The sequence below is a fragment of the Panthera leo genome, chromosome C1, assembly GCF_018350215.1.
Source record: "Panthera leo isolate Ple1 chromosome C1, P.leo_Ple1_pat1.1, whole genome shotgun sequence".
In the NCBI taxonomy this organism is placed as follows: Eukaryota; Metazoa; Chordata; class Mammalia; order Carnivora; family Felidae; genus Panthera; species Panthera leo.
In genome coordinates this window covers 45,836,538-45,895,221 of record NC_056686.1, presented here as the reverse complement: position 1 = coordinate 45,895,221, position 58,684 = coordinate 45,836,538, and the positions used below count along the sequence as shown (strand labels likewise).

Sequence of the window (58,684 nt, the reverse complement as noted above, 5' to 3'; positions counted from 1 at the left end):
TAGAAAGCACCCAGGTCACAGAAGCAGCTGCTGGAAGAGCCGAGATTGACACCACGGTCTGACTCCAGAACCTGGGTTCTTACTTACACCAGGTTGACTCCGCATTGAGCATCAGTACAGTGCCCACTGGACCTTCCAGGGGTGATTTGGTGATGTTGGATGACGGAGAGAGAGAAGAGGGTTTGGAATGAACACAACGGGCTCAAACACGTAAGTAGTGTTTCCCTCTATGCTTCAAACGACCCTGGTGAAGCAGTCGCTAGAGATCTCTTGATCCCCTTCTCAAAGGAAGCCAGTCTTTGGACCCATTTTGAATGAGTCGCTATCATCCTCCAAACAGGTTCACAGAGGCCTTAGGAAAGACCCGGCACCCTGCCCCGCATGCATTCTTGGAAAAGGTGGGAACAGCGTGGGGAGGCCTGGGCCGCGGTGCATCTTGCACAGCCAGTGCGTGCTGGCTCAGCGGGCACGACGTTCCTCTGGGGAACACCAAAGACGTTTTAGAGATGGCAGCAGCTGGGGAGTTGAAAGAGGGCCCACGGGTTCCTGTTCCCAAGCAGCCGCAATCTGCCTTTCTTCTCATGGCTATGGCAATACCATCACCACCCGCCTCCCCTTGCCTCAAAAAGCCATGATCAAGGGAAACCATCTAAGTCAGTCTATGAAACCCATAATTCATGATTCACAATTTCTAACGACACTTTCTTTATTTAGCATATACTTCTTATGTTAGCAAATATAAAAATTAAAAACACGGGGGGGGGATAAAATATAAAAGGTAAAATATATAAATATAAAGCTTTCCTAAGCTTGCTTCTAACTCTGATATCTCTGCTACCCCGTTTTGCCATTCGTTTTTGGATCATCTTGCTATGCTACGGCAATTATAAATACATTTGCTATATTTATATTTGCTATTTATAAGCACAGCTTGTATAGCTAAGCTATAGCATAGCACTTATAAATAGCAATACCATAGCAATTATAAATACAGTGTTAATATGACAACTTTAATATTACAGAGAAAACTAACTCTTGACCATGCCCTTCCGTCCTTGTTCCTTTCCTAGAGAAAACCAATGAGGCATTCAGGCTACTCTCCTAGAGTCTTCTAGGTATTGACACTCACAAAGGTTTACTACCAGAATACATAGTTTTATCTCTTGGTGTTTGCTTTTTTTTTTTTTTTTTTTTTTTTTTTTTTTTTTTTAATTTTTTTTTTTTTCAACATTTTTTATTTATTTTTGGGACAGAGAGAGACAGAGCATGAACGGGGGAGGGGCAGAGAGAGAGGGAGACACAGAATCGGAAACAGGCTCCAGGCTCCGAGCCATCAGCCCAGATCCTGACGCGGGGCTCGAACTCACGGACCGCGAGATCGTGACCTGGCTGAAGTCGGACGCTTAACCGACTGCGCCACCCAGGCGCCCCAGGTGTTTGCTTTTTTAATACATAAATAGTATGCTGGGCATGTAAGTTGTTTGTCTTCACTGAACCATGGATTTGGAATATCACCCTTCATGTACACGTAGATCGATATAGATAAATGTGTACGTACGTGCGTGTCTCTAAAGCAGAGGCACAGTGTCCCTACAGTAAAGTGCACAAGTCTTCAGTGTGCAATTCAAATCCCAGCTGCTCAGTTCTGTCACCTCCTGGCTCTGTGACATTGGGTGAGTTAACTTTTCTGAGCTACCATAGGCTCATCTGTAAAACACAGATGAGAATATCTTTGTAATGAGGAATAAGTGAGCCAGCATTCATAAAGTGCCTAGCATCTGTAAACTCTGCATTCGTGTCTCTTAAGTATTAATGACGTGTTGGAGGTCCACGGCCAGTGAGGAGCCGAGGCAGATTTTCTCTGGCAGGCCTACGTGGCTGCTGGTGCTCTTTATGCTCCATTAAAATCCTCTTTTGGAAGCAGGAGTGGTCACCCAGCCCACCCTTCCAATGGGAAGCAGAGACCTGACAGACAAGTGGCTTAAAATTCAGCTCTGGAATGAGCTGGTGGGACTTCTCCTTCCCTCCCTTCCAAGGCTCTGCCTGAGCCACCCCACATGGCTAGAGTGTCTCACCCTTTCTTCCAACCCCAGTGGGCTTCTCCATTGCAGGGAAGAGTAAGGTGGGTGTAGTATCCCGGCCTTTCTGCCGTCGAGTACCTGACTCGAGGGGCAAGGGAAGAAGTGCCACATGATGCATCGTCCAACCCCCCTTCCCCAGCCTTTACAAGACAATTTTGACAATTCCACCTTGAGCACGTATGTCCCTTCTTCTCCATTCCACTGCTACTGCAGGTTAAGCCTTCTAAGTGGTCACCTTGACTTTCCTTTTAAACAATGTCTGATAAATACCCAGCACAACTCTGCACTTACTCCATTCCTCTAAGAGCTTCCATGGTTCCATGTTACCTGTAGAATTAAGTCTGGATGACTCGAATATTTCCCCCCCGGGGCTTTCAAACAGACAAGGAAGGCTTAAACTTACAATGAGTGGCAAGGTTTCTAGAATTTCATCGTGAAGCTACACCCTGAGTGGTTGCTGAGTCTCCTCCAGAGGTCCCGGAAGCCTCCTCAAAGTCAGCACCACCCTGTTCGGCCCTGAGCCAGGTCTGACCACAGAGGCAGTTCATTAGCAGTCACGTGCCCACCCGCAAGCGGGGTTCCAAGCTGGCTTTGCTGTCCCAGTCAGAATGGATCTCCTCAGCCCCTTTCTGGTTAGATCCTGGCAGGGAGCACCCAATCCCAGTATTCGGGTTTTAGTTCCAGTATTTGGTGGCTATCCCAGTGCTGCAAGGAGACTGGGGTCCTGCCAGAGTGCCAGCAGGCCTGCTTGGGGTTCTGACATGCTTACCTGAGCCAGGCCTCTGATTCCCCCCTGAGATTCTGGATTCCATCCTATCAGGATGGAGGCCTACTTCAAGTCTCTCCTCAGTCTCCCAGAAATCTCCCTCTGACTCTTACTGAGCTAGGGCACACCCAGTTGCCCACTCCCCCTAGACATGGTTATTTGACCTTGGCCACCAGGCCCTTCGAGCTCCTCCCTTTTCCCCAGGCCCCCCTTCTCCACTTCTCCTATGACCAGGTCCTTTTCACAGATGCTGGTGTTTGCGGTGGGGGTTAGCCTATCCGCATGTTTGCTTTGTTGTCACACAGCCCTATGAGATAAGTATTCTCACTAGCATTTTATGAAGAAGAAACTGCAATTCAGGGGCAGGAAACACGCTCTGCAGATAAATAGGGCAGCCAGAATTTGAACACTGACCCACAGACTCCAAATCTTGCTCCTTCTCTACTCTCTGCTTCCTGGAGAAAGTGAAAGTGGGGTGACTGTCCTCCCCTTTCCATTTGGGACCCACCTGACTTTCAGGAGGCTCCTAGGCCACAGTTGGCTATGATACCTTTCTCTAGTTCTTTCCCTGTTTACTTGAGCAGAGGATGGAAAGATAATTATCTGTTACATTAATGTGTGAGACTCACCACTAACAATGCCATGTTATCTCAATGGAAACATCTGGCTTATGGATCATGAGGAACAGGTTTTTATCAAGCTCCGCATAAGCTTACCCCCAAAATAATATTCTACAAAGCCATCCATGCTCTATACTGATGACATTTTCGGTAGAGCAAGGATTGCATTTTGCAAACGGTGCAATAATTTGCAAACCAAGTGCTGCACTGGAAACCATCATCTCAAGAAAAATGTGCTTTAGCAGATTTGTTCTCCACTAAAAGAAAGCTAGCATTGCCAGAGGCCCCAAGAAAGGGGCCAATAGAAATATCTCTGTAATTGGGCCAGATTCAAGTTAATTTCATTATGGATGCTAGCACTAACCCAACGAATAGTGAGGAGTGTGGCAGCGGGGATTTGTGGGCCTGGAAACTAGAGTAGGGAGTCTCTATCAAGAAAGCAAGAGACAGATTGAGAAGAGCCTCAAGATCACACAAGAAAGCCTGAGGACAGGGGCGCCTTGGCGGTTCGGGCAGTTAAGCATCCAACTCTGGGTTTCAGCTCACATCGTGATCTCCCAGTTCGTGAGTTTGAACTTGCGTCAGTGCAGAGCCTTCCTGGGATTCTGTGTCTCCATCTTTCTCTCTCTCTCTCTCTCTCTCTCTCTCTCTCTCTCTCAAATAAATAAATAAACATTAAAAAAGAAAAAAAAAAAAAAAAACAGAAAGCCTGGGCACAAAATGCCAGGAGGAAGAGTCAGACAGACTCCAAAACAGGGGTGAGCAGAGGGCAGAATGTGGACAGAAACAGCTGTCAAAGCCAGAGTACAAGGCGTAGGTTTCAGAATCAGGGGCATAAGGCAGCTCAACGCAAGTGAGAACAGAGCAGTGTTCCTGAAGGAACATTAGTTGGCATCTGTGACCCGTTCTCAGGAGATGGTTGGTACCCTAGTGAATCAGTGGGGCTTATGTTCTCATGGGTGGTTTAGATGATGTGGATAAATGTCTTTGCTTTCCTACTCGGACCGTAAACCCCTGTAGAGCGGGAACCATGGCATGCTAATCCCATTTCCCTGCATGAAGCACAGTGCCCAGCACATAGTCGGTGAGGAGCAAGGCCTTACTGAACAACTAGGACTGAGAGAAAAGCACAGGACCAAGGTAGGAGTCCTGGAGTTGAGTGGGTCTGCATTGCTGGGTAGCCTTGGGTAAATTACTTTACCTCTCTGAGCTCCAGTTTCTAACTTAAGTGAAGAGGCTGGATGATAAATGTAATGTCTTTCCTATACTGTAAAACAATACGAGTCTATGAATAAGTAAATCAGTGACTAATAAAGGCTGTTTTAACAGGATTACTACCATTCTTACCAACAAGGCGGTATCCAAATAGGACTTCTCTACAGGTGTTCAGGATATCAAATGAATAACACAGCCCTCCCCTTGAAAGGGTGCACACTGGGGCGCCTGGGTGGCTCAGTTGGTTAGGCGTCCAACTTCGGCTCAGGTCATGATCTCGCGCTCTGTGAATTCCAGCCCCGCGTCGGGCTCTGTGCTGACAGCTCAGAGCCTGGAGCCTGCTTCAGATTCTGTGTCTCCCTCTCTCTCTGGCCCTCCCCCATTCATGCTCTGTCTCTCTCTGTCTCAAAAATAAGCATTAAAAAAAAAAAAAAAAAAAAAAGGAAGTGTGCACAGGTGGAGGAAGATGAGGGAACAGGTAGCCAAGGAATTATAATTTGGTGTCACAAATTCTGTCATAGAGATAGTGCTGTGGGTCCACAACAGGAAGTGGTTTCTTTTCTTGGGATAGTCAGGGAAGGCTTTGCAAAGGAGGTGACATTTGAGGTGGATCATGCAGAAATGAACATAAGTTCCCCAGACAGAGAATGAAGAACTGAGCAGAAAGTCCAGGAATGACATGTACCAAGTACTACAAGTCAGGAAACGTAGGATTTATCACTGGAGACCCAGGATTTGACCCAGAAGATAATGCCTTTCTCACAGAAAGAAAGGAAAGGAAAGGAAGGGAGAGGAGAGGAGAGAAGGGGAGATGGGAGGAGGGCAGGGGAAAGGGAATGCACTTTGAGGCTGGGGATACATCTGTTTCTGACCCCCGTTGTTGAGTAAGCTTCAGAGCGAATACAAAAAGCTGTGAGACAGCATGGCAGTGGGTTTCAGCTCTGGAGTGCTACAGCTATAGAATGTGAGTTCCAGAAGAAACTTCAGAATCATCCAAACTAAGATTTCCTAACATGAGCATTTCTTCTATGCGTCCTCCTGCTGTTTCCTTCTTGCCCACTCTCGTTTCTGAGATTGGAAATGGGGTATGGAATTTAAATTGGTTTTTTTGTCTTTGTTTTTGTTTTTGTTTTTGTTTTTTAGTTTCTAGCTAAATTTGGGCTGGGGAACACAAATTATAGGTGAACATTCTCATTTTATGTCTTTTAAATTTTAAGTTTGTTTATGTACGTATGTATGTATTTAGAGAGAGTGCAAGGAGGGGATGGGCAAAGAGAGAGGGAGAGACAGAGAATCCCAAGCAGGCTCTGCACTGTTAGCACAGAGCCTGATGTGGGGCTCGAACTCACAAACTGTGAGACCATGACCTGAGCCAAAATCGAGTCCAGTGCTTAACCATCTGAGCCACCTAAACTTCCCTGAATGCTCTCATTTTAAAAATGAGAAAGCTGAGGCCCGGGTAAAGGAGATTACTCTCTCAAGGCCTCAGAGCTAGTGAGTGGCATGGCTGGAAATAAAGTCTCAGTCCCTCCGCTTTCTGGTCTCAAGGCAATTACCCGGGTAACTTTTCCAAGCTACAGTGAGAACATCTGCATGCCCACCCATCGGCCTTTCATCAGCAGGACACAGGTATGGGCAGGATGCCTCCAGGGTCTGGAACTGTACCACCGTGTGCCAGTTTCCACACCACTGGCTGGAATCCTGCTCTAGAAAGACTCAAGAGTGCTGCTATCATGAGGCTCTCACTCTTTACTCTCAGCCTTAAAAGAGACTTCCCAGTGTTCACCTGAACAGCCTTGGTTTATGTGTCATTCCCTGGGATTTTAAACTTTAGAGAAAGAAACAAGAGAGAGGGAAAGAAAAGGCAGACCCTAATTTTCCCACCAGCAGAGGAGAACTAGGGTTTGGCATAAAGCCCTTGGCGTAAATCCTCCCTTTATCATATAACTAAGATTATTATTAATTATAATAGCTAACATTTGTTAAACCATTCCTTGGTGCCAGGCACAGTTCAGGGGGTTTACCCACTTCATCTTTAATCCTTACAAAATCTCAGGAAGGTTGCATCATCTGTTTTGTTTGTAAAGAAAAGGACCGTGGGGTGCATACACCCCTCAGCCAAGGTTACACAGCGGCAACTTGACCACTTCAGGATTTAAGTACAGCTCACCCCGACTCCACACCTTATTTTTAAGAGTTGTGTGACCTTGAGCGATACAGGTTCCTCATCTGTGACACAGTGGGTAATAATAAAAATTCATGTTGTGGAAAGACTCACAGAATAAATAAATCAAAGTAAATAAAATAACTCCTGCCTATCAGGGTTGCTGTTGGAATTAAATGAGTTGATATGGGAAAGTGCTTTGTAAACTGCAATACACCATACAAATTTTATCATTATTATTATTTCCAAAAAATATGGCTTCTCCTATACAATAAAACAGTCCCTGGCATGTATTTATGACAACATGCCTAAGAAACAATTTCCATTCTGATGGGTTGCCTCCCTATCATGTTATTAAAAGGTTAAGGAAAATGAACAACGGAGGATTAAGATTAGATCTTTCACACATGAAACCACAAAATCAATAGAGCCCCCGTAATCCATCCAGTGATAGGAAGAAATATACCTGAGGCGCCTGGACCGATTACTCAGAGAAATGTCAACAGGTATTGACAAGAAACCTGGCAAGGCAGCCTTGGCCGGGACTCAGCCGCTGCCTCCCTCACTCTAGCGCCCTCCTGGCAACCGGAGACTGGAATTCGAGAAGGTGAAGCAGTGAGGGGACTTGGGGGAGCAGAGAGGGGGTTCGGGAGAGGGGTGCTTTTCCTTCTGCCAAAGTTCTGCAGCACCAATGTTTCTGCAACTGGGTCAGAGCTGCTTGAAAAACAATGATAGCCTCAGAAGCACTGTGGGGACCCCGTGCGATTATACCTTTTTGTAGTCAACACGAAGCCTAGTTTTTGAAACCCGCTGTGATTATCCTTACGCTTTGTTGGTCATGATCACTGTCATTCTTCTTCAGCATTTATAGGATGCCGACTCTCTTCCCGGACACCTGTGCGATTGGGAGCCATGGCTGGAAACTCAAAGCAGTGAGTGGGTTCTCCTCAGAGGGTTTCTTCTTCCTGCCCAGCTGGAAAGGGATGCCTCGAGATGTCAGGAGAAGACACGGTTCTGGTGAGTGTTCTGGTCAGGCTTCCTGACAAAAGTTTGAGATTTGACTCAGGGCAGATTGAAGCCTGGCCCTGGGGTACCCTAAGATCGAATGACCTATTGATTAACTTACATGGTTTGATGATTCCACATCTGTGTGAGTGCCCTCCCACGGCCCGGCCATGGACAAGCTACAGGCATTGTGGAAGGTGAGACAGTAATAGTTCCAGGGTACCGAATGTCTGCCGCGTGTAGAGCACTGTGCAGAAGTTGACGCGTATTGCCTCTAATCCTGGCAACCACTGTACTTGTCCTCGCTGCTTTATAATGGAGAGGGTCAGAGACGCAAAGAAGCCTGCCCACAGTCAGTAAGGGATAGAAGTGAGGTTCAAGCTCAGACCGCTGTTCCTCCGATGCCCACCCTCTGCCCACTCTTTGGCATTGCCTCTCAAAAGGACAGATCCTCAAAACAGAAGCGAGGGGGCCGCCTGGGTGGCTCAGTCGGTTAAGCGTCCGACTTCGGCTCAGGTCGTGATCTCGCGGTCCGTGAGTTTGAGCCCCGCGTCGGGCTCTGTGCTGACCGCTCAGAACCTGGAGCCTGTTTCAGATTCTGTGTCTCCCTCTCTCTGACCCTCCCCCATTCATGCTCTGTCTGTCTCTGTCTCAAAAATAAATAAATGTTTTAAAAAAATTTAAAAAAAAACAAAACAGAAGCAAGGGCTGTGATGGGGCTTCAAACATCGGACAGAACTACCCTCCTACCAAAGGGACAGCATGGAAGTAACAGGAGCAGATGCCAAAAAGAGCAGAGGATCAGAGGACGCTGGAGAGACCTGGGAAGGTTCTCGTGGGCTTGGAAAGAAACTCTACCGGCAAGGTCTGCGTGGGAAGGACAGGGAAGACTCAGGGGGCGGGTTAGTGTCCCTCAGAGCCCATCAAAGGCTGCCCTCCCAGCCTCTGAGAACATAGGCTGTGGTATAAGATACTCCAGCCACTCACTCTGCAAGCATCTGAACCCAAGACAACTGGGGCCAGCCTCTTTAAGAGTTTGTGCCCTGTTTCTAGTAGCTGGGCTCCAGGCATCACCTACCTTCAGGTTTCTAAGGGAATCCAGGGGACTCTGACTTGAATGCCGGGTACCTCGGCTTGCCCCACCTCAGCGAGTCTGCCTGGATCTGAAAAGCCCAGGTGCCCTGTGCATAGGACATGTGTACGTATTCTGCAGGTGAGGACCTGAGACTCAGAAAGGACACACAAAAGTGGCATGCACGTAGCAGGAATGAGTCCTGAGCCCCATCCTCTAGTGGGAATCCCAGGACTTTGCCTCCTACTCCATTCTGCCTCATAGAAGAGTCTCAAAACTGCAGCCAGCCTCTAGGGATCAAGTGGAACTCTACATCCTGAAAAAGGCCACCACTCTGTCCCTTTCACACTTCTCCAGGGAAGTCCTTGGAGTCAGAGTCAGGGTCCAGAAAGGGGGAGGTGTGAGGCCTGGAATAAACCCCCATACTTGGTAAAGAAACTGATTGATAATAGTGACTAATGTCTATAAAAGCTACTCCCCATGTGCCATGAATTGTTCCAAATATTTTCTGCAATCTTAACTCATTAACCCTCATAAAAGCCCTATGAGGTAAATGCGATTAGCCCCATATTCCAGACAGGAAAACTGAAGGTGAGAGGCATAGCTTGTAAGCTCAGGAGCCCACTGCCACAGGCAGAATGTTTGTGCCCCCCACCCCCAAAAAGTCGTATGCCGAAAGCTAATCCTCAGTGCGATGGTATTTGCAGCTGGAGCCTCTGGGGGGCGGAGGGGGGTTAGGTCACGAGGGTGGAGCCTTCAGGAATGAGATTAGTGCTCTTGTAAAAGAGACCCCAGAGGGTTTCCTTGTCTTTCCACCATGCGGGGACCGTGAAGCTGGAATATGGCAGTCTGGGATCCAGGAAGGGGGCCCTCATCAGCCCCTGAATCTGCTACCACTTGACCTCAGGCTGTAGTATTAGCGTAGAGCAGCCCGAATAGACTAGGCCCGCCCCTTCCTTTTGCACCAGGCAGAGACCTGTCCCTTCCTTTTGCGCCAGGCAGAGGTACTGCAGAGTCTCCCATCCCCCTGCCCCACTGATGTCCCTCGCGGGAGACAGGAAATGCCCCCAGACCCGGCTCACATGCAGAGATTGTGACATCATCGACCGGGATAAAGAGATCCTGGAGCAATTGCACACCTCAGCAGATAAACTTATTCAAACATGGCTCCAGAACTCAGAGACTAATGCACTCAGGAAACCTAGAAACTTGCAAAGTAATACCTTGAATAAAAATCAAAACTGTCTATCTGCGTTCACGTGGGACTCCTAAAATATCCAGTTTGGACATCAAACAACATAAAAAATGTTTCTTCGTGGGTTGATCAGTCAGTATGACTTAGATACCCAGGTGATTCAGCCTTGACATCGACGCTGCTGTTTATCAACCCTGTGCAGCAAGCCAAGCTCAGGAGGCCAGGGTTTTCCTCTCCAGCAAAGGCCACACGGTTGTATACTGGATGCACATTGACAGATATTAACGGTCCCTCCTGGAAAGAGGGCTATTATTCTCTTTTTGCCCCTCTGGCTGCCAAAATGCTCACATCAGTAGGCAGATACGGTAGCCCGTACCCAAGCCAAATATCGAGCTGGAAAGATGTATAAATGGGAAATTATGAAATTAACAATATGAGCAAGAGCATTAACGTTATTAATAGTTAACATTTTCAAAATCCTGGTGCATATGCAGTGCTGTGCTAAGTACCTTGGCAATCCTGAACAGAAAAGTTAAGTAACTTGACCCAAAGTAAGGCCACTTTTCTAGCACGTAGAAGAGGCAGACATCATAATCAGACATTCTGACTGTAGAGCCTGCTCTCTTAACATGTATAGAAGCTGAGCCTAGTGTCATATTTTTTTGTCTACCACACAGTTAAGCAGAAATATGTAGAGCAAACTATGGGAATGCTAGGCTGGGGTTCTGATGTCAGAGTTGACATCTTCCTCGGCCAAGGGGATAGTCTCTGTCCAGGTAGGACCAGGTCTCCTGCCTTGTTTTGTTTGCAATCTGTGGATCCACTTCTGAATGTCCCTGTTCTTCTCTCTCATGCCCTGTCTCAAAATTGCATCATTTCCACGTATCAGGGTCTTTAAACCCTTTGAAGGAATATCTTGGCCTTTGCACCTGCCGCTTCTCAAAGTCCATTGTAAGTCTTGAGGCTTGATCCCAAATGAGGCTGGAGACGGTGCTTCCCCGTGGGTAGTACTACAGTGATATTCTGGGCTGGCCCTGTGGCTCACTTCAACCGGTAGAATGTGGTAGAAGCAGCACACTCCCTCCAGCTCCAGGCTAGAGCCTGAAGAAGTTCTGGAAGCTTCTGCTTTTGTGCTCTTGGGAGCCCTGAGCTGCCATGTAAGAAGTGCAGCCACCCTGTGGAGAGGCCTTGTGGAGTGACCACCTGGAAAGGAAGAGGCCCTGCGGAGCACCAAGGTGGCAGTCACAGGGTCCCAGCCACCCCCCGAGTTGTCCAGCTCTTCAGCTGAGTCAACGAACATCTGAGTGGTCATCTCGGCCATTCTTATTGCGTCCCTTCAAATTCTTGACCTGCAGAATTGTGAGTAATGGTAACATAATTGATGTTTTAAGCCACTAGTGTTGGGGTGGTTCTTTGTGGCAACACCAGATAGCAGAAATGCTGTGTGATACTGCATGGCATCGGTATCGCATTAGCAACTCAAACGTCTGACAGTTCAGTCGCTTCACCCTTTGATTTGGGACGTTCTTTTCTTTTCTTTTCTTTTCTTTTTTTTTACTTCTTTTTAAGTTTTATTTATTTATCCTTGAGAGAGAGAGAGAGCGAGCATGCGCACACAAGCAGGAAAGGAGCAGAAAGAGAGGGAGAGAAAGAATCCCAAGCAGGCTCCACCCTGTCCACCACCCCCAGAGCCCGTTGTGGGGCTCGAACTCACAAACCGTGAACCCATGACCTGAGCCGAAATCAAGAGTCAGATGCTTAACTGACTGAGCCACCCAGGCACCCCTGGTTTGGGGCTTTCAAGCGCAGGGGAATTTCCCCGCCCCCAGCCAACCCCCAATGACCTCAGAATAGTATATGCTTTTACTACTTAAAGGTACTCAAATCATCATGGTAGACAGAAGTGTAATTGATTCCTTGTGTTTATTTCCTCTGGGAAACCGGAAGCTCCACATGGACAGGGAGCCAAGAGTTGTATTTACTGCTTGCTGTGTCTCCCACGTTAGCACACTAGGCATTGAAAAAAAAGAAAAAAAAAATATATATATATATATATATATTTGAATAAATGAATTGCTGTGAAGTTCAGAGTAGCTGAAGCAGACAGATTTAGAAATCACTTATGTAGCAGGGTGAGGAGTCTACATGTGATCCACTGCGAGTGAATGAACAGATGAGCAGGGTGGCTTAGATTTCCTGTTTGCCACAGTTAATCCACAATATCAATGCAACTACATAATCCATCAAGTTGTTAAAAGTCCCCCAGGTAATTCATTTCCTGGCACATTGCCAGGTGGAATCCCATTTCCCCTCCTCACACATTTCTAGTGTTCCTGGAAAGATCTGACATAGAAAAGGAATACTCAACATTTTTATTTCTGAGGAATTGCCTGTACTTTAATGTAAAAACATTTATAAAAACGAGCCGCTCTGAGTTGAACTCCAGATGTTTCCTTGCCTGTGCCAGTGATGATAATGAGCATCGTGAGGTCAGTAAAATATCCTAAGACTGTGGGAACTCAAAAGAGTCTAAGAGAAAATACAATGGGGGCACCTGGGTGGCTCAGTTGGTTAAACATCCGACTCCTGATTTCAACTCGGGTCACGATGCCAGGGTCATGGGATCGAGCTCCACCTCGGGCTCTGCGCTGAGCACGGCATTAACATTCTCTCTCTCTCTCTCTCTCTCTCTCTCTCTCTCTCTCTCTCTCTCTCCCTCCCTCCCTCCCTCCCCTTGCCCCCCTCAAAAAAAAAGTAAAAAGAAAGAAAGAAAAAATATGATGTACTATGCTCCATTATTAAACAGGTAATTATGCACAGACCCTGGGAATCACTGACTGGCCTAGAAGTCATCTTCCTTGTCCACATGTGAGTCCTCAACACGCTGTTGCTTCATGGTCCCTGTCTGAAAGTGTTCCCAAACTGGGGACTCCCCTAAAGGCATAATTTTCCTCACTGCCATGGCCCACCCATCTTCTAGCGTTTCTTCTTTGCCTCTCTTCTCCTCACACACACTGCCGGGTCCTCTCTGATCAGCACTCTGGTCAATGACCAGGAGCCGAGCAACATGCCCGCTCTCGGCCCCTAAATCGCTAGAACCAAATCAAGTTGTTCCTAAAGGGCTCTCCCCCCGGTCTCCTGGTTGTATTTGGCGATTGCGTCCCAAATAATGGAGGCAAAACCCACAAAGTCACTTCTCCTCTCGGCACACTGGCCGACCATCACCTTGGAGCACGCCGCGGGCCACATCTGCCTACCTGCTCTTTGTAGCGCTGGCCTTCATCATTAGTGTTGCCCAGATGTTCTTGGTAGACTTCCTATGTACGGTAACAGGAAGACACTGGAATCTCAGCAGCTGGAACCCAAGAGAAGTTTCCTTCTCACTGAGGCTTAGTGTAATCAGCAGGGAGTGTGGAAGATTCTGCTCCATGTGGTCACATGGGAGCCCAGGCTGCCCGCTGTGCAGCCCTCTTCAACAGTGGCTTCCAAGGTCATATTCAGCAGGCAGATGCGGGGCAGGAGAGCGGGGCAGATTGCACGTGGGACGGTGTAAGGGCACGCCTGTATTCCATGTGCCTTTAGTCACAGAGCCAAGCAGGGTCACAAAGGTGCTGGGAAGTGCAGCGTAGCTGGGTGCTCCGTGGAGGGCACAGGGATCCGTGAACAGCTGGTCTCTTTGCCACAAAAGGATGAGACTCTTCATTTTGCTAGCTAGCTTTTTTTCCCTTTCCTTATTCTTCTAATTGGAAATAGAGCCATCTCCTTTTCTCCTTCGGGTGGTTTGTCCCCAGGCAGTCCTCCAGAGACCTCACTGCCCACTCAGCCCAGCTGCACTTCTTTCTGGTCCACCTTTGAACCTTGGTGGGGCTCCTACCCTGCCGTGGGGAAGGAGCTCCAGGGAGCGTAACCTCCTCCAGGGATGCACTTCCCACAGATGTCTGCCAAGGGTCTTTTAAATCAGGCCTCCAGGGCCTCAGGGAAAACCCTGGACATCAGACACTGATTAGGACTCTGGGACAGTAGGAGAAGATAAAGTCTTCCTTCGTCCATCCCCAGGGTCCAGGGAAGGTAAGCCTGGAAGACAAGGAGCTCACCTGATGGTAGCCAAGCGTGCGCCCTTGAATCCACAGGACCGTGAGTGATAAAGAAGGAAATGGATGCCGAGCGGAGCCAGGGCGGTCTGGGCAGCTGACAAGCTCAGCCCAGGGGACTTAACATACCTTCCTTAACACAGAACCATAATCTCCGTCATAATGACCCCACCTTGTGCCCAGCAGCATGGTTTACAAAGTCCTTTACAAATAGTGTGTTATTGGGCGCCAGGGTGGCTCATTTGGTTAAGTGTCCGACTCTTGATTTCAGCTCAGGTCATGATCTCACAGTCCGTGAGTTCGAGCCCTGCACTGGGCTCTGCGATGACAGCACGGAGCCTGCTTGGGATTCTTTCTCTGTCCCTCTCTCTCTGTTCCTACCCCCACCTGTGCTTTCTCTCTCTCTCAAAATAAATCAACTTAAAACTTAAAAGTAAATAGTGTGCTATTTACTTCTCTCCACAACAGAATGCACACATTGTGTCCATGCCTCCTCTCTGTTACCACCACCCTGCTTCGGGCGTCTGTATCTCTCAGTGGACTGTTGGAACACACCCCCGGCCAGACTCTCTGCTCCAATTTCCCTCCCGCCGGTCCATCCTCTACACTGCAGCAAGAGTAGTCTCTCCCACAGAGAAAGCTGTCCTCTCCCTTCCCCTCCAAAGCCTTCAGTAGGTCCCCTTGCACTTAGGACACAAGTCCCGATCATTAGCACTGCCCACCAGGCCCTTCATGATATGACTCCTGCCTGCCTCCAGTGCCATTTCTTCCCACTACTCATGCTGAACTCTGTGCCCCTGAAATACCAAATGGCTTTCGATTCCCCAACTTCTGTGCGGGGTCCCACCCTTGTATCTTGAATTTGCTGCCCTCTCCCAGTGATAGCATGTGCTCTCCCTTTGGTCCTTTGGTTTCTTGACTCCTCCTCACCCCTGAGGGGCCAGCTCAAGCATCACTTCTGAGAAACCTTTCCCAATTATCACACACACACATGCACACACACACCTGTGTGCACACTCACACGCATGTGCACAGACACATGTGTGTGCACAAACTCACACTTTGCACACTTGTGCACATACACACGCACATGCAGTACTCATGCACGCACACTCACACATACACACTTGTGCACACTCACGCATGTGCAACACAGAATGCTCACACGCACACTCTCTTGTGCTTGTGTGCACATGCTTGTGCGTATGCACTCACACATGCACACTTGTGCACACACTATGCACACACACACGCATGTGTGCACATTCGCAGCTGCACACAACTGTGCACATACACGCACACACAATACTCATGTGCATGCACACTCACACATACACTTGTGCACACACTATGCACACACACACGCATGTGTGCACACTTGCAGCTGCACACAACTGTGCACCTACACGCACACACACAATAGTCATGCGTGCACACTCACGCATACACTTGTGCACATGCTATGCACACACACGCATGTGTGCACACTCGCAGCTGCACACAACTGTGCACCTACACGCACACACACAATACTCATGTGCGTGCACACGTACGCATACACTTGTGCACACACTATGCACACACGCATGTGTGCACACTCGCAGCTGCACACAACTGTGCACCTACACACACACACACAATACTCATGTGCGTGCACACTCACGCATACACTTGTGCACACACGTTGTGTGCAACACAACAGTGTGCACCCTCTTGTGCTTGCATGCACACGCGTGTGCATACACACATACACACACTTGTGCACACACTGTACACACACATACTTGTGCACACTCTGACATGTGCATGCACACATGTAAACACTTACATGCACACACACATTTGGCTGTGCCCAGATTGTGCTCTGAAGTCTCCATCACTGCACTCACCACACTGTACTGCCATGATGTATTATAGTGTCTGTTTATCTCACCAGATTGTCCGCTCTTATGTGGAAGGTTTATTACACATTCATCTTTATACTCCGGCACCTAGCATTGTGCCTGACATGTAGTAGGCTTGCAATAAATGATTATTGAAGCATTATTTCAACAAGCCTGCATTTTAAACCAGGGAAACTACTGCTTGGAGGGCTTAAGGGATTTGTCCAGGATATAAACTAATAAATGGGAGAAATGAAATGCTAATCTAGGTCTGTCTGATGCCTCAGACACTTCCAACTACTCCACACCACCTTCAAAGTGAAAAACCCAGAATTCTGTGAGCTGAAAAAGTTACATCTCCTGAGGGAATTTTTTCTATTTCGTTTTGTTTTTACTTCTTTTGAATCACAGATATTTTTTAATCTGAGGGGAAATATGGGCTTTTTCCCCAGAAACATGTACATACACAACAAATTTTGTGTGAAACATTAGAATATAACTAGTCAGAATAGAGTAGCTATTGCTGCAGTAACATATAAACCACAAAATCTCAATGACATAACAAAAGTTTAATTCTTAGTCATATAAAGCTCTCTGTGAGTCCACAGGGGCTCTTTTTTTAAAGAATTTTTAAATTTATTTTGAGAGAGAGAGCGAGAGAGAGAGTATGAGCAGGGGAAGGGCAGAGAGAGAGGGAGAGAGAGAATCCCAAGCAGGCCCCATGCTGTCAGCACAGAGCCCAATATGGGACACGATCTCATGAACCATGAGATCATGACGTGAGCCAAAATCAAGAGTCAGACACTTAACAGACTGAGCCACCCAGGAGCCCCAGCAGGGCCTGTTCTCCATCCAGCAAGTCAGAGCTATAGGCTCTATCGACCATAAGCCACTATTATCTCAACACACACTACGAAATCACAAGGACGGGAGAAGAGAGAAATGAAGGAGGCACACTGAGCTTTAACTGCTTTTGTGAAAGTGGCGCATATCTGTGGTAAATCCCAAAATACCCACAAATTCCTTGCAACCTTATTCGCACACCCCTTTGCAAAGGGACTCTGCTGTTCCTTCTATCAGTAGGTATGATTTGTGTCTCTGTCTCTTGAGTGTGGGTTTGGCCATTGCTTTGGCCAGTGGGACATTAAGAAACATGATTCAAGCAGAGGCTTAAAAGGCACTTCTGCCTTGGAGCCTGTCCTTTCTTGCTGTTCTTTGGAACCATGAAATCACCGTGAAGAAGACTGAGTCTGTTTGGAGAACTGTGGCCCACTGACCCCATCGCTTCAGTCAACAGTCAGCACTGATAGACAGACAGAATGAATCCTCAAGTAGACAAGGCAATGCTGTATCAGCCAGCCCCCTCCCAACCCACCAGCTGGCTGAGGTTGCATGAGTGAACCCAGCAAGACCAGCAGAATGACCCAGCTTAGCCCAGACCTATTTGATAACCCAAAGAATTTTGAGTTAGTAAATGACTACTAAGTTTAGGAATTTTTGTTATGCAGCAAAAGCTAACTAATACAAAAATAGGTACCAGGGGGAGAGTATTGCCATAACAAAACCTAAAATGTGTGGGATTAATTATGGAAATGGAGGATAGAAAATTAGTTATCAAAGACTGAAAGAAACAATGAACTCTTGGTGGATCCATAGGCGTACAGTTATGAGTTTCTTTGTACAATTTAAAGGCCTGGAGACATATGATCATTTTCTAAAACCTACTCTTAGAGAAGAGAGCTATGGCCAGAGAGTGGTGAGGTGTGATAATTGTGCTATACCTGAATCCATCCTGGAACTTCTAAAAGGAGGGTAAAGCCTTGGAATTACAAACAGAAGACTTTGGGAGTCAGGAAAAAAACAAAAAAATAACAACATAAAATCCATACCTGATCGTAGGTTTCCTCATGGACTCAGTTATGGAACCCCATGTCAGAGGCATGGAGAATGACAGTTATTAGCTTATCGTCAAGATCAAACAAGATGACATATGGGAAAGCCTGTTAAATTGCTAAGAACTCCCCACAAAAAATCTGTTTTATCATTGCTGCCTGAGGCTGCCATCCTCCTGGCATAACCTCAGGTGAGCAGCACTGTAAGCCACCAGGGGGCAAAGGACCCCAGGAGAGTCATTTGGGAAGGTAACGTTAGTATGAAACACAAACAACGAATTCTGTTTAACCAAGTGGCACATATTCTGGGTAGAGAGAACAGCATGCGCAAAAAATCTGGCGAGAGAGCACCTGAGTCATTCATGTAACTGGCCGCTAAAAATTGCAGGGTCCTCCATGAGTCCATCGGGTTGAGGAGGTGGAAGGGGAGCCTTGTCTTGCAAGGATGTGGCTTCTCTTAAACGCACGCAGGTGCGCGAGAGAACATGGATCTTTCTTGAAATGCAATTTTCTGCTTGTTTACAAATGATTAACTACCACAATCAATTGTGGCAAAGTTCAGGTCGCTGCATCCTTTGGGACAGCAGTGAGATAGTGCCTTGTGCTTGGGATAATGATAACTGGGATGCACACAGGATGGTCTGACAGCAGAGTTTGTGTTCTGTGTTCTGGGCCCAATTAACGCGAAGGGATGGCCGCCCTCCATGGCCTTCCATCCATCCCCTTGCCGCTCTTGCTTATCTGCCTTCTCAGCCCTAGCCCGGCCCCTCTGGCACATGTGGCAGGATGGGGTGCCGGCTGACACTCAAGAGTACTCCACCCTACGAGGGGAGCTAGGTTAAGGGCTTAATGTGTTCTATATCCACTCCCCAGAATAACCTTGATGAGTTGTTATCTCCATTTTTCAGAATAGAAAACAGAGAAATGAGGTCGCTTGTTTAAGGAAATGCTATGCAGTCTTCCTCCCAACGCATCGCCAAGCTGCCTGCTGCCTCCCCCCACCCCGGGTCCCCTCGTCTACACCTGCAGCATTAACAGCAACAGGACCGTCTTCCGCCATGTTTATACAGCCCTTAATGCCCTGCAGGTTGGTTTCATAAATGCAAGGTTAGTGCAGTTTGGACTTTAATTTGTTGATTCTGAGGAGTCAGTGGTGGTTTGCAGAGAGGTGTGTTTGGGATCCTTGGCCACTTGCACATTGCCTTTGAGTCTGTGCTATGCTTCCTCCAACCCCACGCCAGTGCCCCCCACCACAGGGACGGCACGTGCCGTCTCCAGCTGAGAAGTGGGGCTGACACTGTGTCAGCCGGAACTGAAAATGTGAACACGTCCATCCGACACCCAGTCACGGGTCCTCTGGGAATCATTTCTAGACGTAATGAGTTGAACATTTGCTTGGATTATGCCCTTGCAAGAGAGTCTCATGTGACATTTTCCTTTAATCCCGTTTAAGGGGGACGCCACATCAAAATGGCACAGCAATGGGCGTGCTACTCGGAATAATGAAAAGTCGAAGGAAGATCCCTCTTCCAGACTCAAGTTTATTCACCATACATGAGTGGCACCTGCCTTTGCTGTGTTCACCCCTAGAGGAAAGAGAGAGTCCCTCTGACCTGCAATGTGGGAGACATGGTAGGTGGAAGGCAATGGTGTTGACTGAACTCTTTTCAGGTTGCTACCACGTGGGGTTTTGTAGGGTCACTAGCAAATATGGGAGATGCATGTTCAATCTACCACTACCAATCACCTAGTACACTTTCTGGCAAGGTCAGGAAAGCTCTCTGTTTTTCCCCAAACCGTGGTGAAGTTCCATGTAAGTTACATAATAACAAACAACACAGATTTGGATAATTACTCTTTCACAGTTATTTTTTTTTAAATGTATTTGTTTGTTTTGAGAGAGAAAGAGAGCACACAGGCAGGAGAGGGGCAAAGAGAGAGAGAGAGAGAGAGAGAGAGAGAATCCCAAGCAGGCTCCTCACTGTCAGCACAGAGCCCGACGTCTCAATCCCACAAACTGTGAGATCATGACCTGAGCCGAAATCAAGAGTGGGATGCTTAACCAACGGAGCCACTCAGGTGCCCCTACAGTTATTGCTTTTACGATGCCTATTTATGAAGCACTTTCACAGTTAGTAGCCCAGTGACTCTCCCAACCCTGAGTGACGGGTAAGCCTAACTCTCCAAATTTCGTGGACAAGGGAACAGAATCAGAGAAAGTCAATAAAAGATAGCAGGTCACTTACAGAGAGGGCACGTAGAACGTGCCAGGCACCCTTCAAAGTGTTTTAAATATTTCAGTTGATTTGGTCTTCACATCAGCCTTGTGAGTTGGGCACTATTATTCTCGTTTTATAGATGAGGAAAGAGGCTCCCAGAGGTTAATGATTTGCCACAGGTCACACAACTAGTGAAACATACCAAGAGAATTCTAACTCGGGTAGACAGGTTCTAGAGCTCAGCGGCCCCTCATTGACTTGCTCAAAGTCACACGGCTAGAAAGAGGCAAAACGCAAAGCTTGGTTTGACTTCCCACGCTGCCTTCCACTTCGTAGTAATAGCTCCCACGTGCAAGTGTTTCCCATGGGCCTGTCCTCGTCGCCTTACTTAGGTTACTTTCCGTAAACCTCACCACCTTGCAAGCGAGGAAACCGAGGCCTAGAGGTAAAGTGACTTGCCAAAGGTGACAAAGCAGAGAAAGGATTTGAACCCAGGCAGTCTGGACCTAGAGCCCACGGTCCCCACTGACAGCCTGTCCTCTCGGCTGCTTCCCTGGATAGTCTGTGTCGTGTGCTGCACAGTTTTCCACGTTCTCATTGGTGTCTGGGGTCATAGGCACGGTTCTGTCCGTGCAAAGTCTAAGGGGTTTCCAGGCACCACTGGCTTTCTGTTTACTTTGCTGAACTGTTTGTCCTGTGGGGACAGAAGCTCCCTGTGCAGACTTTTCATGGACCTCGGAGCCTCAGCTGAAGCTCCATCACGTAGAGACAATGAAGATATCGGTGCCGTGGGCTCGGAGGACACCATCAGAACTGATTCTTCTCTCTGCTGCCCTCGGCTGCCTCAGTTTGCCCGGCTCCAGGTAAGTGATGGTGACAAGTGATTCGCCAGTCAATAATGTGACAGGGAGTACGAAGCCACAAAATGCTGACCGCCTCTTTGTCGTGCATCTATTGAATAAGGAGCATCTCCTCGAGCAATTTGCATGCATTTGATAAAATAATATCAACAACTGTCTTCAGATTATTATGGAACCAAGCGTCTGACTTCAACACAAGTTCCCCTGAGAAACTGACATGTTTAAATGTATTTTGTCACGCTGAGAATAGGATACTTGTTCTGTGTTCTGAACAAAGCTTCTTTGCGCAAAAGAAGGCCTGTCATGTATGGAAAAAAGAGCCAATTCACATCAGTGACTTTAATGTCTGAGTGGGACCCACTCTACCTGCTCATCAACCCAAATTCTGTGGGTTCTCAGGTTCCCTCTCTCTCTCTCTCTGTCTCTCTCTCTCTCTCTCTCTCTCTCTCTCACACACACACACACACACACACACACACTCCTGTATGTTCCCAGCAGTTAAGTTCTAACTGATTTACTTCATTATTTTTGGTATTGTTAATAGGATACAAGGCAGGCTAAAGAAAATATCTTAGTGAAAGCTCAAACGTGGGCTCCAGTGAAAGATGTGCCAGTGACTTGGCAATTAGGAGATCCTCCTGGTACGTGAGAAGCCCTTCCATGATGCTGAAATGCTCAGGTATCCCAGGCCTCCTTGTGAGCAGGCCTTCCCTGTGGGAAGAAGGGCTGTTTGTGCCATTCCTTTTGTTGATTCCATAAATGCTGTCTGAGCACAACCTCCCACTTAATGTGAGGAGTACCAGTGCCCATTGGACACAAACCCCCGGTCTCACCTCTTCCCACCACTCAGCTGCCACTGGGCACCACCCCTAAGACCAGAACGGAGAGGTTCACTACCCATTGGGCACTCAACAAATAATAGCTATTATGATTATCAAGAATCTCAACTTGGCCCCACGAAGAACCAAGCTGCCAAGGCCTGCCTTATATGCATGTACTATGTATACACAGAAAAGGGTTAAAGACCCAGGGATATGTGTCTGGAATGGAGGTTGAAGGGGCTCATAGCAACCCGACCCCCTGCAAATAGGAGTGACCCCTTTGCAAGACCCCTTGTCAGGCTCTAAGGATACAGAGATGAGTAAGACACAGAGAGCTTGTGTTCTCATGGAAAAAGCCACCATGTGGGCACACACTCTAGGTACAGTTGCAAGAGATGATACAGGGACAGGTGAGAAGCAAGAGAGGGAGTGACCAGCTCTACTGGGCATTCAGTAAGTCTGGAAAGTCTTCTTGAAAAGGATGGTATTTGAGCTGAATCTTTATATAAGAATAGATGTTCGCCAAATGGCCCAGGGGGTGGGGAGTGTTCAAGGCAAAGGAAGCATCATAGACAAAGGCATGGAAATACGAGAAGCCTGGCTTGTTCCTGAAGCTTCAAGTCTATTTCAGGAGGCCTCGAGCACGGGCCAAGGCGAGGCACTAGCAAAGACGAGATCAAGTGGGAGTCAGCAGGATCAGAGTGGGTGGAGTGGAGGAGTACTAGGGTGGGAGCTAAGGACCTTGAACCTTACCCTCTAGCAATGGGGAGCCATTGCAGGGTTCTAAGCCAAGGAGCAGCACGATCATATTTATATATTTGGAAGTTCACTCAGACATGGAAAGTGGAGGTAGGCGTGGTAGATAAGTAGAGTGTCTTGTTTAATCCTCCAGCCATGCCATGAGATGGATATTATCTCTTATTCACACTATGTTAGAAAAGCAAAAGGGTCCTCAGAGAGGAGAAGAGACTCACTCATGTTGTCAGTCTCAAACCCCCACCAGGTTTGGTGTTCTGGCCTCTACCCGTGAGTTCCAGTGGGCGGTCCTGAACACAGCAGGTATTTGAGTTCCATACTTGAAGTGGATGAACAGCCTTCAGTTCTGGCACAGGAGAAACTGAGACCTCCCTCATGTTAGCTCGCAAGAAAGGTTTTTGTTTAGTTCTTATAATCATGTCAGATGAAATAATCACATCGTCCTAAGACCTATTGTTTATTTATCGCTGCTCTGTGCCAGCCACTTGGATGCATTAGCTCTAAGCCCTCACAGCTATTGGAGGTAAGTTTTATTGCTTACGGTGTTACAGAGAGGGAAACTAAGATTGGTAGATAAGGTAAATGTCACAAAGCTACTCACTTACTATGTAACAGAATATGGATTCAAATCCAATTGTTTTTTGTTTTGTTTTGTTTTGTTTTGTTTTGTTTTTTTTCTGGTTCCAGAGCTCCTTTGTATCCCTGTACTATCCTACCTCTCAAATGCATTATCCCCTCTCCAGCTGCATTGTGTATCTGACGTGCTGGGCCCCCATGTCATTTCTCTATCTCTGGGCCACACATTTGTTGCCTTGAGATGTTGCTTTAAATTTCATGTCTACAACAGCAAATGACAGAGAGAGGAGAAATTGAAAATCTGCCACCCAGAAGCTGCCTCTTCCAGCAAAGAGGAAGGATGCTATTTGCAAAGGGAATGTAGCTGCCTAACAAATTGTGTGTGACAGAGAGTTGTTGTGTCAGGGCATTTCTACAGAAAGCCAAAATATATTGACACACCCCATCTCTAAGTTGATGGCTTGCAATTTACTGCTGACCTAATCCTGCCTTCCTCGATGGATCCATCTTTATTTTGATCAGAAACTCCTGTTAGAAAGAGAGTAGGAGACAGGAACCCAGTGAAATATATCCTGATGTTGGCAATTGCATTCTGTACACCTCAAGGAAAGGCACATCCTTGCCATTCCTTATGTAGAGGGATATGTTACAAGGACTTGTAGAAGCATATTTATTGTAGTGTTCTTTGCAATGGCAAAACATTGGGAAAATATGAATGTCTTTCAAAAAGAAAAAGAAAACATTGAATGCAACTTATGTCCTCTGATGGGACATCAGAGGTAAAGAAATGAACTAGATCTCTTTATGAATCAACATGGAGAGGGCTCAGAAGTAGAGCATCGATTGACAAAAGCAAGTTGCACAATAATATGTATAGTATGAGTAAAGCACACAGATACAATGTTATATGTTGTGCGTATATAATATGTAAAAATATTTAAAGGGCTCAAGGGATACATGTAAATCCCCGACAATAGTTCCCTCTGAGAAGGAGGAGAGGGGAATGTATCTGGGGCTGGTATCCAATGCAGATGTGTAATGTATAGGGTTATTTTCTATTAAAAAAAAAAATTGAAGGAAATATACCAAAATGTTAATAATTGCCAATCATGGGTTATGACTACATGAGTGTTTATTATTTTACTTTCTGTACTTCTCCGGGCATGTTTAAAAACATAGAGAGGATTTTGAATGACAGAGTCATTTCAGTTGGTCAAAAGGTCCATCTGGTCTGTTTCTGTAAAAATCCGTGGGCATGAAATGAATGTGCTGTATCCCTACACAGAGGCCAGGATTTAAAGATGCAATTTAATGCCAGCCTTTCTTTCCAATTTGCATTTTGTAGTACTAATAAACCACACACATCCTAACTGATGTAATTTACAAACATACTATTTATTCAGCTGATTACTTCATTATACTGCCACCTCCATAATGAAAATGGGGTGCAAAAATGAGAGACCTGGTGGCTATAACTACTTTTTACCAAGTTCCTTCTGTAAACGATCATCTCGCCTATTAACAGGCTTTCAAATCTAAGAGAAGAAAATAATTGTGACTCTTAATACAGTGCTTGTACATTACCCATCCACTCAGTCTCAACTGTGCCCAGAATTGCCTTGATGGTTGCTAAAAACACAATGTAACCGTTTCTTAGTTGAAACAGGAAGAGGGTACCCTGCCGAGCTGTCAAATATATACTTAGGAGAAGCCGAGTCACAGACAATATTGTTTTGTCAAACCCCAGCAAATTAGTAGATATAAGAACACATTCTGAGCCCCGCTCCTGGGGTGCAGCATCCTGCCTCAAGTAACCATTTTAAAAGTATCCACCTGTGGTTTCCAGGAGAGTCTTTGACCTTTCCTTAAAGATCCAACTTTACTAGGCAATTGATTTTTGCTGGTCTCTGGGGCGGTTTTGGAGATGGATTTCACTGTAGTTAATATTATCCTCGTTTTAGGACTTTTGCCAAGTGAGAATGTATTGTTAATGCCCTTGTCTGGAGTGATGTACTATGTATTTGAGACAGTGGAAACTGTGTGATGCTCTCCCTAATGACTCAATCTTGGACACAGAGATGAAAGAGACCTTGCATAGAGACAGAGGGCACTGGTAGAGTGGATGCTGTTCCTGGCACCCTTCCAGGCAGCATGGGGGAAATGGATAAAGAGGCATTAGAGTCCAACAGACCTCAGCTCAGACCCCCAGGACCACTGCATACCAGCTACGTGACTTTCAGTCATTTCCCTCATCTGCCCAAGAGGCAATGTCCTCTCACATTGCCGTGAGGATTCAAGGAGATGGCCCAGGTAAAACACCTCACACGGAGCTTGACATGTCCTGGGTGCTCAGAAAATCTTTGTTTTTCTTTCTCATCTCTTTTGCCTTGAAAAGGAACACAGGTTGCAAGATTATGTTCTCGCCGGTGGAGGAAGGGTAAAATCTAAATGCACCCGTCATGGTTTTTTTTGTTTGTTTGTTTTGTTTTGTTTTTTGATTTTTTTAATTTATTTATTATTTATTTTTTTAATATATGAAATTTATTGTCAAATTGGTTTCCATACAACACCCAGTGCTCATCCCAAAAGATGCCCTCTTCAATACCCATCACCTACTCTCCCCTCCCTCCCACCCCCCTCACCCGTCATGTTACACACGGAGTTAACTGGAGGCCTAGACAGATTCAATACCACGTTTGTTTATCCACTCTTTTACTGAATATCCCACTGAATGCCAGGAACTCCACAAAAAGCGTCACCTTACTTTCTACACATAGTTCATGTTGTTTGACAGCTCTATAGATGTGACACTGTCTGCCCCTTCCACCCACCCACCCTGCCCTCACCTACATCCCCTTATATTCTCTGTCTGCTCTGGACTGGCAGGGCACCATTCTCTCTTGGACTGCTGGTGGTGTTGCTGTCCCTCAAGGACTTCTGTCTGGCCTGCTTCTCCTCTCAATAACAGTCTTATGCTTTCCCATAGCTTCTCAGGATCAGCTCTGTATCTCTAGCAAAAATCTCTCTTCGGAGTACCAAACCCACTTAGGAACTAGTTGCTGAATACTCTACATGGGTGTTCCGTGAGCTCCTGGGACTCAGCATGCCCGCCCACATCCTCTCCAACAAGCTCTTTTTCTCCTGTGTCCCCCACTCACGCACACACGCAAACTAGAACTAAGCATCAACCTGAACCCCTTCCTGTCTAACCTCTTCCTCTCATTTTCTATCCGTTCCACTGGAGCAACATCTCGTATACCTGCCCCCCGCCCCCCGCCATGTGTTCTCCCCTAGACATTGCCATGGTTCAAGTTCACATCACTCATTGATGCTACTGCATGAGCCTCCTGCCTGCTTGTCCCACCTCCAGGCTCTCCTCACCCTGGCCCAGCCTCCACACTACAGTGACGTCCTAAGGCAAACTCTGGCCCTGGAGCCTGCGTGCTTACAAACCTTGCCTAGTGGATGAGTCCCAAAGAGCTAAGATATGAGACATGTTTCTCTTCTCCTGTTCTAAGATAGACGTGAGCTCCAGAAGGCAGAACCTATGTTTTATATTTCCCTGTATCCCCTGTAGCACAGTACCCTGAATGTTGTTCGTTCTCAGCAAATGTTTCATGGACTCTTAACATGGGAGAGTGCCTTAAAGACCATCTAGTCCAAACCTCTCCTTTCCCTGGGCGTAACACAGAGGCCCCCGGTGAGGAAGGAATTGCTTCAAGTCGTACATCTAGCTGTGGTTATATTCCCTGCTTATCTGTAGCAGTTTAGCGTTTATAAAGTACTCTCACGTGTACTTTCTCAGTGAATCCCAGGAATAGCCTTGGGAGGGAGGCATGATTCTCCCATTACATGGATGAGAAAAGTGGAACTCACACAGGTCGAAAAGGCAAGTCAGATCCCCCAGGTGCCGATGGACTGTCTTCTGCTCTTGAGTTCGGTACTCTTTCGACGATAGCTGGCCAAAATGGAAGGCACTTATGGGTGTTCGATAACTGTTTGCCGGATGAATTAACCTATACTTGAATGATAAACTAATAGCCTCACGCAAATGAGCAAATATATATATATATATATATATATATATATATATATATATATATATATATTGAACGGATGGGTAGGTGGTTGCATGCATACTTAATTCTTTTTTGACACTTGATTCTGTTCTCTCATGATGGCCATTTAGAGGTGAAAGGCCACAGTCTCTTGAGTCAAGTGCAGTCAACGAGAGCCTCGCCAAGAGCAGACACACACGGAGTGTGGATGTCTCACTGATGCCTATTGATTGTGAACTTTCCAGCTGGTCCTCCTGGACCACGTGTGATCCCTGTCAGAAGAAAAGGGTAAGTACTCTGGCCTTGGGGGAGCTCTAAGCTTCCAGAAGCCCTAACTCTCAGCAAGAGTGGTGAAGGCACTGCTGACAGTGCCTGGCAAATAGTAGGATCTCATTGAACATTGGCTCACTTGATGAAGTCTGTTCCTCAGTGTTTCCACGTAGTAGATCCTTTCTTCAACCTTCCAGCTACTTGCCTAGCATACTTATCCTTGCTCAGGTTAATAGCTTCCTAATCAGACTTCCTGCTTCCAAACTTGCTCTTTCAGTCCATCTTCATGGTACAACCAGGGGAGCTATTGAAAATGCAAGCGTGGCCTGTCTTTTCCCAGCCTGAAACCCGTTCAAAGTCTACACATGGCTCTTGAGATCAGATCCAGACTCACGGTCTTCAAGGCCCCCATGACGTTGACCTGGCCGACATCTCCATAAGGCATCCCCCACTCTGGCCCACAGAACACTTGTCTCTCTCTGACCATTTCACACTCTCTCTCTGCCTTTATTCATGCTGCTTTCTGAGGCTGGAGTGACCTTTCCCACTTGCATTGCTGGCGAACACCTACTCATTATTTGAAACTCTGCCTACAGGCTACCTCTTTGGAGCCCTTCGTTGACTTCTCAGCCCTATGTGCTATTAGATAGCCAACCTTCCAACACCTGTAATAGCTCCCTGTCCTTCCTGTCATTTTTCCTTAATTACTTACCTTTCCATCAAGTGGTAAGTTGTTGAAGGTTTATTCAATTCTGTACCTACAATGTAGGCCAATTTCTGGAACATAACAAGAGCGCCATAAATAGGTATTGTTTGATCGTGTGATATTTTCTGGCACCTCCATAAGGAAGGGAAGGGAGCAGTTGCACTTTCTGTTAGGCAAATAGGTAAACAGAGACTCAGAGCAGGCGGTTTGTCAGGTTCACCTAGCAGCAGATAAAGGCCTTGAATTTGGGCTGCTGGCTTCTTGTCTAGTGTTGTCCCACAAACAAACGAACGAACGAACAAATAAACAAACAAAAACCACCATAGTCCCTGCCGTATTTGTGCTTCAGGTTCCCCTGTCATACGAGGGCTGACACGGGATCCCAGCTCTGAGAACAGAGAGCTGAGAGAAAAGAGAAAAGAAAAGGGTTGTGTGAGAACCCTGTGAGAAGAAAAGGGACGTGAGAGAAAAAAGAAAAGGGTTGCCATTTCCCCAGCTCCTCAGGATATCAAAGCAGCCACGGGCTAAGACCCTAACGAGGCTGTAAAAGTGGACCCAGGACATTTACACAGTTAACTGGATCTTTGTGGAGAGCCAAGCAGGATCATTCAGTTCCCAAAGTGAGCTTTATTGCTGAAATTATCAGCATTGATCCAATTATCTGTACAATTGTTTCATCTGCAGCATAAACCAGGAAGACTCAGCATGAGCCAGCCAGCCAGCCAGCACTCTTCACTCAGAGTTTGTTACGCACTGGCCCTCAGTGGACATCATCACTCTCTGCAGGGTCACTGGCTGCAGGGTTATCAAAACCTTTCAACCGGAATTTTGAGATGCCTCTCACCCATCATTTCCACACCCCTCAATCCCATTTTGTCTTTGGTGCCTGGGGCTGGTCTTCTAACAATCTTCTTTGCAGACCTCATCCCTGTCCTGCCAGTCTCTGCCTTCCAGGACAAAAGACCCTCTGGGGTCCCATGCAAAGGAGCATGGGTGAATGGTTGTCTGTATTTTTTTTTTTTTGGCAGGAAGAGGTGGGGAGGGGTGTCCAGATGCCATACAAATAATAACTATGGTTGGTTAACATGTCATTCTGCAAAGGGCCTGCTGCCCTGGCTTGTATGATTTTGTCGCACCAAACTCTTGCCTACAACTAGTGTTTGGAAGCCACCCAGATGGGATCACTTTCCCCCCTATAATTGTTTCTCATTGCCTCATAGTAAAATACTAAATCTAACCTGAGACCTGGGGAGCCCTCCCTTACTTGCCCCTGGCTATGTTTCCCTCCAGCTCTGGCCACCGCCCTCCTGTATTCTTCTCTCTGGCCAAGATGAACATCTTTTTGTTTTCTGGAACAAGGCACGCTCTTGCTAGTCTCTCAGGTTTGGTAGAGTAACTTTCTCCCCACAGATTACTCTTCTCTGCCCTCCTCACGCCGCCTCTTCCTGTTTGCCTGACACCTCGTTTCACCTTTGGAACCTCAGCTCGCTTGTCACTTACTGGCTCCCAAGTTTGTATCAGTGAGGCCTCTATCAATTCACAGAGCACTGTGCCCTTCCTCAATATGGTGGCCATCACACTGCGTTGTCCCTGCCTGGCGCTCACCATCACCACCCCCACCATCTGCAGCGACCTCCTTGAGGGCAGGCCAGAGGGCACGATTATGATTAGAAACACACAAGCAAGCCCTTATGGAGTGAATAAGTCATGGGGATGGAGGTACAGCCTGGGGAATATAGTCAATGGTATTGTCATCTTGTAGTATGGTGCACTTGCGGTGAGCACAGCATAATGTACAGAGCTGTGGAATCACCGTGTTGTGCACCCTAAACTAATGTAACACTGTGTCACCTGTACTTCGATTAAAAAAGAACCAAGCAAGCATCAATACCGACCTTGTTCAACATCGAGTGGCTCAGTGTTTTGGAAATCCAATATTTCTGGAATAAACGAATAGGAAGTTAGAGATAGAGAAATATTGCCTGGTAAAGATTAAAAATAAAGAAAAATACCACTATATGTCAACCAACGGGAATTTAAAAGTGATAACAATAAAGAAAAATAAGTACAAGAAATTGTGTGCCTACTAGGTACCGGACAACATGAGATTTCATATTTAGATCCTCTATATAGTTGAAACTCCATAACCGTACATTTAGGTTAATTCATTACCCCTATTTCATAGGTTACCAAATTGAGATCACAGAGGTTAAGTAACTTGCCAACATCACGTAACTAGAAAGTATCAGAGTCAGATGTGTCTCCAATGTGCTTGCTTTTTGATTTATAAGATAGTGAGTAAATGAGAATAATTGAATCAACCCATTGGAGTAATCAAGCTGAGAGATTGTGGTGTTGTGTTACTGAACTGGCCACATCAGTCTACTTAATACCTTTTGACTCTGAAGCCCGAGCTTTTCCCACATTCAGCAAATCTTTATTGATCGCGGCAGCTGCAGAGATCAAAGGCCAGGTCTCTGCCCTCAGAGAGCTCAGAGTCTAGTTGAAATAGTCGAGCAAACAGGCACTTGCAACATGGACCCTTCAGTGTATATCCCTCAGTTCCCGAGGTCCCTGAGGCTCCGCCCTTGGTTCACCTTCCTCCTCTCTGCCACAGTACAGACATGCCTACTTGCTCCGGCCCTCTCAGTTCAATGGGGAACCATGTAACTTCTCTGACAAGGAAGTTGAAGACTGTGTTACCAGCAGACCATGCAGAAGTCAAGTGCAATGTGAAGGCTTTGTGTGTGCACAGACAGGTATAAAGGGATGCAGGAGTGGGAGGGGATATCTAGCAAACGGGGTGATGGGGGCATTGGCCATTACCTGCTGCTCAAGGTCAGGGTCATGGGTCAGGCCGGGAGCCCTCCTTGTCCTCTCTTCCCGTGTATTATTTCACAAAAACAGCCCTATAAAATAGGCATCAATATTATCCCCATTTTACAAATTGACAAATTAAGACTTGGTGAAGTTACTTGCCCAAGATCACGCAGCAGCCAAGTAGAAAAGCGGCAGTTAGAAATTTGGAAATGCAAATCACATTCACAGGCATTAAGGACAACAAAAACACGTACATGTGCTGGGATCAGAAACCTCGAGCCAGGTCTTATTTTGACTTTGTGACCTAGGAGAAGTCACTTAGCCTTTCTGCATGTCGGTTCTCTTAACAGAAAATCGGAAGTGACGTTAATACCTTACAAGCATACGAGAAGCATCAGGTGACACAGTGGGAATGAAAGCTCTTTGCAGACTCTGAGCCCTGCTGGCTCTCTCAGAGGCCTGGGGCTGAGGACAACATGGAAAGCCTACAGCCGTTCCATCGGGTGTTTAGACCACTTACCTCTGAAAAATGTTTGCAGAAGTAGCTCTTGACGTTTGCATTTCTGCATAACCAAGTATAGTGGAACCCCTAATGCATGAGAGTCAGTAAAAAGTTTTGATTAAAGGAACGAAGGGAGGAGCGTACAATACTCATCTACTGCAGAACTAAGTAAACACTTGTCTTTTCAACTCACATCTAGTTAATTCAAGCAAGCACATGTCTCTCTATTTCGCCACTTCCCCAGCAAACGTAAGAGTATTTTGACCCAAGATGATCTAGATGGGAATTGCAACCTCTCTACGTTCCCTGTACCCATGTGGACCAGGCGTGCTTCAGGATTTTTCAAGAACGGGTTAGAGATTTTCAGAGCGATTTCCAGGGCTTATTGCAAATGCAAGAATTCTGTCTAATAAATCTGAAAGACTTTTATAGTGTGTCCATGGACTCATTATGGCCAGTGTTCCATGATTCCGACCAGAACCATAATGGTCATTCAGGCAGGCTTTAGTTTAAGTGCCTTGTAAGAAACATTTGAAGACCAAATTGAATTCTTCTGCTTTTGATATTGGTTAAAAATGATCAGACATCTCTAAGGAAACAGGGTCACCTGTCTTATAGGCTTAACCCCTAAGAATATGCAAACAAGAAAGGGAGTCAAGTCAGAGGGGAAAGCATTCAAAGGAAGCAAAAGTGCCAACAGCCCTGGAAGGGAAGGGGAGATGACTTCCCTGTTTTAGAGACAAGAAGATCGAGGCAGGTTAGGTAGCCCGTGGAAGGTCACACAGCTAGTGCTACCCATAGGACCCACCAAACCCACCTCTCCTCACCAGCCTCAGGGAGAGAAGTATAGATTTGCCTCCGGTCTGGCCACTTCGACCCCGGCCACATAGACACTTCCCTTTTCCCCACCCTTAATAACCTCCCCTCAAAGTGGGTTCAGAAATACAACACTGGCCTCTTTGGGGGAATAAAGTGTTTACACCAGATAAAGGCCCAGCCAAATATCTGGCACGTAGTAGGTGCTCATCCCCGTCGTTTCCCTCTCGGCAGCCACGTGCCTAAGGGTAACACCCTTTCTCCTTCCAGGGAGGTGTGTAAACCGCAGGCTTCTCTGCAACGGGGACAACGACTGTGGAGACCAGTCAGATGAAGCCAACTGTAGGAGGATTTATAAAAAATGTCAGCATGAAATGGACCAGTACTGGGCAATTGGCCGTCTGGCCAGTGGGTGAGTTACTGTCCTTCTGTTGTGTAGATGGGACAGCACAGAATTCAGTGAAATTCTGGAGGAGAGGAAGGGAGCTGATATTAACACAGTGGCTCCTTTCTTCTTTTCCAAAAAAAAAGACGTAACGTAAGTGGATGCTTGTAGCTACTCTCTGAACACAGCTCCGGGGAGCTCCAGGGACATGTCCTGTGGCTAGACACGGGCCGTGCGGAGGGCTGGGTCAGGAACACTAGAGACGGAGCTGTGCTCGGAGACCACACGGGCCTCATAGCAGGGCTGGGGGTGCATGTTTACTCAGCACCTGCCGTGTGACTGTTCTCCGTGCTTTCTCGGCATTACCTCTGAATCCTACTGACAACTTGCGGGGGAGGTTTAGCTGCTTCTCTAGCTTTAGGCCCCAGCATAGGGCCTGGCCCAGAGGGTAGGCTCCTAAGTAGTTAGTGAAAAAGTGGGTTTCTGAGGGCGCCTGGGTGGCTCGGTCGGTTATGCGTCCGACTTCAGCCCGGGTCATGATCTCACGGTCCGTGAGTTCGAGCCCCGCGTCGGGCTCTGTGCTGACAGCTCAGAGCCTGGAGCCTGCTTCAGATTCTGTGTCTCCCTCTCTCTGACCCTCCCCTGTTCATGCTCTGTCTCTCTCTGTCTCAAAAATAAATAAACGTTAAAAAAAATTAAAAAAAAAACACACACACAAAAAATCAAATCTCGCTCCCCAAAGGTTGTCATTAAGGAAAGAGACTTCTCACGCGAGGAAGACTTGCTCTCAGCACCACTTTATAAGCTGGTTATTATAGTCCCCGCCTCCTCAATAAGGAAACTGAGGTCTGCAAAAGTTAAGAGAGTTCCTAGGGGTCACAGGGCTAAGAGGGTGACCGAGTAGGCATTGCAAGCCAGCAGTAGGGCCAGACTGGACCCTGTAGGAGGGGACAGAATGACAGCTCGCTGGTCGTGGGACCTCCGGTGAGGCACGTATCTATGTGGGGCTTCAGTTTTGTCATCTGTAGCAAGCAGTGAATAATAACTTTCTCTCAAGTTCTGTGAGGATCAAATAAGCTAATATGATTATTGAGGACAAGCCAGTAGGCGGCAGCTTGTGTGGGGGAAGGACGCAGGCTGGCAGTGAGACCTCGGGCAGGTCAGTTACCCTCTGTGCCTTACTTCCCTGCTCCGTAAAGTGGACATCATCACCATGATAGCAATCTCAAGGATTAATCTTCTTAAGGATTACATGAGCCAATACGTGTAAATCGATAAGAATAGTCGCCTCCGCAAAGTGAGCACCACATTGCGTTGGTTAAAGAAAATAAACACTTAGGCGTTCTTATGATGCGTGGACCTCTGTCACAGCAAAGAGAGCCTATGACAATTCTGTTAGGAACAGAACTGAGGCCAGTGCACAGAGGCTGAGAGAACACAGAGCTCCTTTCAACAAGAAAAGAGCTTTCAGTAGTCGTCAGAGCTGGTCAGGAACGGAAGCCTGCCTTAGGAGGCAGGGAGAAATAAGGCTACACACTGATTTTCATCCCTTCTAACTACACACAGTAATATCTACTGCCCAGGGATTGGGGGGCGGGGGGATGCTATAGAAGGTGATCCGTATGTGGAGTCACACCCTGCTCTGTTTCTAGACATAGTCTAAACATAGTCTGTCTCAGCAAATGACAATTATTTGGTGTCTCGTGATGGAGATCATACAGAAATTAAGAATAAATTTTCCTTGGGGGTGCCTGGGTGGCTCAGTCGGTTAAGCGTCCGACTTCGGCTCAGGTCATGATCTCACAGTCCGTGAGTTCGAGCCCCGCGTCGGGCTCTGTGCTGACAGCTCAGAGCCTGGAGCCTGTTTCGGATTCTGTGTCTCCCTCTCTCTCTGCCCCTCCCCTATTCATGCTCTGTCTCTCTATGTCTCAAAAATAAAAAAAATAAAATAAAATAAATAAAAAAAAGAACCACACCATGTTAAGGGGTTCACTTCACTTTATAAAAAAAAAAAAAAAAAAAAAAAAGAATAAATTTTCCTTGTCCCCATCTTACAGATGCAGAGACCAAGGTACAGAGAGGCAAGCTGGCTTGCCTGAGATCACATTACTAGTAAATGGCAGAGCAGGGATTTGACCCCAGGCATCTGACTCCAGAGTCTGTTTTCTTATCTATTTTGCTAAACCATTCTCGTAAGGTAACTGTGAAAATAGAGAACAGTAGCTACTTGAGGGGCAAGCAAGGGGTCTTAGAAGGGCCTCTAGCTTAGCATGGCAAATGATAGTGAAGGCTTCCCACAAAGAAGATAAGGAAAAAAGAGATACAACAGTGAGTGGCTGGAATGGCATTCTGGGTACAGGGAACAGCACTGACCCAACAGAGAAGGAGCAGAGTGGATTGGAAGAGGAACAAGCATCTCCCAGTGGCTGGGACTAGGTATATGATTGTGGTCCAGAAGGGCCACACAGGAAGCTGAAAAGCTGGTTTGGACCAGATACTCAGGTTCTTGGACACTGTACCCAGGAGCTTCGGTTCCACTCATTAGGGTCTGCCAGCTGAGCTAACGTAAACTGATCACCCTAACCTCTTCCCCCTGTCCATGCCTTCCCTGCAGGATCAATCTGTTCACAAACAGCTTCGAGGGCCCCGTCCTTGATCACAGGTATTACGCCGGTGGATGCTCCCCCCATTACATACTGAACACGAGATTTAGGAAGCCATACAATGTGGAAAGCTACACCCCACAGGTATGTGGCAGGCAGGAAGCCACTGCAGGGCAACGGGGGGAACGCACACTAAGGAGCCAGCTAGCACAGAGTTGAGGCCCAACCCTGTGAGCCGCTGCATCAGCTTGGATGTATTGCTGTTTTCTCTTCGAGCTTCAGTTTTTTGTTTTTTTTTTTTTAATTTTTTTAATGTTTATTTATTTTTAAGAGAGAGAGAGAGAGAGACAGAGCATGAGCAGGCAGGGGAGGGGCAGAGAGAGAAGGAGACACAGAATCCAAAGCAGGCTCCAGGCTCTGAGCTGTCAGCGCAGAGCCCAATGTAGGGCTCGAACCCATGGACCATGAGATCATGACCTGAGCCGGAGTCAGATGCTTACCCGGCTGAGCCACCCAGACACCCCACATTTTTTATTATTTTTAATCTAAATTTTAGTTAGTTAATATACACTGCAATATTGTAGAATTCATTGATTCATCACTTACATGTGACACCCAGTGCTCATCCCAACAAATGCACTCAATACCCATCACCCATCTAGCCCATCCCCCCCCCCCACCTCCCTCTGTCAACCCATAGTTTGTTCTCTGTCATTAATTATGCAGTTCCAAGGGTTAGGTTACGACCTTCTCCTCCTCCTCCTCCTCCTCCTCCTCCTCCTCCCCTTCTTCTCTCCACATGTACGTATTGGCTAAAAAAGAAAAAATAAAAATAAATGAGCCATGGACAAACACAACCTCCCCCGCGGTGCCCACTGGCACCCCTGGGGCCTCTACCTTCAAGGGAGGATCTCAGAGCAGCTAAGTTACCATCCCAGTTAAAATAGCCCCTGACCTGGCAGGACATACATGGTAAGTCTCTCTGCATAGCCAGTGCTTTTGGAGTGCTGTGTCAGGCCCTGTGTGATGTTGTATCCATACAGACTCAATCCTCAGAACAAGTCCAATGGGAGGGACAAACATCGTCTCTATTTGACACATGAAGAAACTGAGGCAGGGGGGCCTGGGAGGCTCAGTCCATTAAGCGTCGACCCTTGATCTCAGCTCAGGTCATAATTTCACAGTTCGTGGGTTGAAGCCCTGCATCGGGTGCTGGGCTGACGGCACAGAGCCTACTTGGGATTCTGTTTGTCTCCCTCTTTCCCTCCCCCTCCCCTGCTCTCTCTCTCTCTCTCTCTCTCTCTCTCTCTCTCAAAATAAATAAAAATAAACTTAAAAAAAAAAAAAAGAGGGGCACCTGGGTGGCTCGGTCAGTTAAGCGTCTGACTTCGACTCAGGTCACCATCTCACAGTCCGTGAGTTCGAGCCCCGCATCGGGCTCTGGGCTGATGGCTCGGAGCCTGGAGCCTGCTTCCGATTCTGTGTCTCCCTCTCTCTCTGCCCCTCCCCCGTTCATGCTCTGTCTCTCTCTGTCTCAAAAATAAATAAACGTTAAAAATTTTTTTTTTTTTTAAATTAAAAAAAAGACATTGAGCATACAGAGGTTCAGCCTGTTGTCGAAGGTTGCTCAACTAGAAAATGGCAGGGGCGCGTTCCACCTCAAGCAACCTTACCCCAGGCCACAGTCGGACTCACCTCAGCTCCCTTCCTCAGCATCTTAGTGTTATGGGAACTGCAGGCAACCAGAAGCCAATATGTGGGGGCAGAGACCATTGGGACTGGTCCCTCCAAGGACATCGAGGCAGTACCTTGGGCACAGAACGAGAACTGATTTATGAGCAAACAGTTCTAAGTTCTCCGGGAGGCACTTCCCTGCCCCTGTCACTTTGTCCCCACTGCGCCGCCTTTGACCACACCTCATCAGCTGTCAGCTGCTCTCCCCTTACAACCTTCTCACCAGCCTGTCTCTCTGACTCCAGATTCAGCCCTTCCAGTCCAACCACCGTGCTGTCCCAAAATGATCTTCTGGAGGCTCAGCTACATCCATGTTGGCTCATCTTGGATTGAGTCCAAATTTTGGACCAAGTAATACAGAAACCTCAGTGTTTTGATGACAGCACATTCCCTCACGACCCCTGTCCCTTCCCCTCACTGTTGCGTCTTCGTGGTCAGCTACCCTAGAATCCTTTTACTTCGTAGAGTACATCCTGTTCTTTTCCACCCGTGTGACTTTGCCTAAGCCGAGTCCCCAGTCCAGAACGCCCTCCTGCATTTCTGCCAGTTGAAACCCAAATCACGCACTCACCTCTGAGTATCACCCACAGTCTGACTCTCCTACTGGATTAGGAGCCCTGGGGCTGGGCACACAGTTGGCTCTGAGGTTCCTGTATCCAGAGGCTCTAGTTGAGAGCCCAGCACATGTTAAGAGTTCAGTGGGTACCTGTTGACTTGTACGGAACTGAGGTGAGTCAAAGCAAGTAAGAAACCTTTTCTTTTTTCTTCCCTTAGACCCAAGGCAAATATGAATTTGTGCTGACAGAATATGAGTCGTACTCAGATTTTGAACGTAGCATCACGGAGAGAGGAAAAAGCATGTCTAGTTCCGGCTTTGGTTTTAAAATACCTGGAATATTTGAAGTTGGCATTAGCAGCGCGAGTGCTAACGGCAAACATTTTATTCGCAGAATCAAACGATTCTCTCACACCGTAAGTACCCTTTGCTGGCCTTCAGTTCCCATGCATCCATTTCGATTTTCATGCCCAGCTGTGTCTGTATTCCCCACTACTGCTAGGCCTAGCAACCAGCCTGTATTTCCGTGGTCCTGAAAATCTGTTCACCAGAAAACAGGGTGGTCTTCCTTGAACTGACTTTTTAGAAAGACCGGGCAGTGTGGCATATCATTATTTTCTTCTTTTATGTTTACATTCTCTCATTTTCCAATGAACTTTATCTTGTGGTTTTCCTTAAACTTGAGCAGGTAGCTTTTCCAGACCATATCCACTCTGGAGACGTTTCAGCCTCTAGCGATCTAACTTCTGTCCTAAACATTCAGCTGAAGTTCCCCCTCCAGGATGTCACCCAAGACCCTTCTTGTCGGATGGCTTGGGGCCTCTGCTGGAGTCGGCCACACCATCATGCACCTGTTCCTCCCACTTGCTTTCTGCTCCTCATCACTTTCCTTTCTGGGGTCTAATCTCCCCACCTGTTCTTTATTTAATTTGTGGCCATCTTCTCTTCTTACCCTTCAGCTACCCCAGTTGACCTCTGTTCATTCTCCCTCCCCACCCCCCCACCACTGCCCCCACCCCACCCCGCCACCAGGGCAAGCCACACACCTTCATTATTGCTTCTGACCTTTCTGTTACACTTTGTCCTGCACAGCACACTCTTATGGGCATCATTACCTGGATGCCTCGCTGACACTCCAAGCAGGCTCTTCCTCCTACATTTTCTGTGCTAAATAGCATTTGTTTCCTTCTGGTTTTCCAACCTAAGCATTTCAGAATCCTGTTTCGCTCTCTTCTCATCTCCACATTTTTTGGCCACCAGATCCTTCAGTGTCACATTCCAATATTTCTTAATCTAACTCTGATTACATCTTAAGTAGCCCGGACCCTTGCACCTCCTGCGTGGCCCCCGCCTTAGGGGTCTCCTGTCTCCCAACTTGCCCCTGAGATTTATGTGCTGCCAGAAAGACGTTTCCATGATACTAATCTAATCATGCCGCCTGTTCCCCCTGGCCTGTAAGATGAAGGTCAAAGCCCGTGAGTTGGTAGAAGAGGAGTAATTGGACTGGGAAGTATTGGGATATGATGTTGGAGAAGCAGGTGACAGGCAGCCTTGAGGAACCTTGAGTTCCCGAGCAAGGAAGGTGCATTTTATTCTCCAGCCACTAAGCGTTTTCAACTTGGGTGAAATGTGTTAGAAAATTAATCTGAGTGGAACCTGGAGACCAGGTCGTCTCTAATGATTCATAGGAGGAGAAAGTGGTGAGGGGCTCAGAAAGGGCTCTGCTGCTGAAATACCAACCAGGAGAAAATGAGTAGTAAATGCTAATGGGTCTGTTACTGTCTTGGTTTTTCCTTCTAGGCTCTGAGCAACTTGGAGGCAGAGGCTGTTTCTTCCATCTTTAGACTTAGAATGGCACCTAGTAGGTGGTTAAGACTGAAATACAGTGATGAAGGGTGGTATTAATGAAAAGGATCATACTTTGTTGGGGAGAAAATGAAGAAAAGAGAAAATGCCATCTGTTTACTCCTTCCCTTTCTCCTGCTTAGCCCCTCCCTCCCTGCCTCCCTGACTCAAATATCCAGTGATAGCATGCTTACAGTGTTCTGGGCACTATAGTAGGCTTAGGGTACAGAGACAAATACAACCTGATTCTTGCCTTCGAGCTCACAGTCTAGGAGGAGAGGCAAACGTGTATGCAGTCAACTAATTCTTAATTTTTTTATATCAGTTGTAATGCAGCCTGGTTTGTGCTATAAAGGAAATATAAGCAAAGTGCAATGCAGTCCTGGAAAATGGTGTGTGTGTGTCTGGGAAATTCAGGGATGGTGTCACATAGGCAGCAACAGCTAAGGAGTATTAAAATATTAGTCGACGCGTGTCGAGCCGAAAAGGGAGAGAAGAGCATTTAAGGCAAAAGGAACAGCATGTGCAAAATTGTATTATGAAAAGAATAGATTTGGCAAACAGTGAGAAGTTGGATTAGGGCTGGAGTGTGGTGTGGGGGGGGCAGAAAGTGGTAAGGTATGGGGAGGAACGCTTCACTACCAGGGGACAGGGCGTGAGTTCTTATATTCACCGTAAGGGAATAGATTTTATTCAGGAGACAATAGAGAGCCAATGCAGGCTTTTGTTTTAAGCCCAGAGGGGCATTATGATAGAGGCATCCCTCAGAGATATCGCAGGTTTAGCTCAAGAACACTACGATAAAGTGAATTCACAATAAAGTGAGTCCTATGAATTTTTTGGTTTCCCTGTGCATACAAAAGTTATGTTTACACTATAGTCTATTAAGCGTGCAGTAGCATTATGTCTAAAATAACAATGTACATACCTTAATTAAAAATACTTTGTTACTAAAAATGCTGACCATCATGTGAGATTTCGGCAGGGTATAATCACTGATCACCATAACAAATATAATAGCAATGCAAAAGTTGAAGTATTGCCAGAATTACCAGAATGGGGCACAGGCACACAAAGTGAGCCAATGCTATTGGAAAATGGTGCCAGTCGACTTGCTCAACGTAGGGTTGCCACAAACGTTCAATTTCTAAAAATCACGGTATCCGTGAAGTGCCATAAAACAAGGCATGTCTGTAATACCATCAGGGTTTTAAGACGCCAGCTCTGATTGGAACATTGACGGCAGGCTAGAGAACAGAGGGAGATGAGCGGGAAGGTTTTATCCAAACCCGAGCAGGAAAAGAAACTTACAGCATTTAGAAAAGTCGTGAACAGAGCACTGCTTAGCTTGGAAGGGAGAGTCATGAGTCTTTGGGGCAGAACTAGAATGAGGTGAGAGTAAGGATAGGAAACTCTCACCTCAGATTATTCTTGCACATCAGGATGTTTGCACATCACCTCCCATCGCCATCTCTCAGCCTATCCCCCACACCAGGGGTCACCAAACTTTTTCTGTAAATGGCAAGATAGTAAGTACTTTAGGCCTTGTAGGACCATAGGGTCTCTGTCACAGCTACTCAGCTTTGCTGTGGTAGGGTGACAGCAGCTATGGACAGCGCACAAATGACAGGGCGTGGCTGCCTCCTAAAAAAAAGCTCTATTTATAACACCAGGCACCTGATGTGGCGTGCAGGCTTGTAGCTGGCTGACTCTTGCCATGCACTGTAATGCCTAGCCTTCCTAAGGCATCACTTTCACTCTTTCTTGAGCGGCCTTTCTTTGGAATTTAAAAAGCCCAAACAAAGAGGCTGCCTTTGCAGGCAGGCAGACCCTGTATCCCACCAGAGTGGTCCCAGAGTGCTCCTGCTGCTCCCTGCCATCTCTGTTCCTGGCCACCTACCCTTCTCGTTCCTTCTTTGCCGCCATAAGGAGGTGAGTTAAGAGCAAACTCTCCCAAGCTGAAAGGACATCGGAATATTTATGAGAAATGAAAGCTTGTCAAAGAGACCGTCTTCCCCCAAGTATCCTAAAGGAATCATAAGAGTGACGACCCCAGGCCAGGAACATCGGATGGTATTTGTAAAGTTCATCCTCTTGTTCCAGATTCCTAACTTTAAAGGTCTGCTTTTCCCATGTTGGTATTTCATTTAGAAAAGCACATTTCTGCACGCGCGCTCTGACCTTGAAGTAGCACATTACAAGCTGAAGCCCAGAAGCCTCATGCTCCATTACGAACTCCTTCAGAGAGTCAAGCTGCTGCCCCTGGAGTACAGTTACGGGGAGTACAGAGATCTCTTCCGTGATTTCGGGACCCACTACATCACAGAGGCCGTGCTGGGGGGCATTTACGAATACACACTCATTATGAACAAAGAGGCCATGGAGAGAGCAGGTACGCTGCCCAGGGGACTCTGGCTCTCCTGCCGGGGCACACACGAGCTCTGTGAGGTGGTGGGAGGAGAGTTACGGGCTTTGCTCCTAGTTCCCTTCTCCCTCCCTGGCTGTAGTGTCATTTGCAGATCTCTCCTTTTTGTGACCTGTTAGTGGGTCCTCCTCCGCCCAGCCCTCTGTCTGGGCAGTCCTCTTTTCTACAACTATTTCCTCTAGACAACAGCATCCAGTCTCATGGCTTTAAATGTCTTCGATATGTGGAGAACTCCCAGTGTATGTTTCCCCCTGGATCTCTTCCCAGCACCCAAGAGCTCTCATCAGAATGTCCCCTTGACATCACCGTTTGGATGCCCAACAAACATCACAACCTTACCATGTCCCAAAAGTCAGCTTTTGCTTTCCTTTCCCAAATTTGTGTCCTCCACAGTCATCCACATCTCAGAATGGTTTCACCATCCAACCAGTGGCTCAAGCCAAGAACCTAGGAGTCAACCTTGACTATATTTTTTTCCTTCTCGTTGATTAGCAAGTCCCCTCAGTAACTTTGAGGCGAAACCCAAGATTCTGCACAAGCTTTGACATGACGTCATTGCTGCTGATCCGTAAACCCCATTTTAAGTAGCAGGATTGCAGATTGTTACCACAGCCACCTAACCAACATCCAACTCCCGATGCCCCTTGGCAATCTCTTCTCCCTGTGGATGTAATTACAGGACTTACCACTTGTAACCATCTGCAGGCCTAAGGTGTGATTCCTGCTTCCCAGTCCAGGGTTCTGGCACTTGCCACGTTAGGTGACCTGCCCTGGGCCACACCGTTCACAGTGGAGGACCCAGGGCTTGGTTATAAGGCCACTGCACTTGCAAGAGGATACGTGGTCTGTAATGTGTATAAATTTATGCCGGTGTGGCTTCATTCTCACTAAGGCCAAGGATACCTTCCTCCATACCACTGGTTTCCAGAGCACTTTTCTTATTTCCTCAAACTGCTTCCTGCAAAAGGATTCTGTTATCAAACAAACTGGGGAAACATATAATGGATCCCACTTTTAGCACCCCACGAGGCTACTGCCATAAAATGACCTGTCCACCTCCTCTGATACAACGCTGGTCACACTTACTTGACCACGGAAGCACCTTTTCTTATAATACTTACTACTGCAAAAATTACAAGAGATGTTATCACGAAATTCATATTTCCAGGAACATGCTTGGAGGGAAAACGGATATACACTTAACACCACTGGAGAACTCCGTAGTCAGGACTGCTCTCCTCTCCTTGCCTGGCCTCAATGTACCGCGGAAGGTGCTGACCAAGTCACATCCAAGTTTGAGCAAGCCTAGGAGGAGAGCTTGCGTTGGGGAGAATTAGGGAGAAACAAGTGGGGAATGAGGCAAAAATGAAGAAGAAATAAGAGAAATCGGCCCCTTCTCTTTGCTAGGTCCTAGACCAGACACTTTAAATATATCACCTCAATTAATTAATGAACTTGCCCTCTCTACTCCAGCAAAGATTAAAGAAGAGTGGGTCAGGGGAAGGAGGACACACTACAGCAAACTGTACTTACTGGATCGACCCCTAGAGGCTCAGAAAACAACTCTGAGCACTTCCACTCTCGAGAGGGCAGCAAAGACCCTCAGAGCCTTTGAGGACCCTGAAAGGGGAAGGTTCTGTCGCCCTCTCATGAGGCCTCCCCCCTGATGTCATGGCTGCCTGCGTTGTTGGTCATCAGGCTGGCCACCCGTTGATTTGAACCTGAGTCACGCGACATGACATCCAGGAAGGGCAAGGCTTCTGGAATCGATGACAGGAAAAGGTGACAGGGTGAATTACGTTTAGGTCATGGGCCTCTTTTCTTGCTTCCTTCAGATTACTCCCTTAAGGACGTCCAAGCCTGTGCCAAGAATGATTTCAAAATCGGTGGTGCCATCGAGGTGGTCTACGTCAGTCTGGGTGTGTCCGTGGGCACATGCCAGGGTATTCTGAGGGAAATAAAAGGTAAGTGGCAGGGGCATGTGAAATCTGTGCTCATTATCTTTCCCTTCTTAGCATCCCCCCAAACCGAATCTTTCTTCAAGCTAAAGACTGGATATTCTAAGGAATTTCAATTAAAATCATAATTCACTCAATAAAAACTTACCTAGCTCCCACTATGTGCTGGGCATACAAAAGTGAATGAAATTGTGTTCCCACCCTCGTGGCGCTCACATGAAGTAGGCAAACAATTAAAGGAGCAATGGCACCAAACCCAGTTTGGAGAATCAGGACCGGCTTCCTAAAGGAGGGCACGTTGGAATTGTCACTCAGGGAGTAAAGCGGCAAGGTTGTTTTTAAGGCAGGAAAAAAATGACGATGGAAATTTACTCTGGGGGCCAGGAGCTGGCCTGGCTGGAGGCCGGTGGAGAAGGCGGGGGAGGCAGGTGAGGAGGCTGGTCCTTCTGAGACAATGGGCGGGGTAGAGACTGGAGAAGCAGGCAAAGCCATAAATCATGTAGCAGAGTCCGCAGGGCAGGGGAGACCAGACTGGAGGGGGCAGGTATCAAAGCCAAGTGTCCGGGAGCAGGGAACCTGGAGGTCATTCCAGGGAGCTGGGAATCAACCCAGCAAGTAGAGTAGGAAAGAGAGACCAATTAGCAGGGCCCCGGGCCCCGGCCTCTGCTGCACCTCAAAGAGCAGTCCCCACCGGCTCCATTTTACTAAGCTTGCACCGGGGACCGTACGTGGAGAAAGAGTTCCAACACCTGAAGGAAAACAAAATAAAACAACGACCAAAATGAACTGCTGGTCTAGAACCATCCCTTGCACTTTTGACTGATGTGTGATTGATACTGTTTATTTGCTCATTTTGGTGGGGCTGGGTTGGAAGATAAGTCCCATAAGGGAGACATGCACAGAACACAGGTGCTCTTTAATTTTGTTTTTTAAGTTTATTATTGAGAGAGACAGAGCATGAGCAGGGGAGAGGCACAGAGAGGGGCAGACGCAGAATCTGAAGCAGGCTCCAGGCTTCGAGCTGTCAGCACAGAGCCTGACGCGGGGCTCGAACTCACCAACTGTGATATCATGACCTGAGCTGAAGTCGGACGCTTAACCGACTGAACCACCCCGGTGCCCCTAGGTACTCTTTAAAGAAGACTCATAGGGAGCACCTTGGTGGCTCAGTTGGTTAACGTCCGACTCTTGATTTGGACTCAGGTCACGATCTCATGGTTTGTGGGATCGAGCCCCACATTGGGCTCTGCATTGACAGCACAGAACCTGCATGGACTCTCTCTCTCCCTCTCTCTCTGCTCCTCTCCCATGTGTACATTCTCTCACTTTCGCTCTCTCTTTCTCTCTCACAAAAATAAATAAACTTAAAAAAATAAAAAGGAAATAAAGGAGATTTGTAAAGTGATCCCTTGCACAGGTCACTAGATGGGATATTGGGCAGGACCCTCATCACTTGCCAACTCCTCCCTCCCTTTTGGAGATAACACCATCCTCGCTTCTGTGTTAAACACATCCTTCCTTTCTTAATAGTTTTACCACCATGCGGATCACTAACCAACACGGCTCAGTGTTGCTTGTTTTTGAACTTTATATGGATGGAATATACTCTTTTCAGTTCTGGGTGGTGGTGGTGTTTTCGTTCACTGTCATGTGTGTATAACTACAGCTAGTTGCCATTGCTGCCTAGTATTTTAATGTATGAATATAATATTTTGTCCATTCCACTGTGGAATTTGAGTTATTTCCCGTTTCACGCAAGTGCAGTCGCTGCTGCTAGAGCATTCTTCTGTGCTTGTCTGGCACACGCATGCAAGTATTTTGCAAGGAATGCACCCAGGAGTAGAATTGGTGGGTTGTAGACTGTGTACTTTTTCTGGACTAGTGAATGCAAAGCTGTTTTCTAAAACGGTTGTACCACTGTCCCCCTACCAGCAGTATACAAGACTCCTTTCTATGGTGCACAGGGTTGCGGGGTCAAAGCTAAGTGGTCACTTGACACAGTTCTTTTGGCATGGGGTAAATGGACAAATTAGAATGGGAAGGACTCATTGATATGATGGAGGGCTTTCTGGGAAACTCTACATAGATCAAAGTAATAATCATGTTATAGTAGACGCTCTTTAGTGGATATCTATCACACACAAAGCCCAGCTTTTACAAATTTTCCCACCTCTGTTATCCCATACAAAGAAGAGATGTAGCTTAGAGCTTCAGCAAGGCTACCTGGATAAACCTTTTCACCCCTAGTGCCTGAGATTTCTTATCTGCAAAATGAGGATTATATAGTTCCTATTTCATTGTGAAGATTAAGTGAGTTAATACAACACTTAGATTACTGGCTGACACATTAATGATCCATAACCTATCTCCCTATCAACCTATTTATGTATCTATGACCTATCAATCTCTCCATATATATGAATATCCATCAGGTATCTATCTTCCATAGACTCAGTGACTGGCATTTATAGATGTCCCCTCCTTATCCTGCCCCCAACTTGTGTCCTATTTGATTGGGTGAGTTGCCTTTTGCCCTTTGCGTCGTGACTTCTTTGCTGGTGGGATTGCATCTTGTCTACTGGCACCTCCAGGATGAGCTTAGTGAATATCATGGTAACTAGGTTGGGTTGCAGCAAATTCCAGGGTGCCGAAGTGGATCCCCTGACATGCCAGGTCTCTGTGTCGATTCCAGACAGAAACAAGAGAGACACCATGGTGGATGACTTGGTGGTCCTTGTGCGAGGAGGGGCAAGTGAGCACATCACCGCCCTGGCGTATAAGGAGCTGCCGACCGCGGACCTGATGCAGGAGTGGGGAGACGCCGTGCAGTACAACCCAGACATCATCAAAATTAAGGTATATCTGGGGAGCTGCTCTCTCCACCCTTTCCTCTATTTAGTAAACAGCTTATGAGGGGCTACTAGGAGCCAGGCTGGGGGATACAGAGCTCAAGAAGACCCACACCCTAATCTCAAGGCACACACATTATAGTAGATAATGTATCTGGAGTGGACCGATTACAAAATAACTGTTGGGCACCAGCTAGAGACCCCTGACTCCCTCCCACTCAGGCCCCCAAGTTGCTAAAGGAAATCAACCATCAGCTTCTAGTTCCAGCCTTCTTAAATTGACACTGTTTCCATTTGGTCAGAGATTCTCTCCAGGCACTATTTGCCTATTTTAACATTCATTCAACCAACAAATAGTTGCTAAGTTCCTGCAGAGTGAAAGGAACTAAGCCGCTGGAGGAGAGGCAGAAAGATGCAAGTGTGAAACATACACTCTGTGCTAACCGGTAGGACCCGGGCAGCCATGACGGTCGTACAAGACAGGGTAATACTTCATGGTGATCAGTGACGTTTTGAGCACCTACTATATTCTTGACACTCTGCCAGGGTCTTTGGGCATGTTATTGCATCTAATCCTCAAATTGCGTGTGCTTACCTCCGTTTTGTGGCTGATGAAAATCGAGGTCACAGAGGGAGCATCCATCTGTGGCTGCTCAAGAGTCTCTGTTAGGTCTGGGCCCGAGACTTTGACCTCTTCCCTCCCCTCCAGACTTTCCTGTGGGTTTGGTGAATAAAAACTAATGATCCCAACCAACTGTCACCCACACAAGAGCAGTTTTGCAACCTTAAACTAAGAGGACGTTTGCTAGAACAGGACTGTCATACACATCAGCAGTAGTAGGTCCTTGCCTGTGGGGACTTCTGCACGGGGTCCGTGCTCCATCTCAGGCCATCCTCTCCTTGCTGTTGTCTGTACACTCACTGGTTGTTTGGCACCCACTCCACCCCACCCCCGGGACTTAGTCTTGCCGCCAAGGAGGGGTGATGAGGGACCGAAGCTCTTCACGTGATGCTCTGCAGCTCCCAATCCTGGCAGTTGCCCAGTGTCTTAATTTGTATGTCAAATGCATAGTTTCTGCAGAACAGAAGGCTGCCATTCAAATCCTGTCCTCTGCTGTTTTCAGTAGTGACACTTAGGGTACAGCTGCTGACAAGCATCAAGGAGAATAAAGTCAGCTGTAGGTTGTAGGCAGCTCCAGAGAACTCTGGGGTTGGCTGATGGTGTGGTGACATTGCTTGGTATCACGGATGGGCATGGGAGTGAACAGAGCTCAGGGGAAAATAGATCCCTGGTCTTTACTTGTCACTTACAACTTACCTGAATTTTTTTTTCCCCAAAACCGAGAATTAATGGAGTTTTCCCTGGTCACCTACCTGAATGGGTTGGATGTGCCAGAGCGGGCACTGGGAATGTCAAGTGTCAGGCATGTGATGTGATCTGGTGTGTGTGTGTGTGTGTGTGTGTGTGTGTGTGTGAAAAAGAGAGAGAGAGGAAGGAAGAGAGGAAGACAGGTAGGGCAGGCCAGCATGCTAAGCATCTCAGGCCTGAACACGGTCTTAGGCATGCAGCACTTTACCAAAGGCACAGAGGCCCAGCATGTGTGTGATGTAGTAGAAAGTATCACACTGTCAGGTGTGTGGGCTGAAAGGGGGAAAAGGTGAAGGAAGCAGAGATGTTTTCAGGAGTTGGGGAGGTGAGGTTACTGAAGACTTTTAAGCCCTACCTTTTGTAAGTCCCTGCCGTGAGTTGGAAATGTATGTTCTGGACATCCCACTCTTCCATGCACTCTTTCCAGCAAGAGAAAACTGCAGATGCCTCCACATTATCTCACAATAATTCTTCTCTGCAGAGTCAGCCCGCCAGGTAGTTAGCGCGGCGATTGTTTTCCAGGATGGCAGAAGCCACTAGACAGGCAATTCCTAGACAGAGTGTTGGCTAGGGGTCGCATGCATAAAGCATTCTTGAGGATCAAGACCTGAAACACGATTGGCGTAGGAGCCAGGTGGGCGGGGAAGAAGAACACCGAAGAGCCCCCTCGCACTGTTCACTGATAGACTTTCGACACAGAGAAACAGCTCTTTGCCCAGAGTTAACAAATAGCCGTGGACACAGAAAGAGAACTCCAAACGCAAAAGATTGAAATTACCTTCAAGATTCAGAAGACAAGCCTACATCTAAAAGTGGAAAAATAGAAGTAAATTTTGGAATGCATTTGCCTTTTTATCGTAAGCTTTAAGCAAATGAGGAATTCAGGAAAGAAAAAAGAGATGCTGAGATATTAGACACTCATCAGATGCAAAAGGAAGTGGCTGACTACACGGAACCAAAGGCACAATAGCAGATGAAAGCCTACAGTGGAAACTGTAAAGAACAGAATTGACACTGCAGAAAATTGAGTCAGTGATGTGGGAAGGCGCCATAAAAACGTTCTCATAATGTAGCAGTGAAAGACAAAGAGATTAAAACAATGACGTAAAAGAAATATGATGGAAGAGAGTACAGAAGGAGAAATCTGAAACTCAAGGACTTCTTCCTGAGAAAGAGACAAGATTAAATTTGAAGACGGCATTCATCACGGACATAATAAGGGAAATGTCCCTGAGCTGATGACACAAAATGCAGAACTCATTGAAAAGTGGGCAAAAGTACTGAGAGCAAAACAATACAGAAACACATCCTATGATGTGATTTTTTTTTAACTTCTAGAAACAAACCTATTCTAAAAAAAATAAAGGTGGTTCTGGTCTTAGAATTCTTTGCAACATGAAGTGCCTGAAGGCAGTGTAGTGACAATGTCTTGAAGGAGAAGCTAGGGTTGTTAATGGATAAAAAAAATCCCAAAGACACTTTGCATTATTAAAGGAGTCACATAAAAATTGCCAGATTTGGCAAATGGAAAATATAGCACGTCTAGTTAAATTTGGATTTCAGACAAATAATGGATAATTTCCTAATATAAGCATACCCCAAATATTGCATGGGACATACTGGTATGACCAAATTATTTGTTGTTTATCTGAAATTCAGCTGTAACTGGGGAGATTCTGTGTTGGACTGGCAAACCTAGTCACAAACTCAACCACTCGTGAGCATTTCTATAAGTAGCCAGGGTGGCTAGGTTGTCATCTGAGGTCCAAGCTGATGGAGAAGCTACTGTATAGAGCTCAGGCATTGCCCAGAGTAGAAGGAAAAGATATGGTTGTGAATGGTGTTCCCACAGAGGTCAGGAAGGCATTGGTTATGCTGCAGTGAAAAAATTTCCCAAATCTTAGGGACTGAGTACAACACAAGTTTATTTCTCAATCACACAACATGCCCAAAGTATATTGGGGAGGGGGCTTTTCACATTGCCACTCAGGGATCCAGGCCACAGAGGCTTGATGTGGTCATATGCTCCGAAGATCACCGCTGCATTGGTAAGGGAAGGGGATATGTCCCTTCACTCTGTCCTGAAGGCTTCACCCTGGAAAGGACGCCCCCTCTGCTCTCTTTCCACTGGTCAAAACAAGTCATGTTGCAAATCTGCCCTTTAGAATGTCAGGGAATTGCAGCCCTGCTATGGATCCAGAAAGAAAAGCAGCTGATCACTTGGTAAGCAGTGATAATCACACCTTTCTGAAGGTGTGACCACCGTACCTTTCTAAATCACTGTACTCAAAGATTCTCTAACGGCAAATTACTCTGACCAAGAGAAGGGTTAAAATACAGATGTTGTGGTAACATTGCCTGGTAAGATAATGTCAGACTCAAGCCATTGGAGCTCACCCCCCAAAATAAATTCTGGATGTCAAATAAGGAAACCATGAATGTAATTAAATGACAGGTAACACACCCACAAGATAATTTTGCCACAAACAAAATCCTAAATGTATAAAGAATGATACAATTTCTAAGAAAGACACATTTCAAAGGAAATAGACAACTCTTAGCACTAAGATGACGAATAAATATGCAAAATGTTTAACTTTCCTAGGAATAAGAAATGAAAAAGTAACAACATGATATTTTTTTACCTATCAAATTGACAATGATTAAAAATCTATAATATTCAACAGGGCGCCTGGGTGGCTCAGTCGGTTGAGCATCCAACTCAGGTCATGATTCCCAGGTCATGCGATCAAGCCATGTGTAGGGCTCTGTGCTGGGAGTGGAGTCTGTTTGAGGTTCTCTCCCTCTCTCTCTCTCTTTCTCTCTCTCTCTCAAAAAAAAAAAAATTATAATACTCGATATCGTTGAGAGAAATGAGATGGGCACTTTCATAAAATGAGATGAGAATATAAATTGAAACAACACTTTATATAACCATCTATACCTAGGAAAATATTTGTATCAAAGAATATTGAGCAGCATGGGGAAATGCCTATCATATGCTATTAAGTGAGGCGAGTGGAAAATAAACTGCACTTTTCTCATGCCACTGCTTTGGTGTAAATACCTGTCCATTTAACTATCCAAAAATATTCACTGAAAGGACACAAACCGCAATGCTAACCGTTCGAATCCTTTTCTGCCACTTACTGACTGTGTGACTCTGGTCCATCTTTTTAACTTTTCTGTGCCACAGCTTTTTCATCTATCTGTAAAATGGGGATACAGAAGACTGTCTGCCTCAATAGGATTGTTGTAAAGATTAAATTAGATAATGTATGTATTTAGTTCAGCACCGGATTACTGCTACCATTCCAGTAATTTTTCGTTATCATTAAGAATGGTGATCACCAGGGTCCGTCACAAGGAAGGGCATGGAGTTTAATAAATAGCGAGGACCATCTCTCTGCAGCAATATGATAAATAAAATGTTCACAAGGGCAAGTGTGTGTAGGACCCAGTGGTCAATATGAGTAGTTAGGACTGTGTTTTGGGGGAAGAAATAAGGAAGAGAGATGGGGGAGAAAGGAAGAAGAGGAGAAAAGAGAGAAACGAACCAAAGAAGAACGGCCAGGGAACGAAAGAAGGGACAATCATGCCATATTAACTTAGAATTAAAAGGGAGCTATAGAGTCCTACGAGTTGCTGCTCAGTTCCAAGGCAAACCCCAGTCTGCAAAATTTGGGGAACGCTGGTATAGGAATTGGAAAATGGGAATAATGAAGCCATTTTTATCAATAATTATCACGAGCTCGTAAGAAAAACAAAAGCTTTGGGTTAGAGTCCTGGAAATACTATTTAATGAGCTCTTTGACTTTGTTCAGGTCACTTAACCTCATCTGAAAACGGGGCTGATAATTGCTACCTTGTGAGGACGGAGTGGGCTCACGTTTGTGAACCATCAGCAAAGCTTCTGGCACACAACACATGGAGGAGGTTTATTCGGGTTCTGCCACTGACTTGCTCTCTGTCCTGGAGCGCATCTCCGTGCTGGTAGGAGAAGGCCTGGGGGGTTAAAGGCAGCCTTACAAGGTGCTCTGACAGGGAATACGGATTGTTGGAGGAGCTCATACTGGTACACAGCCAACCCCCCCTTCCCTCTCCCACGTGCGGCCAGCAGGCTGGACGCTTCTGCAAACCGCCTCTGGATCAATTCATTGACCACAAAACGGTGAGACAATGGGACCACCGAGGGGCCTTGCTTTGCCCACTGGAGCGAAGGTCAGCATCGGACGCATTAAGAAATGGAAGCAATTTTCTTCCCACTGGAGGCTTCTATTAGGTATGATTGCCTGCATTTAGACCCTAAACTCTCCAGAGCTGGATTAGGGCAGGAACAGAGACAAAATCTGGAGAGGAACCTGGCCCTGGAGCTGAAAGTAGGACCCAGAGGCTCCAAACATTTTTAACTACCTCTTTGCACTTCTTCCCAGGCTTTTCCTAGCCCACAGCCATCTGTGGCTTCCTCTGGTCGCACGCTGCCAGGTTCGCTGGTGACCAGCGGCTCGCTCTCTGTGGCTAGGTTTCTGTTTTCCGCCCCTCTCCTCCCAGCCAGCTGCCTTTGCCCTGATGAAGCCTCCCACCCCCTTTCATTGACCATCCACTTTTATTAGCTGTTCTCACTAAGCTTGGGGCTAGACCCTAGACTCTAGACCCCAGAGCTGAGCAGTATATAGTCCTGATCTCCAGCAACTTACCTTCTTAATTCAAGAAGGAAAAGAGATTTCAACACATAAAATAATAATAATAATAATGAATGACCACAAAGGAGCAAAGAGATGAAATTTGTATTGGGTAAAGAGACTTTGTATCAGATGAGCACTGGACAGTATTCTGAGCACTTCATAGTGGGAAGACATTCTGTGAACTTGGGAGCTGGGGAAAGGCTTCGTGATGGTGGTTCTTGCATGACGTGAATGCTTCTTGCCAAGTTGGGACGGGGGAGCCATGTTGGGACGAAACTTCTAGAACAGTTTCAAAGAGCTGCTTGAAAGTCACCTCCTCTCCCCAACCACAGGCAGGTTAACCAGCTTCTCCTCTGCCCGCATTCCACGTTTCCACTGTTTCCGGACCTGCTGTGCTGTAAGAATCTGTTACCGTGTCCCTATCTCTGGATTCCGAGTTTCTTGAGAGTGTGGATTTTATCTTACTCATTACTCATGCTTCATGCCTGGCACTTAGGAGGTATTCAGTAGGAGCTGACCTGATCTCAGATGAGTTTATCTGTGGATATTGGATAGGATGGTTCAAACAGAGGATGGGGCATCCATCCGGTTTCAGATGGATCCACCCGTTTCCGTGCACCGACCCCTTGCTCATTCCTGTGGACCCTGCGTTATCCTTCTATTTGGTGAATATTTTCTGTTGAAATACATCCCTTTCCTCTCCCCAGGCAGAGCCTCTGTATGAACTGGTGACGGCCACAGACTTCGCCTACTCCAGCACAGTAAGGCAAAACATGAAGCGGGCCCTGGAGGAGTTTCAGAAGGAAGTCAGCTCTTGCCACTGTGCTCCTTGCCAAGGGAATGGAGTTCCTGTCCTGAAAGGTACCCTTTCCAGGCAGCTGGTGTCCCTGTGAAAGACATTATCTGGAGGGGCTGGTGCTGTGGCCAGAACACATCATCAAATCCATATGCCCTCCAGACTATCTCAAGAAGAGTTCTAGATCAATCCCTGGTCCTCTTCCTGAGGCCCCAGGGTCTGTCATGAAGTCCTCTTTGCTTTCTCAGGGGGACAAAAAGAGCCCCCTGGCCATTTGGAGCCTCGTAAACTGAGCTTCTCCATGTTGAACAGGCATTCAAGAGACCGAGAGCTACTGATGCTCGGGCCCCCACCTGGATCCTTGTGTAAGAATCTGGAGAAAGCTCCTCATCAGGAAGGGTAAACCCTCTACAGGTAGATCTAATCTGCAGCCAGGGTGTGGCTCACAACTGCTGAAGTCTCCGCCTCCTTGGAGCACAATGAGGTGGGATTGGACAGAGCACCCCCCCCCCTCCCATCCCCGCCCCTACTCAGGTGCAGCTCATGGGCAAATAGCACGATGTTCCTCTAAGGCAGATCTCAGCCCGAGCTGCATGTGAGAATCACCCAGGGTGCTTTGCATAAACACAAAGCCCTGGGTCTCAGCCCGAACTAGTTAAAGTGAATCACTGGGGATCGGCCTTTGAAAAAGCCTACCAGATGATTGCACTATGGCATCAGGGCTGCGAAGCTGATCCACAGCTTAATCCGCTGGCAGACAGGATCCATGATTCCACCAGTTTACAAACCAGTGGGAAAGCTGGACTTTCCCGCTGAAGTGTACTGACCAGTAGGACAAGTGTTAGCCTGTTTCCCAAGAAGTCAGAGTGTAGACAACTAGGTCATCTACCCTGGCCGCCGGAATGCCTTGGTTCCAGCCACAATGGACATGGCAGCTGGCAACATCACGCAACTGAAGTAGCAGGCCTAGGCTGTGCACATCCTGACCAACGCATGGTGAGAAGATGGGGGGATGGGGGAGCAGCAGCAAGGATGGGCCCCTTGAACTTGATTCCTAACTTCAAGGGCCATATCTGGGGCCACTGCAATCAGCAGGGCAAATTTGGGGTTGGCTGAGGTCTGGGATCTTGTGTTCCTGTCATGATGGCCAAGGAAGAGTCCAGTCCAGCATGAAGCCAAAAGAGGGTGTCAGGTGCAGTTGGGTCCAGCAGATCTGCACCCAGGGAGGGAGCCAGCTAGAGTTAGGGCAGAACCTCTGTGGACAGAGCCAGCTCAACCGGGCAGAGACAGGAGAAGACCTATTCCAACTGAGGTTGGGGAGTATGTGTCTAGCTTCTTGGACAGGGTGGATGGGAGCAACGGAGACATAAGTGAAAGCCTAAGGCTGGAAAGTTCTGCTGTCAGGACAGAGACATCGAAGTGGGGAGGAAGTCAGCAAGAAATGGGATCTTCCCATCAGCTCAACGTCGTGATCCAGGGTTGCTGAATTCCCCTTGCCTTCATGTGAAATTTGGACCTAGAAACTGGAACCCACCTAAGGATGTGCACTAGTGTGAGAGAGAATACGAAGCCAGAGACAGGGTTGTTCATGGGCCTGACTTCTAAAGGATAATCCTGTGAAGGGACTCTGTGTGATCCAGATGTCACTCCAAGGTGACATGTTACAGAGCAACTTAAGGAATAACTTCCAAAGGGCCAGAATTGGCCAAAGGTGGGACGAGACATCTGAGGACAGTGAGTTCCCAATCACTGGAGTGTTCGAGCAGAGGCTGGACAATTAGATGGCTCGGAGTGAAATTGAGCACCAGTGACCATTGGCTTCCGCGACCACCAATGTAGCTTCCAACACTGGAAACTCACACCGCTGGGTCAAACATGAGCTCACGAGTAATTCCCCTCAGCAACTCCGTATGGTTCCCCGTGACAGGCAGTAACCACCCTTCAGGAGCAAAAGACCCTCAGGGAAGGAGTAGGTATTCTTAGCATGGAACCTTCTTATCTTAAACCCTTCAACTAAATGTTTCCCCTATTTTAACCTAATGGCAAAGTGATGTGGAGGGCTGAACTCCAGGAATTCTGTTTCACACTCTGTCTGCATTGTCTTTTCAGAATCCCGCTGTGAGTGCATCTGTCCTGTTGGATTCCAGGGCCCAGCCTGCGAGGTCACCTCTGAGAAAAGTAAGGAATCTTGAGTCGGTTGGAAAAGGGAAATCTAGGCAGTTCTAGAGAATAATTGAAAAGGGCAAGAGCACAGGGGATGCTGGGTTGGGGGCCGGGTGCTATGAAATTTGAGATCCATCCTGGCTCCTGACTTTATCTTTCATTATTTTCACACCTGAGAATGCTTCATGTTATAGGACTGTTAATGCACGGCATTTGCAAGTCATTTCTTTGAATCCTTCTGGAATGCTTACCTTTTTTCTTTCCTTTTTTTTTTTTAACTGAACTTTTATTCAGTCCTCAAAATCCAGCAGGGATGCCCCTTCTTCTGTAAAAGTTCTAAGCCTCCACCCCTGAGTAAATTTAGTTAACTCTTCCTTTGTGTTCCTGTAGCACTTTGAACATATACCTAATATAGCTCTTAGCACATTATGTTTTGGGTTGTGTGTGTCTTTCTCCCCGGTGTGTGTGAGCAGAGATCATGTGCCATTTGTTTCTGAGTCCCCATGGCCCAGCCTAGTTGGTGCTCAGTGCTCTGGCCTGAATTAACAAAGGAAAGACTAGACTATCATTGGGATCCTTTCCAGCCCTCAAATTCTTTGGCCAGTTTATTATTAAGAGTTCTGAATATGCCCCCACCCTGACTCCTCCTTCCCTTTCCTTTCCTCTCTGTGGCTTTTGGATGATATCATTAAAAAAGGAAATGGCATGGGGCACCTGGGGTGGCTCAGTCGGTTAAGCATCCGACTTCAGCTCAGGTCATGATCTCACAGTTTGTGGGTTTGAGCCCTGCGTTGGGCTCTGTGCTGACAGCTCAGAGCCTGGAGCCTGCTTCAGTTTCTGCATCTCCCTCTCTCTCTCTCTCTCTCTCTCTCTCTCTCTCTCTCTCTGTCCCTCCCCTCCCTCCTTCCCCCGCCCAAAAGAATAAAAATAAAAAACAAACAGAAAAACAATGAGGCACTGTGCTACGTACGTATCAGGCACCTAGATGAGTGCTTGGACTCAGCTTGTGCTTGAGTTTCATCAGTAACTGTGACCTTGAGCAATTTACTTGACCTCTTTGTGCCTCAGTCTCCTCATCTGTAAAATGGAGCTGGTGGTATTAACTACCTCCTAGAGCTGTCTTGAGTTTCTCATGAAACCTCAAAGTGCTTGGAATAATGCCTAACACATGTAAGAGCAAAATAAGTGTTGGTTAATTTGTTTTAGAGCAAAATCAAGTGCATTTTACATAACACTAAATCTTTTTATCCTCACAACAACATGGCAAAGTAGGTACCATCAATATCCTCATTTTATTGATGAAGACACTAAAGTTCGGTGAGTCACTAACTTGACCAGAGGTCACACAGTAAGTGTAGGAGCCCAGGTTCGGGCTCAGTGGATCTTGCACTATCCATTCTCCTCCCCAGTGAAATGCTCACCTCCCACCGCCAGCACAAGCCCACACGGTCCTGTGCCCAGTGAGTGTGTAATTGCACAACCACAGGATTTCTCCTGGTTGGAGGAGACACTGGACATCTCCTGCTGTAGCCTTCTCGTTTCACCAGTGGGGCAGGCCCAGAGATACTAGGTGACGTATGCAGAACTATACTGCCCATCAGAGGCTCGACCAGACACCTGATGTATCAGGGTGGATGGAATCGGTTACTTGTCAGTCTCATCAACAACCACAGAATCCTCATGGGAAAGGCAAATGTCAGGGAGGGGAGAGTGCATTATTTGTTATTATTTCATATAACACGCAGTGCTTACGGTGTATAACAGAGTTCCTGCTTCGTACTTTGACAACAAGTAAACTAGCAGCATCCTATACCTGGGAGGTGACCCAGCTGGGAAGCACTCGTGCATTCATCCAAAGAATGTTTACTAAAGACCCCCTGGGTGCCAGCTTAGGTGCTAGGGTTCAGTGGCGAGCAAATCATATATAGATCCTGTCATCGTGGAGATTACTCTTTAGAGAGAAAGACCGACGTCATTTGAATTGTCCCAGAAATACATTTAAAGCTGTAATTGTCACTGCTATAAAATGCTCCAAGAGCTTAAAATATGATGGATTGGTGGGGAGTTAGAGGTCAGAGAAGGTTTCCCCGCAGAGATAATCCTTCAACTGAGATCCGGTGGGCGAATAGGATTAACCAGATAAACAGAGGAGGGAAGAGTATACTGGGCCAGGGAAACAGCATCTACAAAAGCTCTGTGGTAGAAGGGAATATGGCGAGTACCAAGGTTTGCAAAAAGGACAGCTGACTGGAGAGAGGAGATCTGAGCACACTCACCAAGCCTTTTGGCTTATACACCCCACCCCCAACCCCAGAGGGCACTAGGGTGTAACAAGGGTTGATTAACGTTTGATGACCTTCTTCCTTACAGATGTCCCCATTGATGGGAAATGGAATTGCTGGTCAGACTGGTCTCCGTGTTCTGGAGGACAGAAAACAAGACAAAGGCAGTGTAACCATCCACCTCCTCAGAATGGAGGCAGCCCCTGCGTGGGCCCTGCTTCAGAAACACTTAACTGTTAAGGAAGGAAAAGCTTCTAGCACCTACTACTGTGGGCTGCACACTGCGAGAGCTCTGAGCCCTTAGGAACTCAGGCCAGGTTACCTCATACCAGCTCCCAGCTGGGGCCATCCCAAGGGTAGAGGGCCGTGCCACTCAGAGCGTTTGAAATAAAGATGTTATTTGCAAAACGCACGTTGATTTGAACAAATAGCTCAACGTCAACTACACGTTGCTTAAGGGCTTAAGAATCTCGGTAACCCTCCCTTTGCTCGTCTGTATAATTTTATCCCAGTCACGTGTATTATCAGCCAGAAACTGTGTTAGCAGTTGTTCACACTGAAGTCCCACTGTGTGAGGGGCACATAGTAGGTACCCAATGATGAATCAGTGACTAGCTATTAAGTTTTTCCTCCCTTGAGGACTACA

General features: G+C 46.9%; 1 protein-coding gene across 1 annotated transcript; it reads left to right on the top strand.

Moving 5' to 3' along the window:
* The first annotated feature begins 18,930 nt into the window (after positions 1–18,930).
* C8B (complement C8 beta chain) lies at positions 18,931–58,450 on the top strand. Its single transcript, XM_042948603.1, has 12 exons — positions 18,931–19,091; positions 20,910–21,066; positions 30,868–31,009; positions 32,659–32,800; positions 35,388–35,520; positions 37,885–38,082; positions 41,663–41,903; positions 43,772–43,900; positions 46,587–46,750; positions 53,505–53,658; positions 55,703–55,771; positions 58,127–58,450. The coding sequence occupies exons 1-12, from the start codon at positions 18,931–18,933 to the stop codon at positions 58,276–58,278; spliced, it is 1,842 nt and encodes a 613-aa protein (XP_042804537.1). The 3' UTR covers positions 58,279–58,450.
* The last annotated feature ends 234 nt before the right edge of the window (positions 58,451–58,684 follow it).

Bases quoted from the DNA above. Each gene is read 5' to 3' on its own strand.
- C8B (XM_042948603.1), top strand. From the start codon at position 18,931: ATGCTATGCAGTCTTCCTCCCAACGCATCGCCAAGCTGCCTGCTGCCT. The intron at 41,904-43,771 runs GTACGCTGCCCA...TGCTTCCTTCAG, and splicing joins AGAGGCCATGGAGAGAGCAG to ATTACTCCCTTAAGGACGTC. The intron at 46,751-53,504 runs GTATATCTGGGG...TCCTCTCCCCAG, and splicing joins CAGACATCATCAAAATTAAG to GCAGAGCCTCTGTATGAACT.